General features: G+C 39.3%; 2 protein-coding genes across 2 annotated transcripts; both read left to right on the forward strand.

The window, feature by feature from the left end:
- Positions 1-6,885: 6,885 nt before the first annotated feature.
- Positions 6,886-28,347, forward strand: LOC121967240 (probable aminotransferase ACS12). The gene is made up of 4 exons (XM_042517339.1): positions 6,886-7,458; positions 7,559-7,690; positions 27,101-27,261; positions 27,336-28,347. Exons 1-4 carry the CDS (start codon positions 7,081-7,083, stop codon positions 28,177-28,179), a joined length of 1,515 nt encoding a protein of 504 aa, XP_042373273.1. The 5' UTR covers positions 6,886-7,080; the 3' UTR covers positions 28,180-28,347.
- A 25,637-nt stretch (positions 28,348-53,984) lies between these two features.
- Positions 53,985-55,706, forward strand: LOC121967247 (GTP-binding protein SAR1A-like). The gene is made up of 3 exons (XM_042517352.1): positions 53,985-54,239; positions 54,323-54,454; positions 55,194-55,706. The coding sequence occupies exons 1-3, from the start codon at positions 54,111-54,113 to the stop codon at positions 55,512-55,514; spliced, it is 582 nt and encodes a 193-aa protein (XP_042373286.1). The 5' UTR covers positions 53,985-54,110; the 3' UTR covers positions 55,515-55,706.
- The last annotated feature ends 16,383 nt before the right edge of the window (positions 55,707-72,089 follow it).

Below are 72,089 nucleotides of genomic sequence, written 5' to 3' on the forward strand. Positions count from 1 at the left end.
ATTTTGAAAAATATTAAAATTAATTAGATTTTGAAAAAAGTATTAATTAATTAAATTTGAAAAATCTAAGTTAATTAAATTTTGAGAAAATATTAAAGTTACTTAAATTTGAAGAATATTAGAGTTAGTTAAAATTTTGAAAAATGTTAAAGTTAATTAATTAAAAAAGAAGCAAATTTGAAAAATACTTAGTTAATTAAATTTTGAAAAATATTAAAGTTAATTAAATTTTGAAAAAATATTAAAGTTAATTAAAATTTGAAAAAATATTAAAGTTAATTAAAATTTGAAAAGTTAATTTGTTTTGAAAAATATTAAGTTAATACAAATTTGAAGAGTTAATTAAATTTTGAAAAGGTATTAAGTTGATTAAATTTGAAAAAAAAAATGTTTAGTTAATTAAATTTGAAAAAAAATGTTTAGTTAATTGAATTTAAAAAATGTTTAAGTTGAAAAATATTTAAGTTAATTAAATTTTGAAAATTTAATTAAATTTTGAAAAATATTAAGTTAATAAAAATTTGAAAAGTTAATTTGTTTTGAAAAATATTAAGTTAATAAAAATTTGAAGAGTTAATTAAATTTTGAAAAGGATATTAAATTAATTAAATTTGAAACATATTAAGTTAATTAAATTATGAAAGAATATTAAATTAATTAAATTTGAATAAGAAAGAATATTAAATTAATTAAATTTTAAAAATAAATTTAATTTAAATTTAATTTAATTTTAATTCAATTTAGATTTAATTTAATTTGATGTTAATTTAATTTAATTTAATTTAATTTTCATTTAATTTAATTTCAATTTAATTTATTTTTTATTTAATTTTATTTAATTTAATTTTAATTTTAATTTTAATTTAATTTTAATTTAATTTAATTTTTAGTCCTTAGTCATCTCACCCGATCTAGATTTTTTAATCAGGGGAACCTATAATTATGTGAGATGAATTAGGTTCAATTATGGGGTTTGATTTAACTTTATGTTAAATTCAGGTTTAGCTTTGGACTCAACAAATAGGTTTTTTTGGATAAACTTCTGAGCTATGGTGAGTCACTTGGACATCATTAAAGTAACCATGCCTTCGAGGTTTTCTAAATAGTCCTATCCACTGAACTTAGTACAAAACCTTGGTCTAACTGGTTAGGATCCATAAAGGGTAGCTTCGGTCAGTTCCACTTAGCCAAATGCACGAGATCGAAGCCATATCTTTCTAGACATGCATAGACTAAGCTTCCCTAACGTACTATCATCCAATACTTCACCAGTACCGTGGGTCAAGTTAAACTTAACCCTTTTTATTCTAGTCCTAATTACCCTATCAGGTAGGTTGCGTTTAGTTACCCTGTCGCGTAGGTTCCTTTTTGGAGATGTCAATTATTCTGGAGCCTCCATTATGGATTTTCCTTTAATTACATTATTTGTTAAAATAATATTTTATTTATTTATCTATTAAGTTAATGTCAATCTTATTACTTTATTAATTATTTATTTGTTAAGATAATATTTATATGTTTATTCATTAAGTTAGTGTTAATAATTATTTATTTTATTAATTATTTATTTGTTAAAATAACTTTTCTTTTTGCTCCCCCTGGATCATAGCCCCGATAAGGTCTATCAAGGTAATGTACTTGATCCTTAGGGACCCAGTGTTGACCAAGTCCAACTTGATTGACCAGGTTGGACTTGGGTACCCATGCTTAGACTAGTTTTCTATTTGGTTTGTTGACTAATGATAGGTAAGACCGATATTTCCTTCTAAATTTAAAACCTAGTCCAGTTCTATTATAAACAACTCTTTGAGTCACAAGAATTAGGTCTAGGTTCTTGGACCCCAAAGAAAACCGTTCTAGGGTAGTCTTCAAATCGTTGACTTGACTTCTCAGGTTGGAATTCTCTTCCTCAAGTTTTTGAACTTGAGTTGAGGTTCCAGTCTGAGCTGGGTCAGTCAATGATTCGGTATTAGTCACTTCTTTAAGGAGTGTTACCTCCTTTAGAAGCGACTTGATTCGAACTTTGGACTTAGCTACTTTATGCATTAAGTAATTGATTAAACTGTATAAACAATTTTTACTTACAGAGGGGTTTGACCCTTCGGAAATGGATGTGGATTCGTGACTTCTCTCGGACTCGGCTTCCGATTCGTCCTCGCTTTTGGTGTAGTCCCGGACTATCAATGCAAGGAGGCTCGCCTGCTCGACTTCTTCATTGTCAGATTCCTCGGAAGAAGATTTGTCCCAAGTTGCCTTCAGAGCCTTCTTCCTTCTTGGTTTCTTTGGGTCCTTTTAATTTGAGCAGTTCGCCTTGATATGCCCCTTCTGATTGCACCCGTAGCAAGTCACCTCGAATTTGACCTTTGAGCTTGACTGGGCTTCTTTGGTCTGGATGGTCTTTTTGACGTCCTTTTTGTTGAAGCCCCTTTTTTTGTAGAGTTTTTTCATCAGGTTGACGAATTCGCTTATGAGATCGTCGTCGTCTTCCGAATCTTGTTCCTCTTCTGATTTTTGTTCGGTTCTACGTTTTGATTTTGACTCGCGTGCTCTTCCTGTACCTACAATCAAGGCCAAACCTTTCTCGGCCGAACCTGAGTTAGTCTGTTCATGAAGCTCAAACTCAGAAAACAATTCGTCTAACTTAATAGTAGAGAGGCCCTTAGAAACCTTGTAGGCATCTACCATGGATGCCCACAAGGTGTTCCTCGGAAAGACGTTTAAGGAGTACCTTATAATGTCCCGGTTATCTACCTTCTGTCCGATCGCATGGAGTACATTTAGTAGTTCTTAAATTCGGGCGTGGAGCTGGCTGACCGTCTCACCTTCCTGCATTTTCAGATTATACAATTTATTAAGTAACAGATCTTTTTTGCTTACCTTGGTGTCAGAGGTGCCCTCGTGGAGTTCGATCAGCTTCTCCCATAGCTCTTTTGCGCTGGAGAACGGTCCCACTCTATTGAGTTCCTCCTTGGTCAGTCCACACTGGAGTATGTAGGTAGCCTTTGCGTTCGCCTCAACTTTCTTTATTAAAGATGCGTCATAGTTCTCGTATGACACTAATTTGCCTGAGCCGTCTAGTGGGAGTTCAAGTCCTGTCTTGGTGATCATCCAGACTTCGAACTGGGTTTGCAAGTACGCCTCCATCCTGCCCTTCTAGCACCCGAAATCGTCTTCGGTGAAGAGTGGTGGTCGAGCGGTGCTATAAACTTCTTGGAGTGCTATTTAGCAAATCTGCACACACACACAGAAAAATCTGTCCCAAGACTAGGTCTTGGATTAGTAGTGCGAGAATAAGTTTAATAAAATAACGAACTCGAGTGGTGTTGCACCGACTTCGAGTTAAAACCGATTCGAAGGAAAAATAATTAGAATTTAGCTATTGAGCTAATTCTAATAGACTCCGTAAAACTAAAAATACCACGAAAAAATTGCTTGAACGGTGGTTGCACCGATTCAAAGCGACCCCGCTCTGATACCAATTGTTGGATCGAAAGCGCTAGAGGGGGGGTGAATAGCGCTCGTGGCTTTCACTCGATTCGAAATCGCAAAACTCGAGTAATAACGCAACGGAAATAAAAAGAGGACAATAACATAAGAACTCGAGGAGTTACTTGGTTAGGAGCCTTGAGCGACTCCTACTCCAAGGCCCGCGATCGTTGATCGCTTTTGGTGGGCAACAACTATAATATCGAAAATGAATTACAAGTTAAGTACAAGGAAAATGGTAAACTTATACCAACGATAGAAGGAAAATAATAATATTAAGTCTCCAGGTCATCGACGTCAAGTCGCAGCTTTGTTGGATCGTCTCGTTAGCAATTTATCGCAAGAAGATAGCTCGTGAGTTGTTGTTTTTTGGCTGCTGCTCGAATCCTCTTTTATACAGTGCTGGAGGCGCCTTCAATACCATCCAAGGCACCTCTAGGTTTCCGAGTCAATCGCGTGGATCACTGTTGAACTCGTCCCACCTTATCAGCTTGAAGGCGCCTCCATGGTCGTCCAAGGCGCCTCCACTCCCTGGTCCAAGGTGCCTTCAGTCCTCATGAAGGTGCCTTCAGTCCTCATGAAGGTGCCTCTAGCTCCTCTGGACAGCTGACGTCGGCTTGTGCCCGAGGCGCCTCCAAGCTCCATGGAGGCGCCTCGGACACTGTTCATCCGAGGCTTAACTTTGGTTTTTTGTACCTGCAAGATGTGTTAGCTCCATAATAATAACCTACCCTGCAAGACAAATATTAGCACACATAAAATATAGTAAAGATAGTAAATGACAGTCTCCGAACTGTTCGGGTCTGACTTCAGGTTTCCGACCGGAAACCCTAGGTCGACCCGACGCCTACTGTTCCCTCTACGGGGAACGCGTCCTCACCTACTCCACTCAGGAGAGTTACCTGATGCCAGTCCGGTCCTCCAGATCGACTGGTCTTTCTGCCTAGGGTTACCACCCCCTAGGACCTAGGGTTACCGCCCCTTAGGACCTAAGGTTGCCGCCCCTTAGGGTTTTTCTCCACTTAGGGTTACCACCCCCTAGGACCTAAGGTTACCCCCCTTAGGGTTTTTCTCCACCTAGGGTTACCACCCCCTACGACCTAGGGTTACCACCCCTAGGGTTTTCACCTTGCCTAACCGCAGCTAGGACTTTTGCCTAAGTATCACTTAGGACTTACCTGCAAGCTCCATGAACATATTAGATAACAAATAATCTTAACTTTGAATTTCTTTGCCATTATCAAAACTAAAGTTCGATCGTCGGATGCTTCCCACACCAACAAGGACTTGTTATGTGCTTGCTATATGTTGGTCATGTATTTATTTATGCAGGATTTGGATGTACTACATGTACTCCCGATGTATTAGTTTTACCTAGTTGAGCATATTAGTAGATGATTATGTAGTTGCTTATGTGGCAAAAGGTAATTCGCTCATCCCAGCGCCCCCGCTAACCCGTCCTTAGGCCAACACGGAGGAGGTAAATCATGGGTGACTACTAACCATTAGTACAGGTGGCAAGTCATGGGGGGAGGTATGCTCGGACACATCGATTTTTGACTTCAAGACCTCATGTGGCAACACCCCATGCCTTAACCACCGCACCACCCCAAGGGGACCAGATTATGTAGTTGCTTATGCTTTCATTAGAGGTTGTTTATATTGACTATCTTACTTTATAGTAAGTATTTCACCTGAGACTACATCCTTTAATTTCCTTATATATAGTATCATGCACTATTTTCTTATATTCGCTGAGTATTTTGTACTTACTATCCCTTGTTTTCCCTTTATTTTTATGTTAGTAGGTAGAGGATGTGTTGTGTCACTCAGAGGTCCTGGCTGCTAGTCCCACATCACACTTGAGATCATGTTTTTCACATTTTGTCTTGTTGCTTTGTATTTACATTTGATTTTGTTCGTGGATTTTAGTCTTGCGGTGTATCTGTATTTGGTTACGATACTCGTTGTATTAATCCTTGCTGACACGCAGTCCATTTATGTTTTCTATGTTGTGTGAGATTGTGTAAATCCCTCTATTGTATAGTTGGTTATCTTTTATCTTCTGTCGTCTTTATTTCCAGCTGTGTGGGCTATATCATGTTATATTGTACATTGTTACTAAGGGTACCATCCGTTCTATTAGACAAGTATACCTCTGGGGCGTGACACATGTAGAAATATATAAATACTCTCTATGAGAAGAAGAGAGTAGTAATTTTAATTTTGATAGAAAACTCTAATTTGATTAGGGCTTCTTCTTATTATCATCTCTCTCTCTCTCTCTCTATCAACAACCCAAGCTCTTGCCTCTCAAGAGTTACCGTCGGCCATCTCTAGCCACCTAATTTGGCATCAACAAATTCAATGTCGACGAATTTAGTGCCGATGAATTCGGTGCTGACGAATTCGATGCCAATGATTTTGGTGTCGACGAATTCAATGTTGACGATTTCAGTGTCGTTCCACTCTCCAAATCATGCCATGGGAGTTTTCTCGGATTGCTTTGTCTTCACGCTTGGCTAGTACCGATTGGAGATGAACAACTCGTGGCTTTGTGAAGCTGTCTGAACGACAACTTGACGTGGATACGAATAGAGACGAAGCTTTCGAGTATCGCTTGGTTGATTCTTATTCCACTCCTCATCAATCGGTTGCTTGTTCGTTAATTTTGAAGGAGACTTGCCTTGTGAGGCTAGCAAACATTATCTATAAGGTTTGATCACGAACCGTTAGATATGCCTAGTATAAATTTACTTTCCATAAAATTGTAATCATGTAATTATGTCTAGCCGTGTTGTATCCTTATATGCGTCTGATATGTATGATATAATAATTAAGAATTATTATGTTTTTATTTTCACTACGTATGTTTACGAAACATATTTTAATATGCACCACATCAAACATTCCTCAACACCTACATCATTTAAAAATTTAAAAATTTAATTTTTTCAAATCAAAAGAGTTTCATAAATCTATTGATGATGTTAATTAGTAAGTATCATTATTTTAAGTCTTATAATAAACTTGTGTTATTAAGTCTTTGAAATTTAAAAAATTCAAACCTTTTTATTATCACAACTAATGTATTTATGTCAGTCTGCCCTTAGATATGAATTCGATAGCATAAATTAAAAATCAAAATTTTGTAAATGAGTAGAATAAAAATTTTAATGTGGAAAGAAATGAGGATTATAATGGAAATATGATATATGTTTTTGGAATGAAAATTAGGCGTGTGAAATGCATAATACCAACTTTCTTACGTGAAATGTCGAAAAAATAATGTATGATTTGTTTAAAAAAATATAAAATATGATATATAATTTAAGAATTTTTAAATTTTTATTAAAATGCAAAAATAAAATTCAAAATCGTATGATCGTATCCCCGTTCCTGTCTTCTATCAGACCTCGTCAGTAGCGTCGGATATTCGCCTTATTATCTCCGTCAAATCGTAAAGCCCTGCGACAGCCACTTCTCCTCCGCTCGATGGCCTCCCTCCTCAGCTCCGCCTCCGGCCGATAAACTGCTACTCCATTCCTCTCTGAGAATAAAAGCGCATATACGTCTTCAACTCGGACCGCTGCCATGCGCCTCATAGTCCCTCTCCAGGCGGTAGCCCAGGGGAGGGGTGGCCTCGTTCTTGGTTCCCTCATCCCCTGCGCCCTCTTCTATTTCCTTCAGTTCTACCTTCGCCGCCACCGTCCCTCCTCATCCTCCTCGCCTCCTCCTTCCTCCTCAGATTCCAACCTCTCTGAGCTCACCTCCATGCATCGCTCGTTCTCGAGGAACCTCCTCTCCACCCGTGGATCTGCCGGACCCTCCTGCATCTCCTCTCGCGGCGCTGCCCTCGCCAGGGGCGACGATAATCCCTATTATGTCGGATTGAAGAGGTGCGCCGAGGATCCGTATGATGCCTCATCCAATCCTGATGGCTTCGTGCAGCTCGGCCTGGCTGAGAACCGGGTACGAGATATCTCTTTTTATTCTTATCTTTCAAAGAGCGTTTCCTTTTTTTTTTTTTGTTCTGACGATTGTTTTTACCTTTTGTTTCTTTGCGTCTTAGTTGTCGCTAGATTTGATCCGTGATTGGTTGGTGAGTAATTGGAAGGACTCATTGTTGTCGGAGGAGCAAGAATTGAGTGTCAGGGGATTGGCGACGTATCAGCCGCATGATGGATTGATGGAATTGAAGATGGTGAGTGATATTCCTTTCTTTTTCTGTCTATATTCATTGAAAGGCTTTAAAATCTCAATGGGCGTGCTTTAGTCTGCATGACCTCTGGTTGCCTGTATTGATTTCCTGAGATTCTTGAATTAAATGGTAAATCAAATACTAATTGGCTATGGTGAATTATATAACTTGTTTGAAATTCTTCTCATGTCTCAGAATAATTTCATTCGTGCAAGAACTTTCAACATGATGTTACTTCTTCTTCCCTTGTTTTTCGTATGTGAAGATTAATTTGAGACAGTGACTCATCAAAAATTTCAGATTTTTCTTTAGCATTTTTTATTTTAAAAAACAAAAGTATTTCAACAATCATAATTGCCTATTGTTTAAACATACTATATATGGAAAGAATTTTGAACTGTTGGAGTTGAAACGGTTCATTGCTCTTTAATTAATCCTTGATGTAAGGTTTCTTTCACAGGATTTTATAATTTATTGCATTCACAATTTAATTTGTTGCTCCTTTAGCTCATGATAAGAAAGTTTGCATGTCATGGTGTCTGTATTATCTCATTATCCCAGCTTAATTCGTGTACAGGCATATTCTAGAGATTTCTATTTCAAGTTTAATTTTGGTCGTTTTTCTTTATTAAAACCATATCTTTGTGCCAAGATATCACTGAGAAAAGTAAATGGTACGAATTATCTAGTTTAGTCCCTTAGGGAAATCATATATCTTAATCAACTTATTGATGTAGACTAGTAAAAAAATATAATTTTATTTATTAGGAAAAACACGAAATTTGTTGCCTAGGATACTTAAGAGCAGAGCTGTTTATGTTTTGGATCTCATGGTATAAGGTCTGGAAGCTATTCAGTTGTTTACCCAACACACTGACTTAAAATTTTTTGTGTAGATTGATATAAAAGTTGTACATACTGCTGTTTGGAATCCACTAATTTTTCTTGATATTTCAAATAGGCATTATCGGAGACAAGATATTTATTTTGGGCCAAAATATTATTATTTTGCATAATGTATCAAACTTGTGTAGTAAAATCTGCTAGAGTTAGTAAGAAATGGTCACTTTATATTTTCTCGTAGTGAATCTTTATTTCAGGCTGACATGTATAAGCCTATGCATAGTCAGTGAGTGTTTCTTTTGTTTTATATGCATAAATGCAATATCATGTTGCTTCACTCTTTGATTAGTTGAGATAGACCAACTTAATCCCATCATCACATGGAGTAGACTATAGGTTAAGTGGATGACTTATCCACTTCATGTCCAATTTTGATGTAAACATCAAGGGTCAACAAAAACAAAAGAGAAGATACTACTTATTGGAAAAGAGGCAATAAATGAAAATAATTTATTGGATTGTTACATTTTTAATATCCTTGCTGTGAGATTTGGTTGTGAATCTTGAGAGCTATTGAGCTACTCCAACCATGAGAGAGGAAAGCATATGTTGATTATGAGTTGATCAGTCATTATTATTACTGATCATTATCAAAATTTTCACCTCATTTGTCTTTTTTTTTTCTTGAGTAAGATGTAGGATCAATGGTGCTTAGCTAGAAACTTGAAAATTAAAACGATTCGACACTCTTATATAAAATACAAGGCTCAAGCTCAAATAAAGTAACAAATAATACTAGTATGATTTTTAATGTGGTTTAGACTTCCACTTCTACTTCGTGGCCTACTCGCTGGGCGAGTTGCTTGAAAATTTCAGTAAAATTGTTTTACTTCAAGAGATGGAGAAACCTAGTATAAAAGGTTTCGTTTTTACAAGCGCGGAAGTAAAACTTGTAACAAAAATAACACCTTTGCAAGAGATTAGGTTTGAAAAGAGTATTAAAAGACTATAAAACAGCAAGAGCAAGGGAATCTTAAGCTGTACAATTGTCATTGTAGTTTTCAAGTTAAGTTTGGATCAACTTCATACAGTTGTTTTGTTTAAATCTAATTGACTTAAATCTTCTCCAGTCTAGTGAAGCACTGTTCTTGGAACCCTTATTTATAAATAACTATTCTTAAGTTGAATCAATATTTATTTAGTCAACTTAAATCCACATTTATTAACTTGAACCCTATTAGTCAACTTTACTTATTTATAAATATCTACTCTTAAGTTGACTCAACATTTATTCAGTCGACTTAAATCCTCATTAGTCGACTTTATATCACAAACTTATTTGTCAACGGATAACATTTCTAGTTGACTTAAACTAGGTTCAAGTTGCTCATATTTATCTCAGTGATTTAATTGACTAATACTTTTCGATTCAACTTAATTCACATAAAGAGCAACCTGTTTTGGCAGTCAACTACATTAACTACTTAAATCATTGCAGTCCACTTAATTCTCCTTTAGTCAACTTAGGCCGAAATAGGACGCTTTTGTTTGTGAATAGAACATCTACAATTGACTATCAAGTCGATTCAATTGTTCATTCAACTAAATTTGCTTGAGGATCTTGACATAACCTGATATCAAACCCAAAACATTTATTCCTTAGTCGAATGAATGCCTAACTAAATCTCTACATTCCTTAGTAGCTTGTAATCTCTCAAGTCTCACTTGTCTTTACCTGCTAAGAGACCTTACCTCTAGAATTTCATCTTGTAAGAGACCTTGCTTTTGAGTCTTCATCTGTTTGCCTAGAATCCTTGCTTCCAAATCTTTCTCAACCACACCTGTTACGCTCTTGGTCAACCTTGACCTTTTGAGTATCATGCCAACACATGTTGGCCTTCTCCATCTACCTAGATCTATTGATCTTCTACCAAGCATGTTGAACCTTTTTATATAGCAAAAGCTCTTGCATTTTTTAAATCCATTTATCGAACACATGTTGAATCATTACTAAACCTGTAGTTGTTCATCAAGTTCTGCACCTGTGCACATATGATAAAGACATCAGAATAACAAGATAAGCCTATTTTTTTAACCCTTTATCAACCACATCAAACAAAATTGGTTGGATTCAATTACTTGGCGTATGATTGTACCAAAAAAAGCTTCAAACTTAGTTTTTAATAGTATTTAATGTTTAGATAAGGTGCAAACTAATTTTTGGTATACTTTTTGTTTTGAATTTATGAATTTAGCTAATCTTAAATAGAAACTTAATAATAATTGCTTATGCACTACGATAATCATATTGCACGTTATTTGTATACATTTTTAAAGCGTAGAAAGGATATCATTTGCATCTGTGCTCATTCTTGGCAAATCTTGGCAAATAGAAACTTTTTACCTTGATTGCTAGCTTGAGACACAATCCTTATGTGAAGCGAGGGACCTTCATTACTTAAGCTACCTTTATATGCAAAGGGTGCTTTGGGAGGTCTCCCAAAGCAACCTATGACATCATTGCTCATATGTGATGCAAAATAGGCAATTGTTCTTGCATTCTTACATGCAAATGTGGGTTCAATAACTAGTCCATGATTATTGTATTGGATTAGGTTAGAAAATTGGAATTTAGGAACACTGAAGCCTAGTAGTAGTAGGTGTGATGATCATGAGAACATTAAGGGGGCGTTTGGTTCTTTCCTAGGAATAGGAATCGGAATAGGAATCATTGTATTGTGGAATGGGAATGGGTATGAGCATGGATATCATTCTTAAAAGTAATGTTTGGTTAGTTGTATATTTTCTATCGGAATAAATCAAAGTTTCCTTTTTTACCCTTAAAGAAAAATAAAAGAAAACATTAGATGTGAGAGAAAGATAAATGTGAGAGAAAAATATGATGAAAGAGAATGATGAGAGAGAAAGTATTATGAGAGAGAAAGTGTGATAAGATAGAATGAAGAGAGAGAAAGTGTGATGAGAGAAAATATGATGGGAGAGGATGAAGAGAGAGAAAATATAATGAGAAAAAAATGAGGAGAGCGAGTGTGTGATGAGAGAGATTGAGGAGAGAGAAAGTATGGTGAGAGAAAAAGAGAACAGTGAATATGATGGGAGATATTGAGGAGAGAGAAAGTATGATAAGAGAGAAAGTGTGTTGAGGAAAAAAGGAGGAAGTGTGATAAGAGAGATTGAGGAGAGAGAAAGTGTGATGAGAAAAAAGAGAAAAGAGAGTGTGATGGGAGAGATTGAGGAGAGAGAAAGTGTGATGAGAGAGAAAGTATGATGAGGAAAAAAAAGAAGGAAGAGAGTGCCATGGAAGAGATTGAGGAGAGAGAAAGTATGATGAGAGAGAAAGTGTAATGAGAAAAAAAGAAGAAAGAGAGTGTGATAGGAGAGATTAAGGAGAGAGAAAGTGTGTGATAAAATGATGAGAGAGAAACTATAATGAGAGAGAAAATATGATGAGAGAGAACAAGGAGAGATAAGTGATATGAAAGAAAAAATAAATAAATATATTTTGATATTTGATATTAATGGAGAAAATTTTAGTTTTAAGTCAAGGGTATTTTTGGAATAAGGGAATATTTTGATTGATGAAAATAGGGTAATGACTCATTGAAGGGGAGATACATGGGAATGAGTTATTACCCAATTTCAAGGATTCATTCCCTTATTTGTATTCCTATTCCTATAATCCAAACATTAACAATGACAATTAATGATTCTCATTCCCATTCCTCACTCCTATTACCCTAAACCAAACGCCCCCTAAATATAATATGCTTATTGAAAAATAGGTTAGTGAAAAGGCTATAGAAATTGATCAGACATGTTTTTGAATTTGATATATAACAGAAAAAGAGTAGAAATTAAGCAGGTGCCCTACAATATAATCATTATATAAACACAATTATAAAATAAGATAATCGGAGATAAAAGTGTTTTTTTATCATAGTTGATAGAAAAGAAATATTAAATATTAAAAGTGTTGATTCCTAAGATTGAGATACTACCTTAGAATAGAAATATGTTAAAATCACAGATTAAGTAGATTCTATGATTAATTAAAATATTTTAGAACTATATGTGATAATTATAATTTATTATATAGTGTTAGAATATTGTAACATAACTAGGGGTATTATTGTAATTATACCATATCCTCCTCTATATAAGTCAATAATTCTGTGGTGTCAAGACACGGATTTCTCTTTATAACATGGTATCAGAGCCAAAATCCTAATTTCCTCGCCGTCGTTCCTCTCTTGCGCACGCACAGTGTCGTTCGCCAAAACCCTAATTTTCTTCCCCTTGTTCCAACGGAGCGTATCATCCGCGTCTTCTCTGGTGAGTCCCTTGTCCCGCAGGTGGCCAACGTCGTCCTCCCCACCGCTCCCATCTCCTAGAAGACAACTTCACGCCTCTTAGTTTCTCTCTCGCGCGCGTGTTCGCGTCTCGCGAGGTGGCTTGAAGACGTGAATCCACGCAACAGCCACCTCTTGTTCACCGGAGATTTGAGTGCAACCATGACCCTCGTCTCCTCCGACACTATTTTCTCCAGTCCGGAGCCTTTCTTCACAAGTTCTTTCCAAAATTAATCAATGGCTACATCTGGCGTCCCAAAGCTAGATATCTCAATCTTTACCAATCACATCACTACACCCCTCTTTTCCGAGCAGTTGGATGGTAAAAATTACGTCTCTTGAGCCTCTCACATTGAGCTTTGGCTTGTTGGACAGGGTTCTGAGACACATCTCACTCAAACTGAAGAAGATGTTCAAATCGACGATCGTCCTCTATGGAAGAAGGTTGACGCTCAGTTGTGTTGCATTATCCGAGCCACCATCCATCCATCCCTTAAGTATGTCTTCCGTACTCACAAAACCTACAAAACTATTTGGACACAGGCTCAACAACTCTTTACAAACACCTCTCGGTGACTCTATCAAGTTTGTGAAGATCTCATGACCATCCTCAGTACCCATCAGATTAAGGATTAAATGTCAACTTTTAGTCTCTAGCCTTCTTTGTGACGTCAATGCTACCACCTGCGGCCATTCCTGTTGAAGAACTTGAGAATCAGAACAAATTTTGCTTTATATGGTTTGCCCACAGATTATTCTTATGTTTATGATCAGATGGGCAACCCCACAGAAGCTACCTGGGCGACTTTCCTTCATATCCCAGCTCAAGTTTTGATGATGCCTCCTTCCGTTCCTGTTGACTCGTCAGCTTTGGTCTCTCGACATAACAACATACCTCCACCTCGCAAGGGTGGCAAAGGACGTCCTTGGTGTGATCATTGCTACCGACCGGGACACACGATTGATAAGTGTTGGAGTCTACATGGACGACCTCCTCGGCTCAGATCGTTCAGAGTTCTTGCTTCTTCATCTTCCACTTCACAGTTAACACCGGATCCGACCCCACCACCTTCTTATAATGACTTTCTGAAATGGTTTGAGGATCGTCAGGCTTCTGATTCCACTGCTACTGTTGCACACGCTGGTAATTCCTTTGCTGGCATATCTCGCCCTTCAGGTCCTTGGGTTCTTAATTCTGGAGCCACCGATCATATCATTGATAATAAATCCCTATTTTCTTCTCTTACTACTTTCGGTTATTTACCAATTGTCACCATGGCCAATGGTTTCCAAACTCACCAGGCTATTGGTATTGTTCATCCTTCTCCGTCTCTTTCTATTCATAATGTTCTTTATGTTCCTGGAGCTCCCTTTAATTTATTGTCAATAAGTCAACTTGCTCGGTCTCTTGATTGTGTCATTTCTTTTACTAAAACATCTGTTTCCTTACCGGACTGGAGTACGGGGAGGATGATTGACTTCGGATATGAGTCTCATGGCCTATATCAGCTTCAACAATCCTCTCTTGTTGGTTCGGCAGCGACATCTCCACTTCTTATTCATACTCAGTTCGGACATCCAGGTCTTGAAAGTAGAGACAATTACATCCTAGTCTTTCTCACTTAGAGTCTTTGTCTTGTGAGTTGTGTCAATTAGGAAAGAATGTTCGTAGTTCATTTTCTCCTCGCACTGTGAGTTGGGCTACGACCCCCTTTGCTTTAGTTCATTATGATGTTTGGGGTCCGAGTCGTGTTTCTTCTACATTGGGATCACGATATTTTGGACAATTTTTCCCATTGTACATAGTTATATCTGATGAAGGAACGTTCAGAATTGTTTTCTATTTTTCAATCTTTTTTTCATGAAATCAAAACTCAATTTGGTAGTTCTCTTTGAACTTTGTAAGGTGATAATGCACGCGAGTATCTATCTACTCAGTTTCGTTCCTTCTTGGCATCTCATGGTATGCTACATCGGATGTCTTACCCTCATACCTCTCAACAGAATGAGGTTGCAGAACGCAAGAATCGTCATCTCCTCGAGACCACCCGGACTCTTCTTCTCCATTTTCATGTTCCTCATTAGTTTTGGGATGACGCCGTGCTTATTGCGTGTTGTCTTATCAATCGCATGCCTTCCTCCACTCTCTAGAGTAAAATACCTCATCATCTACTATACCCTCATCATCCTCTTCATCCTTTACCACCTCGAGTCTTTGGTTCTATATGTTTTGCTCATGATCTTGATCCTGGAATTGATAAACTCTTTCCCCGGTCTTATAAGTGTATTTTTCTTGGGTACCCACGGTCTCAGAAAGGGTACAAGTGTTATTCCCCTACTCTTCGTCGGTACTTCATCTCTGATGATGTCACGTTCTTTGATTCGGTTTCATGTTTTGAGCTTCCCGCATCCTAGTCTGAGATTTCTCCCTCTCCACCTGCACCAATGACTATCTTTTGTCCTCTAGAGGTGCCTCTATCATCCCCAGCCTCGTCTCCTCTTTTGCGGGTTTATCAGCGTCGTCCTCATCCTGCTTTGCCGCCGCCCAACACTGACACTGCCGTGGACACATCTTTGGAGCCAAGTCCTTCGCTGTTTCCTCCGGTCCCATCTCCTGAGTCTGATATTCCCATTGCATTTCGAAAGGGTATGTGTTCTACTCGTAATCCTTCTCCTCAATTATGTTTCTTTGAGTTATCATCGTCTTTTATCATAGTTGATAGAAAAAGAAATATTAAATATTAAAAGTGTTGATTCCTAAGATTGAGATACTACCTTAGAATAGAAATATGTTAAAATAGATCCTATGATTAATTAAAATATTTTTGAACTATACGTGATAATTATAATTTATTATATAGATTAACTTTTAATATGTTATATTATTACGAACATGTTAAACACTTTCATATAGTAAATGTTTGAAAATTAAGATATAATTCTTAAAGTGTTCTGACTTTATATACCAAGGAGCAACTTCCATTAGATGAATGATAACTGTTAAGTGAATTGTAATGATAGTAGTTAAAAAAAACTTTAAGCGTTAAAATCTTTCTCAAATGATATGACATGGAAAGATTATTTATAGCATATGTCAATTTTCAAAATGTCTAATTGAACATAAATAGATTCTATCTTGTCATGATTATTTAAACAAAAAACTTAAAAGTAGGAATGTTAAGCAAGCGTAAGATCAGATTAGGTCAATTCATATCTTAGTACGGTTTGGATTGCTTAAGTCATGGTAAGATTTAAGTTCAGATTACAACATTAACTACCATGCGAAACATGATTAAATGATTGAATTAGAAATCACTTTCATGAGAACCTTGATAAAGCGTGGTATACCCATGTTTGATAAGCCTATTTTATTTACATATTTAAGAATTAAAGGAAGAAACTTTGTTTCAAAGTTGAATCGAGCTAGGTGGTAGAATTTTACGAATAATAATGCAAGTGCTTTCAAAGATGAAGCAAGAATTTTGGAATGAAGGGTTTTATAATATGGAGGCATGTGGACTTTGCTAGTAAATAAGATAAACAAATAAGACAAAATCAATACTTGAGTTTAAAAGTAGTGGAATATATAGAAAAAGTCAGTGATGTGTGGAAGAGCAAAAACCTATAAAGAATCAAGTGGTGAAAGAATCAAGAGAACATGAATAGGTATAAAGTAGCAAAAAAACTGATCAAAAGAAGATATTGCATTGTAAAGTCTAATGCATATGATAAATTTAAAGAAAAATGAGTTTTGTTGAATTGTTAAATTAGGGAAGGAAAATGTACAAATTTATGGAATATTAGATGCTTGAAGTATGAAAATATGAAGGATTTTATTGATGCAAAATCATAAAGAAAGATTAATTAATTTTTACCAATTATCCAATGAATACACTTTAAATAATCTAGTATTAGAAACCAATAGAAGTGACAAACGAAGAGGAGCTTTTAGAGGCTTCTATGGTTGTATCATGCTCTTTAGGCTAAAATGGAAAATTATATAAACTACTATAGTTTTGTCATGTCATATTGTTGGATTATAGTGATAGTTAGGTGAACGTCAGTGTTGGAGGGGAGGGGGTGAATAGCATGCCTACAATTAAATTTAATATTTTCTCTTCTTGCAGTCCTAGCAATGTTATAAAATAGTAGTGGAAAAACATAATTAGAATAAACACTTATTACAATATCCTTGCACAAGCAATTTAATGTGGTTTGGCAGGTCTTAGCCTCTTAGTCCATGACCTATAATACTTTAGGTGGATTGACCTCGAAATTCTCTATCTTTTGCTTGACAATTTAATGTGGTTCAACAGCCCCTGGGCTCGTAGTAGACGACTTATGATCCTTTGGCTAGATTAATCTCAGAATACTCCTTTCTCTTCGGTAAAATGCCGCAAGTGGAGAATCTTCTTTCAGAACCAGTAAGAATAGCTTTGAAGGCTTACAACATAATACTAGGATTTTACAAATGTGTCTCAAAATAACAATGGAAATAATAAAGTAATCAACTTGTTTATTCTTATCTTCGTGTGTTTTGAAACCTCTTTTAAAGCCTTCTCCACTTAGTGAAATCTTGACAGTGTCTTGTCGATGTGACATTCATTAAGTGACAAGTAATTCACAATAATCAATGATTAATAGGCCCATTTCCCGAGGCTTGGAATTGATTTTTTCAATAACTGCTTCATCTAGTTCATCAATCGAATGACAATCAACCATTAGTTGACTAGCTTTGACTGAATCCCATTGGTTGTGATCTATTCCTTCGATTCCTCGTATAATACTTATATTAGTCAATTAATCACAAATAATTAGTCAACACAATATATAATATTTCTTAGTCGACTGCACCCTCAATTAGGCTTCCAATCAATTATTCATTGCCAATCAATAGACTGTATAAATGAAAACAAACTAACTTGAAGTTTCTTGGTCAATTGCTTCCATCAACTCCCCTCAGTCGATTAGTAATTTGACTTCAACCCATTTAATGGCCAAGCCAGCGTAAATTGAGATTTACCCACGTCCGAGTACATTTTCACTCAACTTGTTGCTACCTTCCACCATGAGACCTTCTCCAGCCAAGTCTCTTGTCTGTTGGATGCACCGAGCTCTTTGACTCCCTTAACGTGTCGTCTTTTTTTTTGCTCCACTTGCATAGTGCATCTCTAATAATCTTCTACCAAACTTCTTATCCTTGGATGCACTAAGCCCTTGGGTCTTTTTTTTGTGTCATCCTTCTTGCTCCACTTACATACCCTATTTCTCACAATACAAAAGCAAGGCTTAACAATTCTTTGTTAAAACATCAAAATCCATAGTCGCACCGAATCACTTGGGCAATTTTTTCTACTTTTATGTTTATCAATCTGTTTAAGTTAGGGGAAAAATAGCATAAATATATAGTAATAAATGTTTAAATGCAATAACAAAATATATCGAATCTGGTCCTAATTTTTATCTCTCCTTGAGCTAAAATAATTTTTTAAAAATTGCATCCACTCTTCTAGTCACCCTTTTTTAGAAGTTGTGGTCCCAATTTAACTTACTTGTCCCCTTTGCCAACATCAAAAATGAATTTTTAAGAACTTCACAAGGATTCAACCTATGATCAGATGCTTCTGCCTACTAGTCGACTATTGTCTTGTTCGAGTTGACTTCTATCATGCTAGCCGACTCATAAAATATGAATTTTTGAATGCAAGTTTTTTATATGCCATGTTTTCATAGAAAAATATATTTCCTTGAAAATTCCAATTAATTTTTTGAAATTTGACTATGTGAGCATGAATCTAAAATGCTAAGTGAATCAAAAACATATTTTGATTTCATTTTAACTATGGTTGACCATCCTAGGGTTTTCTAAATGCTAAGACCTGATTTTTTAACTTAAAACAAGTTAGTGTTGACTGTGTTTACTAGGTATTTTCTAGGTATCACATTTTTTTAAACCTTTCTAATTGTCATTTGTCCCCTCGGAGCTTGTAATCTAAATTATAGTTAGGTCTTTCCTTACTACGACTTTCCCTTTGACTACCTATTAGCATATTCAAATTGTTTGTACCTTAAGGGTTTCTACTTGTTTCCCAAATCTTAACTTTGCAGCCTTTAATTTCTTTAAATTATTTCTAGTGCATGAATTTTACAATTTGGATTCAAGTGAATCTAATGAATTCTTCATGTCTAGATATTTACTTCTAATCTTACACAATAATTTATTAGCTTTATAATATTTATTTGAAGATTAGCTTTTGACCTTCTTTTTTTTTTCTCCTTTTCTACTTTCAATTTTAGGTGTTGGCCCTTCGTGTGACCTTCGTCATAGTGAAAATAATTTATTATTTTCTTGCCCAACTTTCTTCCTCACTAGTTTCTTTACTTCTTGCCTATCAAAATTAGAATTCTCATTTTACTACTTGATAGGCTTCTGTGTTGTTGTTCATTAAGGAAGAGTCTGATTGAAGTTTCGGATGATCCTTCTTTTGTACTGCTAGGGCTAGGATACCTCTCTTGTAAATTTATTCTCTATTTTGCTTTTCCTACAACTCTAGAGTTATTCTATGGTTGTGAAAAAATCCTCTAAATTATTCACCTTAAGATTTGTAAGATGCATCAAGCATAAATATCCAATTAGGTGTTTTGGCATGTAATGGTCACTGTTCAAAAGACAAAAAAAGCCATTCATGATTTGTCTCTTTGCAAATGACTGAGATCGGTCGTGTGGGGCACTCGGAGTCAGCGTATGACTTTTTGCCACCAATTAGGTGTTTTGATCCCTAGGGTGTACCTGAGTTAGTACCTAAGTGGTAGAATTGCATCTATAGGCAAGGGTTTAAGTCACGGCTATGACAAATAATCTTACTTAGGGGTGCCTAGTACCTGATTTAGCTCCGTTCATCTCACCCACGTCGTGGGGCCGACAATGAGGGGCGCTTGGTGTGAGCGTTATCTCGTTTTGCACCAATGATGTGTGATACGAGTTATGACGGATGAACCCAGAAGGTGATGTGACAATCAAAGTCAAGAGGACGTGGCGGTCAAAATCAAGAGGATATGGTAGTCCACTCCAAAAAGAGTAATATCCCTTCGTCTGGCTTGAATTAGTGAATTAGTTCCTTAGTGCTAAAACCCTTGGGTTATCCAGATCGGGTTTTAATTCGGCCAGGCGAAGATGGTCGATCGTTAAGCCGAGCGAACCAGGGAGTATAATGTCTTAAGGGTGGCCAGATCGTTAATCCGGCCAGGCAAAGTGCACGTACATCCGGTCAAGCAAAGGATGGGTCAGACATATTGTTAGTAACCCGGGGTAGTTTTGATGTGGTCAACTAAGTTTAGTTAGGTCTTGTTGTGTTTGATCCTTGTGTCTAAGTGTGCAGGAGCTTACGAACACAAGAAGTCGAGCGGAAGACGCAATTAGCGAGAAGGATGGCACGGGAAGGGAGTCGACGGGCTCGGTGCATCCAAAGGACGAGATGCTGTGGAAGAATATATCGGCAGACGAGAAGGATGTGCGTGGCGCTCCGAGGGACGAGAAGCCGGGGAGGAAGGCTGCTCGAGGAGAAGGTCGGAGTTGGGTTTGGGTGAGCTCAACTCTGGTTAGCCGGAGCATCACCCACGTTAAGAGATCAGCAAAGGAAGGCGCCTTTCATGGCTGGAGGGCGCCTTCGATGAACAGTACGAAGGCGCCTTCCGATAATCGTTAGCCGCGGATAGAGTTTTATCCACAGCGAATAAAACTTATCCGATGGAAGGCGCCTTGGACCTCATTGGAGGCGCCTTCAAGCTACGGATAGAGTTTTCTAGGGGCTATAAAACGACCCCTGGACCTAGAAAATAAAGTACAACTGAACTACAACTCTTGTATTCACTTCCTAGTTATTCTGTAAGTTGTCAACGTCTGTAAGAGGCTACTTAGCTTTCAACAAACGAGTTTTTTCTAATAGAGCTTTCTTTAACGCCTTGGATTAACAACCACCTATATTGTAACCAAGTAAATAGATTGTTCTCTTACTTTTTTTTAATTGTTCAGTTTTATTATTCTGTTTATTATTATTATGCTACTAATCAAATTAAAAGAACAAGAAGGGGTTATCTTTTTTCCTTATAGGCAATTTACCCTCTCTTGTCGACCCCGCTGCACCAACAAGTGGTATCAGAGTCTAAGCACTTCAGAAGGACTAACCGCCGATTGAAGTACAAAGACGATGGTCGGATCGAGTATCCGCCAAAGTTCGAGGGAGACTTCCATCAATGGAAATTTGTCGAATGGAGGTATTTTTTAAAATGAATTTTGAAATTCTCTTAATTATGAAATATGATTTTGTAACCCTCACGGACCAACAAGGAGCTGAGAAAGAGGAGCATTCATGGACAAAGAAAGAACAGGCGGATTTCGTAGCTAACGGACAAGTCGAATTCCATCTGCTGAGCATGGTACCTCTGCAGGAAGTCAGCAGAATCAGCGCATACGAATCAGCAAAGGATCTTTGAGAGAAGTTCATGGAGTTACATGAAAGAACGTCCGAAGCAAAGCTCGCGAGACGGGACCTGCTTTGGAACCAAATCAGCAACCTCCGGATGGTAGAAGGCAAATCGGTTGGTCATCTTCACGGAAGAATCAAGGAGCTAATCACTGGACTAACGAACCTTGGAGAAACGGTAACTAATCGGGACACACAAAGGTATGTCTTAAATGCATTCCCAAGAACACCGGAATGAACATCTATAGTAGATTCCTACTATATCTCCAAAGATCTCGAGGTAAGTACATTAGAATTTTTTTTTTCCACTTTCGAATTACATGAGTCTCGGTGTGTAGGACATAGTAAGGAACCAAGCCAGAACCTAGCACTGCAAGGCCAGAAGGGCGGACCGGATTCAAACTTCAAAGCATCGATCAACGCAGATGAAGCAACATTATTGGTAAAGAAATTTAATAGATTTATTAAATCTAATAAATTCAAGTCGCAGACGAAAAAGGACTTTTGAAGCAAAAGGAAGATTCAATGCTACAATTGCCAAGAAGAAGGACACATTAAGGACGACTGCCCTAAACTGAAAAAAGAGAAAGACAAGGACAAAAGAACAATAAGATCGAAGCTCAAGAATTTAAAGGCAACATGGGATGAATCTTCGTCCTCCGAGTTTGAGATTGAGGCCTACGCCAGATTAGCCTCACTGGCCGATTACCAAGAAGAAGATGAAAGTAGTTCAGAGATGAGCATTGATGAAGGAGGAGGACTTTCAGAAGAAAGCTGCGATGAAGGAGGAGCATTAGAACACGAGGTAAGTAAGGTACGTGGCTTACCTCCTGAAAAGTCATTTCAATTTATTAAGGTACTCTCTAAGCATTTAGTAAAACTAGAAAGAGAAAATGCTAAGATAAAACTAACCTTAGCTAATTTATGCCCCATAATAATGTATGATAATTTAAGAATAGAAAATGATAAATTGAAAGTACACATAGAAAAATTAGAAAATGACTATGCATGCTTGAATTCGAATAGTTATCAAAAATCAAAATTTAGAAATTATGGTAGAATCAACTGGTACATTAGAAATCACCAGGGATAGATCAGGAAAATCCCTAGAAATTATGTCCCTTCAAAATTTTTAATAAATTCAGTAGGTAGGAGGAACCTATATTGAGTTCCAAAATCTTTTTTAGATCAAAATTCATCTTTTTAGAAATTGTCTTAATTAGAAAAATATTCTTTTCTATTCATATTCCGAGTTTAAAATTTTTTATACTATCCGATGATTTAATCTACAAACAATTTTTTTTTAAAGTTTTTTTTTCTGTTGAGTAATTTTTTTTAATGAAAAACATACTTTGAAATTTAAAATTATTTTGCAGACTTAAAATTTAAAAAATCTTATTTTTCTGTGATAAAATATAATATTATATGTTAAAAGAAATTCGAAATTAAAATTTCAAAGTAAATAGAAACTTGAAAACTTTCACTTTTTCTGCCATTAAACTAAGATTTCTTGTTATGTACCCCTAGAAATTTATATCAAAATTTTCTACCTGTTTATGCTATTTTTCTTTTTTTTTTAATGTGATCAAAGGGGGAGAAGGTATAAGTTAAGGGGGAAGTAAGGACATTCTTTTGTTTTTTAACTCGCTTAATTCCCATAATTTTTATCTTTGTATTTATTTTTACAATTAACTTGTTTAATTCATTGTTTTACTATATTATTGCATTTTTAACTCTAACTTGAACTTGGGTTGATGCACATCAAAATGGGGGAGATTGTTAGTACCCCGGAATAGTTTTGACGTGGTCAACTAAGTTCAGTTAGGTCCTGTTGTGTTTGATCCTTGTGTCTAAGTGTGTAGGAGCTTAGGAACACAAGAAGTCAAGCGGAAGACGCAACTAGCGAGAAGGATGACATGGGAAGAGAGTCGACGGGCTTGGTGCATCTGAAAGGCGAGATGCTGCGGAAGAGTACACCGGCAAACGAGAAGGATGTGCGCGGCGATATGAGGGACGAGAAACCGAGGAGGAAAGCTGCTCGAGGAGGTCGGAGTTGGGTTCGGGTGAGCTCAACTCCGGTTAGTCGGAGCATCATAGCAAAGGAGCTGATCTGCTTTATAGAAGACACTTTCCATGGCTGGAAAGCACCTTCAATGAACAATACGAAGACACCTTTCAGTGTTTGAAGGCGCCTTTCGCTAGCCGTTAGTCGCGGATAGACTTTTATCCACAACAGATAAAACTTATCCGATGGAAGGCGCTTGACCTCATTGGAGGCGCCTTTAAGTTGCGGATAGAGTTTTCCAAGATTATAAAAAGACCCCTAGACCTAGGAAATAAAGTACAACTGAACTACAAGTCTTGTATTCACTTCCTAGTCATTTTATGAGCTGTTAACGTCTGTAAGAGGCTACTCCGCTTTCAACAAAAGAGTTTTTTCTAGTAAAGCTTTCTTCAACGCCTTGGATTAACATGTTGTAACTAGTAAATAGATTGTCTTCTTACTTTTCTTTAATTGCTCAGATTTAATATTCTGTTTATTATTATTGTGCTATTAATCAAATCAAAAAAACGAGAAGGGGTTATATTTTTCCTTGTAGGCAATTTACCTCCTCTTACCGACCTCGCTGCACCAACATATACGACACTTATAGTTATTTTATTATCATCACCCGAACGGAATTCTGACACAATATTGTTATTATTAAAGAGATTTCCTGGGATTTTGAAACACTCTACCATTCACCAGCAAGTATATTAGGGTTGCGCAGAACGTAATTGAGCAGTTTAATCTGACATAATTGAATGACTCAATAAAAGAGGTCGGCTTAAGGACCAGCCGAGATATATTCAGCGCAGAGTACATTAGCTAAACAAAGAGGTCGGTTTAAGAATCAGCCGAGATATACTCAACAAACAAACGACAGACAATATTTTAACAGTCTGCCAGGGTTGTCGAGGAATATTCCTTGGGCACTTCTTGCAGAGGTTATGACAACTTACTTCCTATATAATTTCATCAAGGGTCTAAGCCATAAACGACAAAAGAGGTATATCTGGGGGTAGAAAAAGATTCCTCGGGCTGTTACTGTATATCATCTCGATTGTACTTTTTCTATCACCAAACAAACTCAGAGGCACAATGCCACCTCATGATCACGACGGTTGTGAGAGGTGGTATATAAAGGGGGATCTTCTTCGTTGGTAAGGTATGCATCATTTGCATCTGAAACCTATGCTCTTGCATATCCACTACTGATCTTTAGTTCACTCATCGGAGATCGTACTGACTTGAGTGCGAAGGGCTTTGTCAGGGATCCTTTCCCTGGTCTTTGGTCCTAACATTTTGTTGGATCGTCTGTGTGTGCACAGGATCTGAAGGAAATCGTCTTCTCGGAGCTTGGAGGTCTTCTCTTTGTCAACGATTAGGTCATCGTCACCAACGCGCCATCTCTTCATCTCTCGGATAGGATCAAGGTGTTTTGGGAAAAGCATTTATAACACTCCTTAATATGTCTCGATTAGACATTAAAACACTCTCGGAACTCTTGGAATCCTCAATCTTTCTTCTCTTCAGTAAAATGCCAAAGGTGGAAAACCTATTACAATTTCTTCAAAAATAGCTTTGGAGCTTTGTAACACAATTCTAGGGTTTTACAAATGTGGCTTAAAAGTAAAGTAATCAATCTGCTTGTCTTTGCGGCCTTGAACCCTCTTAAAGCCTTCCTTGTAATAGAATCTTGACATAGTCTTGTTGACAAGGCATCCATCAGTTGACTAATATTTCACTGTCAGTTGATTGATATGACTGATTCCCATAGTTCACGACCAATTAATATGATAACTACTTTATCAAGGGTTCATTGTTCATGACAATTAACCGTTAGTCGTCTGACTAATCGTGATTGAATCCTGCAGCTCATGATCGATTTCCTTGATTCTTCGGATAACACCTGCAGCACAAACAATCAGTCACTTGACTTATAGAAACACGATACATAATGTTCCTTAGTTGACTGCACCAATCGGTTGCTATAGGTAATTAGTCTGGCTGAACAAATAGTAACAAACTCACAATAAGCATCTTGGCCAACTGCTTAGTCTACCCTACTGGTAATTTGACGTCAACCTATCTAATAGTCAAGTTTGTCTAAGTTTAGATCTACCCTACCCACGCCTGAGTACATTTTCACTCAACTTTCAGCTCACTAGCAGCCTTCCACCTCAAGACCTTCTTTCGTCAAGTTTCTCATTGCTTAGATGCACCAAACTCGTTGGCTCCCTTCTTGTTATACCTTTCTTCTCCCTTTCATCAAGTTTCTCATCTCTTGGATACACCGAATCCATCGACTTCTTTATTGTGCCATCCTTCTTGCTTCATTTGCGTACTTTGCTTCCCATGCACAACTATCTTCAATACTTTTCGTCCTACGGTCGTTTGGGTGTCCCATACCATCTTCTCCAATCTTCCACAGATTTTGAACCATTAGATACTCCATGTGTCACACACAAATCCAAAACAAAACCAAAAACATAGTCTAATTTAAAACTTGTCTAAACATCTAAATCCGTGGTCACACAAATATATATGTGTATATATAATATCTCTATAATGATAATAGTAAGATAAATATGTGTGGTTATTTGGAAAATAAACTAGAACATGTTCTTTAGTAGGATTAGTTAGGTAATAAAATGGAAGAAAATATGATCATATGATATGGACATGTTCTAATGACGACAAATGTATTTCATAGGTAGATAAATTGAATCAATTAAAGTTAATGTAGAAAAGAAATTAGTTGATGTAGTAAGGAAATTGATTTAATTAATTTTAATATTACTAATGATATGGCCTTAAGTAGAGTTGAAAGGAGAGAAGATTCATGTATTGGATGCTTACATGGCTAGATTATGATGATGTCAAAAGGAAATTACTTAATCTCCAGAGTCCAGAATGCCAAATGATCTTTAATATTTGTTGCTCACTTTTCTCATTCCATTTATTGTTGGACAACAATTCGGAGAAAGAATCATGAAAGTCATTGCTATGCTACTTAGACTTGGATATGAGTATCCAACATGAGTATGGCCAACATGAAAATCACTTTTTCTAAAATTGTTTGCATAGGATCTCTAAGGGTATTAGTGTTTGATTCCTTGTGTTGGTGGCTGTCTTAGGTGTCCAATATGCGTATGGAGGGGTTAAAAGTCTTGGAGTTATATTGTATGACAGTGACTTCATTTGGTTGAATTATTATCAGTTGTATACCTTGAAAGGGTCAGCAATTTTTTTATTTCTATACTTTTGAAAACCTTTCTTCTAGTTAGCAGTTTGTAATAGAATAACAAAAATGCAAGATAATTAATTCCTTGCCATATTGCTTGCTTCAGTTATTAAAAAACCATGAGTGCAAACTTCAATGTTTACCATGCTGCTTGTCTTTCAAAGGGGATTAGTAAGTTCTTGTTCTAATTCTCTATTAATTTAGAAATGTTTAAAAGAATCTGGATATTATTGGTGATATATAGTGTTTGATGGCGGGATATGATCCATATTGCCAAGCAGAAATAGAAATAGTTGAAACATAACTGTTATTGATGTACTACAATCAACTTTAGTTTTGTAGATAATGAGTTCCTTTATTGGTTGGCTTAATGAGGGCTATTCCTTTTTGTTGGAAATCAACTGCTTTATAATCTTCTTTATTAAACAGGCTGTTTCCGAATTTATGGGTCATATCATGCAAGGGTCAATTTCCTTCAATCCATCACAATTGGTTTTAACTGCTGGCGCCACTCCTGCAGTTGAGATATTAAGCTTCTGTCTTGCTGATGCTGGAAATGCATTTCTTGTTCCATCTCCTTATTACCCAGGGTAATTTTATTTCGTTATGGATTAATCATTATTCTGTCAATATAATAGAGAAAATTACATAGAATCTGATGCAGGTGGGATAGAGATATTAAGTGGCGGACTGGGATAGAGCTTATTCCTGTTCCATGCAGAAGCACTAATAATTTTAATATAAGTATTCCTGCTCTTGAACGAGCATTCAACCAATCAAAAAAACGAGGAGTGAAAGTCCGTGCAGTTATTGTTTCTAATCCCAACAATCCAGTTGGTAATCTAATAGACCAGGAAACACTGATTGGTCTTCTAGACTTTGTCACAGAGAAAAACATCCATCTCATTTCTGATGAAATATTTGCTGGTTCGACATATGGAAATGACCAGTTTGTAAGTGTGGCCGAGATTCTTGATGTAGAAAACTTTGACAAGAGCAGGGTTCATATAATCTATGGACTGTCAAAAGACCTTTCCATTCCAGGATTTAGAATTGGAGTTATCTATTCTCACAATGAAAATGTGCTGGCTGCTTCTTCTAAGCTAGCACGGTTCTCATCCATTTCTGCTCCTACGCAACGGTTGCTTGTTTCAATGCTTTCAGATGCAAGGTTCATTTCTGAATATCTTGCCATAAACAGAGAACGGCTACAGAACATGCAAGCTTTATTTGTGGATGGGCTGAAAGAGTTGGGTATCAAGTGCGCTAGTAGCAGTGGGGGGTTGTATTGTTGGGCAGACATGAGCAAACTTATTGGGTCTTATAGTGAGAAAGGCGAGCTTCAACTGTGGGACAGACTGCTAAATGTTGCTAAGGTTAATGCAACCCCTGGTTCAACATGCCACTGCATTGAACCTGGATGGTTTAGGTGTTGTTTCTCTACATTGGAAAAGTCGGATATTCCTTTAGTGATGGAAAGGATTCGAACAGTCATCCAAAGCAATTAAAGGACCTGTTATTCTTTTTTTTTTCTTCAGAATATTCAACTCTAGCCATGCATGTTCTGCTTCATAAAGGATTTCACTTTTAGTAGACTGGAAATTTTTTGAAAAGAAGGTGCCTGCTAGAAATCAGCAATGAATATCAACACCAGCTTGGAATCACAAGAATGAACTCAGAAATGAACGGAAGAACAAGTGGAAGGTCTACTAGAGCATCAGAATTCTTTGGTAAATGATGCTAGGGGAAATTCACTGTTTCAGTACTAAGGATGACAGTTAATTCGTTATATAGGATATGGGGTGTGTTGATCAGAGAATATTAAATACATGCGTTTTTAGTCCTTTCCAGATTTGTTTATTTTTATAATATTTTTAACAAGCTATATATATATATGGATCTGAACTGCATTAAGGCACAATGCACTGCGTTAGCATTGTGAAGTCGCCATTTAAACTAGGCTCTACAATATTGTCTGATCCTGTCCAAGAATCGAGTCGACAGATGTTGGGGATGTGACGCTCTATGTTATCCTTGGATGACCTCCCAGATGATGTAGACCTTCGATGAACTTGCAACAAAGCCGGGCCGGAAAGGGGTTCCCGGCGACGACCCTCCGATGCTCAGGTCAGGCAATGACGAGATAAGCAGAAACAGAGTAATGAGACTGTAACTACAGTGAAGAATATCGCATACCTCCGCCGAAGTCTAGGAGTTCTTATATAGGATCCACGGGAGGTGAGTGCATGCTCGTCGAGGCGTGCACACTCCCTCAAGCATACCTCAAAATGAGTGTGTCAGAAAAGTACGTCTGATTCCATACCGCAATCGTTCGAGCATATCTCTGACATGATAGAGGAAATTTTCACCGTACGATCTTCTATTCGGTCTAGTCACCGACCATGCTGCCTGTCGGCGATGCATGTCTCGAGAAGGATATCGCCAACTGTCCATTTTGTCCTCTTCTGTCTCTTGTCTGTTACTAGGCCGAGCGGGAGAGTCGCTCGGTCGCGTACTCGGACGGGCATGCAGCCTTAGTCGTTCGGTAGCTCGGCCGAGCGGGCGTGTCGCTCGGCGCATCGACTCTTTTATATGAGAACCCCTGAGCATCGGAAACCCGACCTGCGATCGAGCTGTCTTCGCGCCAGCCTGGGCGCTATCACGGCCGATCGGCAAGGTGACCTCCTCGCTCGGCCAGAACATTGGCCTGCCCATCTTGACTTTGACTTCCACGTGTCGTTGACCACTGTACGGCCGAGCCCCCTTCTTCACCACCAGATCACGTGCCTTCCCCTCAAGTCTAGTCAAAGGAGGCTGAAAGCCCGACTGACTGGACTACAAATTTGGTGGTGTAGCGGCCGCTCGGCCATTGAGTAAGTGCTTCTCCGTTCGGGCACTGTGAGGGTTCCAGGCAACCGCTCGGCGGCCTACCCGCTGGGCCTTGAAAAGTTTTGCTTGCCGCTGAGTGCCTTATCGACCCGAGGGCGATTAACCCTGACGCCTTCAGGATATCCTCGGAATTCGTGCAAATCCCTACCATTAAGGTCGAGCATACGCCCATGCTCGCGTAATGACGTTCATTAAATGTCGCCCTCTAACCTGTCGCCACGTGGCGCCACCACAGTCATCGTACGACGAGGGCGTCATCTCCGATGGGACAGGCGGGAGTTTGAATTCAACGGTCGGATGTCAACTTCGATCCCTGTGACCTGGATCGGACGACTGAGGTTGACCGAGCCCCATGTTTATAAAGCATCGGCGCCTACTTCTATTCCATCGTTACTGCCTCCGCGTGCTTCGTCATCTTCCTCGACCCCCAGTGTTCCGGCGATCCTCTATCCTCCTCCCAGGTTTCCTTTTGTAAGCTCTTTGATCCCCTTCGCGTGTTTTCGCGTTTGCTTCTTTGCTTTCCTTGGCGTCGCCTCTATCGTTGCTCTCTCCGTCAATCTTTTCGACGAACTTTCTGTGTTTTCATTTTTCGATCATGGCCAGTTCTTCTGCCCCCTCTCCCGACCTTTGGTATCACGCCATGGAGAGTCGGTTTGACTCGGGAGATGCCTTTAATCTGATCAACGCATATGACACCCCCGCTGACCACAAGCTCACCCTGGTCGAGTCGTCCGACCGGCCCCATGACCCGCCGGCTGGCACTGTTACCTTCTTCCGCGGCCAATTCGTAGCTGGCCTTAGGTTTCCAATCCACCCATTCATCATAAAAGTGTGCAACTACTTTTGCATTCCGCTCGGCCCAGCTCGTGCCCAACTCCTTTAGGCTGTTGTGCAACGTAGTTGTGCTCTTCCGAGTGCACAACATCCCCCCTTACGCCTCAGATTTTTTATTATTTTTACTATCCCAAGCAGTCCGAGCTGGGCACCTTCTTGTTTCAATCTCGGATCGGCTTGGTTTTCTTTGATAAAATGCCTACCTCCAACAAACACTGGAAGGGCTATTTTTTCTTTTTGAGTTTTCCCGAGCCGCCACCTTTCCGAACCCAATGGCAAACTTCGCTGCCGCCTCCTCCTGACCTGAAAAGGTATAGGACCGAGCCCGCTTTTCTCCACGCGGCTAACCTGCTTGCCGGCCTGAAATTAGACATCCACAAGTTGCTGCCCGAGGGGATGTTGTACATGTTCGACTTAAGTCCGATCCGAACGCGGCTTCCGAACGACCCTGGTAAGAATTATATTTCTCTCCTTTTTTTTTTGGGTCTAACTGATTTCTTTTCTCTTTCTTGCAGTTGCGACCATGATGAAATCAGTGGCGCTCGGCATGCTGAAGCGCAAGGCTGCCGAGATAGAGGCGGCTGCCGCGTAGGAGGCGGAGAGACTCGGCATTACCCCAGTCGGCTCTCATGAAGGCGAGAGCGAAGAGGCGCAGACGGCGGGTGATGCGTCTGCCGCTCGCACTGTCACCACCGAAGCAGCAGGAGAGACCACTCCGTCGGGCACTGAACAGACCACTCGGCCCGAGGAAACCGGGTCTTCCGGTGATGAACTTCCGTTGGTTGGACGCAAACGCCGCCGAACGGGCACACCGACCCACTCGGCCACCTTAGCCGTACACGTGTCCGAGCAAACGGATGATCCTCCTCCATTGGCTTCGGCGACTGTGGAAGCGCTATCTTCCGACCGGACCCCATCTCAAGGTGATTGCCCTTCTGATCCCATCGCTGCTCAACCCCTTAGCTCACTTCCTTCTGCCCCCCGGACAAGCAGGCGATCTCTCATTCGCTCCAAGCCGATCGGCCAGTCCTCTGCCCCTTCAGCGTCTGCTCAGTCTGCACTAGGCGGGCGCAGGACGATCAAGGCCATACTCCACCTACCGACAGAGGAATATCTGCAGGCGGCCGAACGACCGATGAGCTCCGAGCACCAAATAACCATCCGGGGACCGCTGGCGAAGGTCTGGGAGGACGCTCGGGCGCGTATTTCCCTAATGCCCCCGGGCTGCTCGGAAACAGCCATCTGCAATAAGCCACCGGGGTAACTCTTACCGTAACCTTCATTTTTTCCTCTCCGTTCGATACTGACTTTTTCCCTTCTGACCTGATTGCAATATTGGATGGAGAGCATAGCGGTATGCAACCGCCTGGCGTCTTTGGAGGAGGAGTTCAAGAAACTCAAAGTTTCTGGTGGGGCAACCCCTCAGGGCCCCTCTTACGCCGAGCTGAAGGCGGATCTGGACAAGACCAAGAAACTGCTCGAGGCCGAGCAGAACAAATCTTCGGGCCTGCAAACTATGGTAGACCGGCTAGAGGCCCAAGTGAAGACTTATGACAAAAAGATCGACTTAGCTACCTCCAAGAAGAATAGGGTCGTCACCGACCTGGAGGCGAAGAATGTCGAGGCTCGAGCGCTCGAGCTGAAGGTCAAGGAGTTGATTGATCTACTTACCGCCAAGAAGGCTGGCCGCTCGGCGGAGGTGATCGCTCTCCAGGCTGACCTGAAGACCTTTCAAGTTGCACTGGAGGCTTCCCGAGCTGCCCTCAAAGAATATCAGGAGGCCGAGCCTAGTCGATTTACTGTCATGCAACAGAACTTCATCCGCTCGGAGAAATTTGTTGAGAAAGTTTGCGCTCGGCTTGTCCATGCATTTGAGTTGGCCATCACTGCCATGGCTGACTATCTGAAGACAAAGGGGTGACTCCCTGAGGATTTCACCATCCCCGTCCGTGACCATGCCGAGCTGCTTACTACGATTCCAGATGAGATTTTTAATTATCTAGAGTGAAGTCATGGATATGTACTGGCCATTCGACCTCTTTCCCTGCATGTACTCGCCGTTCGACCTATTTTGGTTAATAAATTTTTGGCCTTTTATTGTTTGCTTCTATCGTTGTATATATCCGAGCGAGTTATCTATTCCCCTGATCGCTATTGAATTCGTGAGAGCCTCGTCTTTTGATGTCTGAGCCGCTGCTCGATAATCTAGTACAGGACCACCTCTTTTCCGTAGGACCTGTCAGATTGAAACGATGCCAAGGCGGAGTTTTATAGTAGCCGTTCGACTCTAGCGTTTAATGTCGCCGCTCGACGGTCTTCAGGCCGGGGGGTTTATAGTCGCCGGTCCGACTCTAGAGTTTAACGTCGCCGCTCGACGGTCTTCGGGCCGGGGGATTTATAGTCGCCGGTCCGACTCTAGAGTTTAACGTCGTCGCTCGACGGTCTTTAGGACGGGGGGTTTATAGTCGCGAGTCCGACTCTAGAGTTTAACGTCGCCGCTCGACGGTCTTCAGGCCGGGGGGTTTATAGTCGCCGGCCTGACTCTAGAGTTTAACGTCGCCGCTCGACGGTCTTCGAGCCGGGGGATTTATAGTCGCCGGTCCGACTCTAGAGTTTAACGTCGCCGTTCGATGGTCTTCGGGCCTGGGGGTTTATAGTCGCCAGTCCGATTCTAGAGTTTAACATCGCTGCTCGACGGTTTTCAGGTCTGGGGGTTTATAGTCGCCGGTCCGACTCTAGAGTTTAACGTCGCCGCTCGATGGTTTTCATAGAGTCTGGCCGTTCGGCGCATGATTTGTTTTTTTATTTCATTCTTGCATTCAAAAGGAGCCGAATAATGGAGAGTACATATAATGAATTACATTGGCGCACCTTTCACCCAGCTCGGTACGGCTGGAGATGGTTAGCGCTCCATGGTCGTTCTAGCTGTCGTCCGTCTACATCTTCGAGGTAATAGGTGCCCGATCGGAGCTTCTCGATGGCCTTGAAGGGCCCAGCCAGGGCGCCTCCAGCTTGCTCACATCGCCGACAGGCTTCACCTTCTTCCATACAAAGTCACCGACCTGGAATGCCCTGGGAATTACTCGCCTGTTGTAATTCTGCTTCATTCTTTGTCGGTACGCCATTAGCCGGACGACTACTTTGGCTCGCGCTTTGTCTATCAAGTCCAGCTCCAGTTGCCTCCGCTCGGCGTTACTTGCATCGTACTGTTGCACTCGATCGGATTCTACTCCGACCTCCACGGGAACGACAGCCTCTCCTCCGTACACCAAGTGGAAAGGCGTGATCCCCGTTCCTTCCTTAGGGGTAGTGCGAATCACCCATAACACGCCTGGTAGCTCATCTACCCAGCTGCCACCGACATGGTCGAGCCGAACTCGAAGAATCCGAAGGATCTCCAAATTGGTGACCTCGGCCTGCCCGTTGCTTTGTGGATAGGCTACAAAGGTGAAGTGTTGCTGAATGTCGTACCCCTCGCACCATTCTCGGAGCTGCTGTCCGACGAACTGCCGCTCATTGTCAGACGAACTGCCGCCCATTGTCAGACATGAGCCGACGTGGAATGCCGAACCGACATATTATGTGCTGCCAGATGAATTTCTTGACCATCTGCTCGGTTATTTTCGGCAATGGCTCAACCTCGACCCATTTGGAGAAGTAGTCCACCGCCACAAGTAAAAACTTCCGCTGCCCGGTCGCCATCGGGAAAGGTCCCACAATATCCATGCCCCACCGGTCGAACGGGCAGGACACTATAGACGCCTTCATCTCCTTAGTGGGCCGGTGGGTGGAGTTACGATATTTTTGACAGGAAAGGCATGTGGCAACGGTCCGAGCGACATCTTCGTGGAGGGTTGGCCAAAAGTACCCGGCTAGCAGAATCTTCCTCGCCAACGAGTGGCTGCCCAGATGTCCTCCACAAGACCCTTGATGTACTTCTTGTAGTATATATTCCGCGTCCTCCGAGCTGACGCATTTTAACAATGGTCGGGAGAAAGCCTTTTTGTAGAGCTGATCCTCGATGAGGGTGAACCGTCCGGCTTTCCTTCTCGGCCATTGGGCCTCTTCCCGATCGGATGACATAGCTCCCGATCGCAAAAATTCTATTATGGCAGTCCTCCAGTCGCTTGGGAATGTGAGACCCTCCATCCTGTCAATGTGAGCCACTAAGGCTACATGCTCAATCGTCTGTTGGATGACGATTGGCGTTATTGAACTTGCAAGTTTGGCCAATTCATCTGTCGCCTGGTTCTCCGCTCGGGGGATCTTTTGTATGACAACCTCGTAAAAGTTGGTCTTGAGCCTTTCGAAGACTTCCGCGTAGAGTCTGAGTCTGGGGTTGTTTATCTCGAAAGATCCTAAGAGCTGCTGAGCGGCAAGCTGAGAATCTGAGTAGATCATTATTCGGCTCGCTCCCACATGCCGAGCGGCCTGCAATCTCGCTATGAGGGCTTCATATTCTGCTTCATTATTGGTTGCCCGACAGTCTAGCCGGGCGGACAGATGCGTCCTCTCTTCTTGAGGGGAAATCAATAGAATACCAATACAATTTCCGAGCCGAGTGGATGACCCATCCACATATATTCTCCATAAAGCTTCGGGCTCGGGATTATGCACTTCGGTGATGAAGTCTGCCAGTGAGTACGCCTTAATGACCGTGCGGGGTTGGTACTGGATATCGAATTCACTAAGCTCGGTTGTCCACTTAATCAGCCGCTCAGATGCCTCCGGGTTGAGAAGAACTCTCCCTAGAGGGTTGTTCGTCATGACGATTATCGTGTGTGCGAGGAAATAAGGTCGAAGCCTCCGAGCGGCGAGGACTAGTGCGAAGGCAAGCTTTAGCGCGAAGGCAAGCTTTTCGAGATCAGTGTAGCGGGACTCAATATCCTTTAGAATGTGACTCAGAAAATACACGGGCTGTTCTTCGACGTCCTGTTGTACCAACGCCGAGCCTACAACATGCTCGGTCAAGGATAAATAAATGCAGAGCGGCTCGCCGGTGTTGGGCTTAGCTAATATAGGCAAAGAGTTTAGATAAACCTTTAATTCCTCAAACGCCTGGTCGCATTCTCTGTCCCACTGGAATTTGGTGGCTCGGCGCAGAATCTTGAAGAAAGGCAAGCTCGGATTGGTCGTTTTAGAGATGAACCGCGACAAGGCCGTTATCCGATCGGTGAGGCGTTGCACTTCTCTCAAGTTTCTGGGAGGCGGCATGTCCTACAGTGCTTTTACTTTACTGGGATTCGCCTCTATGCCCCGCTCGGTAACGATATACCCTAGAAAACGACCGCTCTTTGCTCCGAACAGACATTTCTGGGGATTTAGCTTGACTCCATACGTCCTCAGCGTCTGGAAGGTTTCCTCTATATCTGCACAAAGGTTGGCCGCTCGGATTGATTTAATAAGTATGTCATCCACATATACCTCCAGGTTTCGCCCGATCTGCTTCCGGAATACCTTGTTCATGAGCTGCTGGTATGTGGCACCGACGTTCTTTAGTCCGAACGATATCACGTTGTAGCAGTAGGTGTCGTCCGCTGTAATGAAGCTCACTTTCTCCTGGTCTTCCCGGGCGAGCGACACTTGGTGGTAACCCTGATAGGCATCCAACATGCATATCAACTCGCATCTAGCGGTCGAGTCTACCATCTAGTCAATTCGGGACAGAGGGTAAAACTCTTTTGGGCACGCCTTATTCAGATCCCAGAAGTCGATGCAGCCCCTCCACTTATTGCCTGGCTTGGAGACCAACACTACATTCTCGAGCTAGCTCGGGAACTGCACCTCCCTTACGTGGCCGGCCTCCAGGAGTTTCTCGACTTCCGCTCGGATGATGACATTCTGCTCTGCACTGAAGTCCCATTTTCTCTGCTTGACGGGCCGAGCATCCGGCCGGACATGGAGCTCGTGCTGTGTGACGGTCGACGAGATGCCTGGTAGCTCGTGTGTTGACCATGCGAAGACGTCGTGGTTGCGCTGTAGGCACCTGAGCAACTCCTCCTTCCGGCCCGCTTCCATGTCTGATGCAATGAATGTGGTGGCCTCCGGTCGGCCATCCTGGATCTGCACCTCCTCCTTTTCTTCATAAACTAAGGTGGGAGGCTTTTCGGTTATGGTGTTTATCTCAAGGCGCGGCGCTCTCCGTGCGGACTTCGATTCAGCTCGAATCATCTCTACATAACATCGCCGGGCGACCAGTTGATCTCCGCTGACTTCTCCCACCTTGTCCTCTATGGAGAATTTGACTTTCTGAAAGAAAGTTGAGACGACCGTCCGGAACTCGTTGAGAGCCTCATTGCCAGTAAATCCATACAGCGAGATTGTCATGGGTAGTAGCTCGGCCCGGTTGATTTGTAGTTGATCGAACGTCTTCTTGAAAATAATGTTGACCGAGCTACCTGTATCAATGAATATATGGTGAATAGTATAATTTGCTATTACCGCTCGGACGATGAGTGCGTCGTCGTGCAGCACTTCAACTCCTTCCAAGTCTCTAGGCCCGAAGCTGATCTCGGGACCCTGTGCCTGCTCCCGACTGCAGCCTACTGCATGGATCCTTAGCTATCGAGCGTGCGACTTTCTGGCCTGGTTTGAGTCACCGCAAATTGGTCCACCAGTAATGATGCTGATTTCGCCCCGAGCGATGTTGCTCCTGTTTTCTTCTTCCCGAGCGGACGGTCTCATTCGCTCCTGCGAGACTCGAGGATTGACCCTTGGCTGATGATGATGTTGCCGTTCGGGGGACTCCCTAGCCGCTCGTCGCTCGGTACTCTGGTGTCGATGGGGTCGATTGGGCGAAGGTGATTGGCGTCGATAGCTTCTTGGCGTCGGGTGAGCAATCGGGCCGAGACTCCGACAATCCTGGGTGTTGTGGGTTGCTGACTGGTGAAGCGAACAAAACATGGGAGTCCATACCTTTCCTTTTTGCTTGGGTCGATCGGCCGCCACATGCTGGACAGCGTGCAACCTCGTTTCCTGATGAGGGCGCGTTCCCTCAGCGCGGGGCCCTCTTGGTGGCTGATGGCTGGCCAGCGGCCTCTGCTCTGCCAGAGCTGAAGGCTCGGACGGGGCTTCTTTCCTCCTGGCCGCCTGAGCTTCTTCTACATTGATATATTCGTTTGCCTTCTTCAGCATGTGGTCGTAGTCGCGGGATGACTTTCGGATGAGCGAGCGGAAGAAATCCTCGTCGACTAAGCCCTGAGTGAAAGTATGCATCATTTTCTCGGATGAGACCGTGGGGATATCCATGGCCGCCTGGTTGAAACGCTGGATGCAGGATCGGAGGCTCTCTCTTGGCCCTTGCTTCATGGAAAATAAGCTGACGTTCGTCTTTTGATATCGCTTGCTACTTGCGAAGTGGTGGAGGAACGCCGTCCGAAAGTCCTTAAAACTCCAAATCGATCTGTCCAGTAACCTCCGGAACCATCGTTGCGCCGAGCCGGACAGTGTAGTGAGGAAGACCCGACACTTAACTCCGTCAGTATATTGATGGAGAGTAGCGGCGTTATCAAACTTACCGAGATGGCCGCCCGGGTCAGTCGTGCCGCTATACTCCCCAATCGCCAGGGGGGCGTAGTGCCTCGGGAGTGGATCCTGTAGGATCGCCTCGGAGAACTGATCCGTTCGGGGGATGACTCAGTTTGAGGCGCTTTACCTTTTTTGACGTCCCGTGTGGGAGCCTCATCGGATGACCCCTGGTTGTCTTGGGCGAGATCGGAGGGTGTCTAGAACAGGGCTTGATGAAATGGAATTGGAGCGGGCGGCACCTCTCTCGGCGTGTCGATCTGCCCTTTATTCTGCGCCCAGGTAGAAAATTGCTCTGGTCGGTCTTCCAACGCCGCTCGGCCGCCGGATGCCAAGGTGGCTTGCTGCGCAATCCGTTCGGCTTGCGCCTTCTGTTGCTGCTCCACTATCTTTGCCGCTCGCGCCTGAATGAGCGCGTCGAGTTCTTCTGGAGAGAGCGTCATGGTGTGTGAACGTCCAGCTTCCTCCATATTCTCGGTTCAGATTCAGGTGCATTCCCACAGACGGCGCCAATTTGATCCTGTCCAAGAATCGAGTCAACGGACGCTGGGGACGTGGTGCTCTATGTCGTCCTCGGATGACCTCCCAAATGACGTGGACCTCCGACGAACCTGCAACAAAGCCGGGCCGGGAAGGGGTTCCCGGCGACGATCCTTCGATGCTCAAGTCAGGCAACGACGAGATGAAACAGAAACAGAGTAACGAGACTGTAGCTATAGTGAAGAATATCGCATACCTCCGTTGAAGTCTAAGGGTCCTTATATATGATCCTGAGGAGGTGAGTGCACGCTCGTCGAGGCATGCACGCTCCCCCAAGCATACCTCAAAATGGGCGTGTCAGAAAAGTGTGTCTGATGCCATACCGCAACCGTCCGAGCATATCTCTGATATGACAGTGGAAACTTCCACCGTACGATCTTCTATTCGGTCTGGTCACCAACTATGCGGTCTGTTGGCGGCGCATGTCTCGAGAAAGATATCACCAGCTGCTCATTTTGTCATCTTCTGTCTCTTGTCCGTTACTAGGCCGAGTGGGAGAGCTGCTCGGTCGCGTACTTGGACGGGCATGCAGCTTTAGTCATTCGGTAGCTCGGCCGAGCGGACGTGTCGCTCGGCGCATCGACTCTTTTATACGAGAACCCCTGAGCATCGGAAACCCGACCTGCGATCGAGCTGTCTTCGCACCGGCCTGGGCGCTATCACGCCCGATCGGCGAGGTGACCTCCCCGCTCGACCAGAACATTGGTCTGCCCATCTTGACTTTAATTTCCACATATCGTTGACCATTGTACGACCGGACCCCCTCCTTCACCACCAGATCATTGTCAAAAACAAAATACAACATCAAATCCAATTAAAATGCATATTTCAAAAGAAAATATGAACAACACCTGCACTTACATCTCAGACACCTCTAGAAACATGAATTTAATCTATTAAACAAGTTAAATTAATAATAAAATTTATTACATTTTAATAAATAAGTTTGCATTTGAATCTTTAATATATATAATAAAATTTATTACATTTTAATAAATAAGTTTGCATTTGAATCTTTAATATATATATATATATATATATATATATATATATATATATATATATATATATATATATATATATATATATATAATTTCATTTTACTTATTTATATTTAAACCAATAAAGCTAACATCCATACATTTAATAAATCCACAAAAAATAAATTATTGAAGCTAACTAATCTTAGTGCAATAACATTAGGATTGGGTGCGGCGGTAAGATGCAGAGCGCCTTTTTTAAATAATCAGAGTTTAATTTTCACATAGGGTGTATTTACAGTGATTAAATTAATAGTGAAATTAGGGCACCACGTTAGAGTTATCGTGCTTTTTTAATTTATTTAATGAACTAAATATGGTGTTAAACTATCTATCCAAATTAATTGGGATCGTTAAATCCGAATACTTGGTATAAAATAAATAATATTATTTGATATATTACCTAAAATCGTTACTAGTAGTATATAATAATATAGTAGTCTCATGCAAATAAATATTGACTATGAGCAGTTAGATAAGAGTTAAAATTTTCATTTTTAGTATTTATTTTATCTGTTAAAATTTTATTTTATTTTTATTTTATATTTTCATATCACAATTATTTTATTTGAGATTTATATCTTATTAGTTAGTTTAAGTGGTTAGCATAACTATCCGTGCTAAAGTAACTCTATATTAAGATGAAATCATTATACAAGGGGTGTACGATATACACAAATATTAAAACTAGCCAGTAATATGCATGGTAATATAATCTAACGATAGACATTAATATAAGAGTAATCAAGTATCATTTTTTTTAAAAAAAATAAATAAACCCTTCCCAATTACTCTCTATATGATTTATCCATATACCTAAAATATAAAAAAGAATATCAAATTTAACAATTGACATAAAATATTAGATTGATAGGTCATTCATTGTAATTACTTTTCAATTTATTTTGATGACGGATAAAAAAATATTATGAGACTGAATTGATTATCCTTAAAATTAATCAATATAAGTTATATACATCGTGCCAACTAAATAAATATATAAATAATATATCAAACTATTTAATCCGAATAGTTTAGTGTCTTTTAAAATATATTTTACTATTTTAATATCATTCTAATTCTTTTTCTAAACTATTATAACATTATACATATAATCTACTCTTTTATACATTAAGGTGTCGTTTGATTTAGAGGTTTGGGAATGAGGGAATGAATTCATTTCTAAACTTTGTATTTGGTTGATGGGAATGGAATCAAGATTTTGGAATGAAACCAAAAAATTTGGATATGGATGAAACCCACCCCCTCCCTTGGGTTTTGATGGAATGAGAATAAGAATTAAGTTTTGGACGAAAATACCCTTAGTATATTTGTTCAATTTTTCTTTCATTTCACTCTCTCTCATTGTTCTCTCATCATACTTTCTCTCTCCTCATTCTATCATCATATTTTCTCTCTCAATATACTTTCTCTCTCCTCATTCTCTCTCATCACACACTCTCTCATTATTTTCTCTCTCTTCATTCTCTCATTTTTTAATCATACTTTCTCTCTTATCATTCTTTCTCTCTCATCAATCTCTCTTACCATACTCTCTCTATATTTTATCTTATCACACTTTCTCTCTCTTCATTCTCTTCCATCACACTCTCTCTCCTTATTCTCTCTCATCATACATTCTTTACCATTTTCTCTCTGTATTCTCTCTCATCACACTCTCTCTTATTATTTTCTCTCTCTTCATTCTCTCATTTTTTTCATCATATTTTCTCTCTCCTCAATCTCTCTTACCATACTCTCTCCATATTTTCTCTCACCATACTTTCTCTCTCTTCATTCTCTTCCTTCACACTCTCTCTCCTCAATTTCTCTCATCCCACTTTCCCTCTCGTCATTTTTTTCCATCATACTTTCTCTCTCATCACATTTTCTCATCATACTTCTCTCCTCAATCTCTCATTTTCTCTCATCATACTTTCTCTCTATTTCTTTCCATCACTCTTTCTTTCTCAACATACTTTCTCTCTCATCATACTTTTTCTCTTCTCAATCTCTCCTATCACGCTTTTTCTCCTAATTTTCTCTCATCACACTTTCCCTCTCTTCATTTTTTCCCATCACACTTTTTCTCTCATCACACTTTCTCTCTCATCATTCTCTCTCATCATATGTTTCTCTCACATTCAACTTTATCTTCCATCTAATTTTTTCTCTTATTTTCCTCTAAGGGTAAAAAAGGAAATTTAGATTCATTCCGATTGAAAATATTCAACTAACCAAACATTATTTTTAAGAATGATACCCAAGCTCATATCCATTCTCATTCCACAATACTATGATACTCATTCCCATTCCGATTCCTAGGAGAGAACCAACCGCCACCTAATTCATCCATAAGGAATATGTAAATGGATTGAAGGCTATATTTATCCTCATAAAAGGTTTATTGAGCAATTGTATATGATCTGTGAGCTCTCTCTCAATATAAATATATTATTAGGAATAAAATCAAATCAAAGTCCATATTGATAAACATCAAAGGTGATAATTAGATCTTATTAGATTATAGAATTAATTTAATTAGATCTTAAATTTATTGGATTAATAATTAATCTAATATTTATTTAGAATTTTCAAATAAGTTCAAATCAAATGAAGCCCATGTTATTAGATAATGTCTTAGTAGATAAGACTTGACTACGTTATTAAATAAAGTCTTATTAGATAAGACTTTGTTACTGTACTAATGATGTAATTAGAATTTATTTGAATCTCTGACTGATTCCTTTTCTGTTGTGTTTTATTGTTTATTTTTTACAAACATATATAACAACTTAGAAATATATTAGACACTACAAGTAAAATGAATATAATTTTGATTTATTTTTTTAAGTACGATCCAAATTAAAGAACTCAACTTCTACTACTTATTGGTGTTGTGTACACAACATATAACTTAGGATTTTGATATATGTCTAAAGTTAACATTAAGTTAGTTGTGATCTAATCATCTATGTCAAATTTATAGGTACAAGATACTTGATAGGAGTTAAAGATCTAGTTATGAACTAGATAGTGACTAAGTATTCTAGTGGATTTAGGCATCTAAAGTCCTAGTTGTGAATCAGACATGAACTAAGTCTTGGTTGTGATCAAACAATAAATTCCTAGATGGAGACTAGGTGAATCAAATCTAAGCGGTTAAGGCTTAATAGATAAATTCCTAGCTGGAGACTAGGTGAATCAAGTCCAAATGATTAAATCTTGACAGACAAATTCCTAACCGATTGTTAGATGACTCAAGTCCAAGTGTATGGAATCAGCTAGAAGTTGATTGCTTGACAGAAGTCCAAGTGTGTGGAATTAACTAGAGGCTGATTTCTTTGCAAAATCGAACTAGACTGGTCAAATCTAGTCAAGTAAGTGTAAGTAACTGTACACTTTATATCATATTTATTACGTGTAACAACTGTAGGGAAGTATATTCGACGGTTCCAGACAACCGAGTGGAGTCTAGGGGTGACTGGCTGGCGTTAACTCTTGACGAAGGGATTTCAAAGGGTCTAGGTGCCCATATAGGGTCTAGGCAACTTGAGTGTATAGGCGACCATAAGACAACATTATTAACAATTCGAGCAAGGTGGTGAAGATGAAGTTTGACCCCTGTTCAAGCGACTTGAGGGTGTACGAGCGACCAGAGAGATTCGTTAACATTATCTTACGAATAGAAGTTGTAGCCTCGTCAACACCTACATAGGCAACTGGGAAGGCTCTAGGCGACGGGGGAGTTCTATATAAGGAGTTTCATGACAAAGCTTGAAAGCATTCCTTCTACAAATAATTCACTCTTGTTCTTGTACTCGAAGTGCTCTTTTGCCTTCTACATTGTGACACGGTGCGACTCATGCTTGATTTCTTTAGCAACACCTAGAGTAACATTTACATTTATTTTAGTGTTGTTTTATTTATTTTATTACGCTAAATTGTTTAGATTTTTTTTCTGTAAGGTTTTTCCACCTAGGAGAAATTAGAAATAAGAATCATATTTTATAATTATTATATGTTTATACTTTTGATTTGATTGGTCAACTTGCATGCTTAAACTATTAGTTAAATCTACTATATGTTATTATTGCCTTTGTATTACTTGATTGAATTAGTCTAAGTTTAATTTATTTCTGCTATACGTACTCTGATTAATTCAACTGCTTTAAATTGCTATAAGCTCATTTTTAAATTCGTAACACTATTCATCCCCCTTAGTGTCAATTTCGATCCTACACTACTATCTGCTAACAACAATTTATTTCTTCATCCAAAATTAAATACATCAACCTAAAATAGAAATTTAATAAATGAAAATTTATTTTTGAATTATATATAAAAAATCCCAACCACTTTTTTTTTAATCTAGCCCAACTAATCTTGGAGGTGGGCCAACCCTCCCTTTGATCACTCATATGGAAAATCCGAAAATACAAGTGACTCCTCACCCAGTAGCCAATATATTTTTCATCCCACTTAAGGAAGATACTTTAACACTATGCTATAGCTGAGATTTAAATTGTCAATGCTTGGTTAATCTGCTAAGTGTCTTACTGTTGCACCATGCATGAGCAAAAAAAACAACTACTTGAACCTAGATAACAGGTCACAATTAGTCCAAAATAACTAATCAATTCATAATGTTAATTATTACCTTTAACTTGATCAATGTGCCCGGCAAGACCTAGTCATAGTAATGCCTTAGATGCAAAGAAGCATCATTAGTGGTTTTGTTGAAGGACACAAAGAAAAAGTGGTAGACTAGTAATTGGCTAGCAACATCTTGATCAGCGATAATATTCACTCCTCCGATTGAGGGTGGTAATATTTAAGAGTAATGTAAATTTATCATCTGAGTATCCACTCTTTACGTCCATAAGGGCCGATAACATCTAAGAGTGCAGGGAGAGAAAGAGAAAGCGAGAGGGTGAGGACTGTATGGAGAGTGGAATGAAAGAGAATTGAGAAGAGAGAGATAGACTAATGGGTGAAGACTATAGGGAGAGATACAGAGGAGGAGAGACATTATATAATTCTAACTTCTTAAAAGACCACTCTAACTTGTCCCAACATTATTAAATTAGACTATTTCTATATATAAATATTTGGTTGGGCCCTGATCTTGGATGTATAGGTATTCTGTTTGGATCAGTTTTTGCCAGTCGGAAACTTTACGTCCGATCGGCCACTACCGTAGAGCTCCGCTCGACCCCTTTGTGACTAGTCTGTTGGTTTTTTGACATTAACCTCCATGACTTTGACTTTCACATCAACTACGATCTCCGTCCTTTGACCCACACTTAGTGGGCCTCTCATTATCATTGCATTAGGCCCTAATATATACTAGTCAATCTTGATATGCACTCACACAATCTTAATCACGCATACTTGGTGAGTTTATTCTAAATTTGATTTGACTTCAACTCAATTACTAAAATATAATTTATTAGTTTGTTTCAACTCAAATAGTCATAAAAAATTTATAATATAAAAATATTAAATATGATATAAATTCCTTTCGGATTTAGCTGTAATGGTTGAATCCTCAATCCAATCCAAATTTTAAGCTCACTAATACTGACCTTGTTTATCATGAGGACCAATTTGATAATAAGAACCTATTTATAATTTATCTATGCTCATGAACATTCTCCTCAAAATTGGTACAACTAATCCTTTGCATTGAGATAACAATGGTCTCACTTGATAAGAACATACTTTGACGCTTATGGATTAGATATTTGAAGGGGTTGTATATGTTCATTATAGGATATGTTGCAAGCCTTGTGAAGAGAAGTGAGTAATCAACATAAAACTTATTATTCTTAGTAAAAGGAGTATATTATTAGGACAATCATACTCTTGGAATAGGGTATGATTGAGGTATTGATGAAATGGGAAAATAATTAAGTTAGGATTATTACGTCTTTTGATATGTGTATTGGCTATTTAGGACTTGAAGATATACAAATGAAGACAATTTGGCATGATGAAGATTGGTATGGTGATTTGTTGGCTTGATGTCTAAGGAGTTTGGAGAAGGATGACATGACACATTAGAGGACCACTGGACGAGGAGCATTGAAGTATGACTAAGTCGAGGAAGCGAACATTATAGGAAAATGTGTGAAGGATGACATGTTGATGAGCTGTGGGTTCAAGTGCATCAGAGGGATAAATAGCCTTATGAAGATGGCATCAAGGCAAAGTTAAACCCTGGAGAGTTGAGTGTAAGAGACTATGTACCTGCGTGAAGGGAAGAATCTCACATAGGTGGACTCAACCTTAAAAATGGTAGAAGTCATGGGACCAGTCAATTGGTATTTGACACCAACCTACTAATTGTTAATTTACATGATCATTATAGTTATTTTATGAAACTAATCTTGAAATCTACGTATTTTACATACTTGAGCTTGATGAAGAAGCAATTGTAATGTAATTATTTTACATATATTGATTTCCCTCTTCTTCCCTTCTTTATGAAAGCACTTAATTCATTCATATGATGGACATTATTATGCTTTCAATTTATAGGCACAGAGGACCAATATGTTGGTGCAATCAACTTCTAAAGTTTTGATGTTTATTTGATAATATGTTTAATGGAGCTTGATCAAGGTTGACATAGTCTATTAAGAGTCTAGTCAAGTCAAGGTTGACCAGATGACTAGTAAGTGGAGAGTAGTCTATCGAGTGATTGCAAGTGGTGAGTAGTTTACTGAGTGACTGCAAGTGGTGAGTAGTCTATCGAGTGACTAGCAAGTCCAAATATGTTAAGGTGACCTGATATGTTAAGGGGGCGCCGATCCTAGGTGAGGGAGAAGGGGCGCCGACCCTAGGTGAGGGAGAAGGGGCGCCGACCCTAGGTGGAGGCGAAGGTGGCGTCGGCCACAAGGAGGAGAAGAGAATTGTGGAAAATTAGGTTTTAAGGGGCACCACCTACTCCTTTTATAACCTTTGTCGTCGGTTACAAAGAAAGAAAAATAATAGAATTCTGTTTAGAAAAAAATCTCCCTTTCTATAACCAAGTTAAACCAAACCAAGTTATGGATGGGTGGATGCGATGCTTTATATAGAGGCTACAACAGGGACCTAGAGGAGGAATTGGTTTATGCCTCCTGATGGGCTTGGGCTTCCTGTGTTCGGTCCGAACACTCAACCCAAGTCCATCAATAATAACCCATACCACTAAAGGGTTATTATTGAACTATGCACCAATCCCATATTAAAATATGGGTTCCTTCTTATCATGAGTGCGTTAATCTCCCTATGTTTAAGATATCGTATGTTCGTTACTTAAATGAGTTACTGACAACTCAATTAATTAACATCTGAATCCAATAGTAGTACCACTCAACTTTATTATCATGCCGGACTAAGTCCATCTGCAGGGTTTACATGATAATCCTTTTGGGAGAGTGTTGGTGCAATATTCCCCAGGTCAAGGTTGACCTAGTTTGACTGAGCTTGAATTGGGTCAAGCTCGAGTCTTAATGTTTATGTTTTGATGGTTTGACAATAATGTTGACAATACATGTAGACAACACATGGAGATTGCAGGTGCAATTATTCATGTGTGGAGATTGCGATCGAGAGTCAAGTAGGTCAAGGTTGACCGGATACTTGACTGGAAAATCCTGGTGAGTGAAGCTAGGTGAAAGTCCTAACTTGGAGGTCAGGCAGAGGGAAGTCCTGGTGAGTGAAGCCAGGCAGAAGAAAATCCTGGTGAGTGAAGCCAGGTGAAAATCCTAGTGAGTGAAGCTAGGTGAAAGTCCTGGTGAGTGAAGCCAGGCAGAGGAAAATCCTGGTGAGTGAAGCCAGGTGAAAATCCTAGTGAGTGAAGCTAGGTGAAAATCCTGGTGAGTGAAGCCAGGCAGAGGAAAATCCTGGTGAGTGAAGCTAGGCAGAAGGAAGTCCTGGTGAGCGAAGCCAGACACAAGGAAATCCAGATGGATCAAGGCTGATCGGACATATGGTGTTGGAAAGTCCAAGTAGGTCAAAGGGATTGACCGGATACTTGACACGAGGAGGAAAGTCCAAGTAGGTCAAGGGATTGACCGGATACTTGGCACGAGGAGAAAAGTCCAAGTGGGTCAAAGGGATTGACCGGACACTTGGTGAGCGAGTTCTACCAGGTCAAGGGTGACCGGATGCTAGGCATAATGTACCAATAGGTCATGGTTGACCGGATGTTGGTTTAGGAGGCTTTAGACTTGATTTTGGGAGAAATCATGAGCTGGATCGATCAGCCGATCGATTGGCTCATGCCAAATCGATCGGCCGATCGATTGGGCGAGTCTTCGCGACAAGCCTCCTCCCAATCGATCAGTGGAATGATTGGGGCGAGTGTGCGATCGCACAGAACAACGCTGGATCGATCCGTCGATCGATCCAGAGCCCCCAATCGATCAGTGGATCGATTGGGGAGTGCGATTTCGCACGATAAGCCTTGGATCGATCAGCCGATCGATCCAAGCAATTCCTGAGAGCACAGAGGCACTCTGGATCGATCGGTCGATTGATCCAAAGCCTCCCCGATTGATTGGGAGCAATCCAATCAATCGGGATCCGACCGTTGGCATCATATTTAGCTGCAGGCGTTCGATTCCTTCGGTAGAACTTCACGCATACAGCTCCGATCTTCACAGGCGACTCCACAGCTTCTCCACAGAGCTCTCTACGCCAGATCTTGAAGATTCTTGGAAGTTTTGTCCAAGTCAAGAGGCGAAGAAGAGAAGTTAGGGTTAGGACTTTTATTGCACTTCCTGTAAGCTTTTGCTTGTTCTTTACTGCCCTTTTCTTTCTTCTTGTATTGAGAGTCTTGTAGGGCTTCTCCGCCTTCGGTAGTTACCGTAAAGGAGTATTTTATTAGTGGAGGGTGCGTGCGTGTGTGGATCCTTGGATTAGTCACCTCTTGTGAGGTGGATACCAAGTAAATCCTTAAGTGTTAGCATTGTATGTTTTTGTTTCTTGTATTTCCGCTGCACACCATCAAAGAAACAAGCAACGAAGAACACGAAGAGCGCGACGAGCTATTCACCCCTCCCTTTAGCTACATAATCGTTCTCAACAAATCCTTATGAGCTCCTCAAGGGGACATCATCAGCCTAAATAATTAGGACACAGATTCCTTCTATAATCAACAACACACCATATAAATAATACTATTTTCCAACTCATCGGGTCTATTGATTTAACGAATAAATCTCATCCATTGATAAGTTAAAGAAATAAACACTAAGTATACATGCTTGTTATTATATAGTGATTAAGAGGAAGCACATCCATAATAACAAAGGTTCTGTTTTTTTATGTAGTCAGTATAAATCGAACAACCTCAAATGGTCCTGCTCAATACACACATAGTGTACTAGTGTAATTTTATTGTCAAGACAGACTAATACCAAATTACACTACAACCGTTCCAATGGTTTGTCCTAATCCATCTTGGTTGTGAGCTACTATTTATAATTTATAAGGAATCGATAACATGATCTTCTATGTGGCACCACACACCATTTTATCTACAAAATAAATTAAATGGACAACTGCATTGACATATATATAAATATAAAATGCAAATGTTTGACCAAAGTGATTCTCATTTCAAAATAATTCAAAATAGATGTTCATACAAAAGCTAGACTTATAGTATACATCCCAACAATGAGAACCTATTGGGTCACACACATAGAACAAGTAGATTTGGAGATTGGTTCATATGATGAATCATTGGATTAAGTCTAATCCGAATTGGACTTATTAAGTTAGACTCAATTAGATCTAATTATTAGATTGAGTTTAATTCAAACTAGACTCAAGGAGTCAATTCGAATTAATGAAATAGTGATTCATTGAATTCGAAATTGCATGCGATTAATTGAGTTAGACTTAAGTGAATCCAATCATATGGATTCAATAAAATCTGAATTAAACTTGAGTTAGACTCAAGTGAATTCATTCACTAAAGAGGATTAATGGAGATTAATTCATTCACCTTGAATTAGAAGAATTTTGAAATTAATTATTCAATCAATTTCGAAATTGAATTCAAAATGAAGAATTCAAAGGTGGTCCTTAATGGAGCGTTAATGCTCATTAAGGATCATTAATTGAATTAATGCTCATTATTCATTGGATGAAGTACAAAAGATATTTTTCTCTTATTTTGAGCGTGAATTTTTCTTCTTCCTCCTCTCTTTCTCTTGCATTGGCCGAAACTCACATTCTTGGTTGCTAGTACAACCTTAGGTAGTTTTCCTTCTCCACTTTGCGAGTTTATGAGACAAACGGAGACACTTGTTCGTGTGGATACCAAAAGGGGCATGGACGCTTGATCGTGCTGATATCCGAGCTGTCGAGAGATCGTGTGCATGCATTAAAGGTATAACCTTCTTATGATGTAGAACTTAGTATATGTTGTTATTTTTTTCCCTTCGCATGGATCTTCTGAGGAACTAAATGTTTTTCGCTGCGCTTTAGCATGTTTAGTGCCCTAGTTTCTTACACAAGATTTAAGTTTTGGAGTTAGAAAAATTTGAAACCAAATATGTATGAAAATATGATTTAAAAAGAGTTAGTTTTAAAAAGTTAATCAAGATTTCTAATGAATAAGTTTTGAAAAGTAGACTTTTGAAAATATTTCTAAGTACAAATACATGATTAATAGAATTGTTGAAAATATTTTAAGAAATTTAAAAATAAAAAATCGTTAACCAAAAATCAAGTGATGAAATTAGTTATTTTGAAAATAAATTATTTTGTAAACAGAATTTTGAATAAAAAATGTGAAGAATTTTTTTTTTTAAAAAAAATAAAGGAGTCTATAAACATAAGTGTAGAATTTTAAAGTGAAAATTTAAGTTTAAAACAAGATAAATTTTGAAAAAGATAATTATACAATAAAACAACTTTTGAAATATTTGAAGAAAAAAAAATTGAAATGTAAAAATGTTAGTATAAATCCGAATATTTGAAATTTTAAAAATTCAAAAATTTTGAAAAAAATGATAAAGAGGATAAAATATGAAGTTTAGAATTTTCATAGTCTTGAAATAAATTCAAAAATGATATTTTTGCTCCCCTTAAGTTCTTACAATTAAAAAGGTTTTGTTTCTAAAAGATTGATGTAGATTCTCTATAGAAAACCTAGGGTCATGCCTGAGATTAGAGGAGTTAGCCTCTTTTTTTGTATAATTTTACTAAGTTTTTCGTTACAATAAAAAAATAGAAAGTATAAATAAACTAAGCATAAAAGAAAATAGAGACTTTTCAATCATACCGAGTCATGATCCGAATTCGAGGAAGATTGTAGGTGGCGAAATGCAGACTGAGGGTTTCAGAAAACAAAGAGAGAGAGATAAAGTTGAAGAAAGATAGGGTGAGATAAATATTTTGCCCAAGCATCGGTTATATAGAGTTCAATCAATAGACCGATAAAGGGTTCGGTTGACCGATCACTTAAAAACATTGAGTTATCGACCAATCAGAAGAAGGTGGCTATTGTTTGGTCGACTGAGCTAGGGTTTTGGTCGATCGAATAATTGATTATAATAGATATTTGCACAATTAAGTGAGTCAGATAAGATTAAAAAATTTAATAAGTTAAAGGTAAAATATGTTGGTGCAATTAACCTCTAGGATTTTAATGTTTATTTGATAATATGTTTAATGGAGTCTTGTTAGGTCAAGGTTGACCGGATGACTAGGCAAGGGTAAGAATTCTACCGAGTGACTAGTTCTAAAAGGAGATTATGCAAGGGAAATTCCTAACTATGGTTAGGCAAGGAAATATCCTAACTATGGTTAGACAAGGAAAAATCCTAACTGAAAGTTAGGCAAGTGAGAAATCCTAACTAGAGGTTAGGCAAGGGTGAGTAGTCTATCAAATGACTAGCAAGTCTAATCAAGTCAAGATAACTAGATGTTTGACAAGAGAAAAATCATAAGGAGAGGTAACCTTAGATAATGAGAAGTCTTGGAGGAGTGAACTTCAAGCATGTGTGACCAAATAGTTTCGGTCGACCACACGCAATCGACCACACCAACAAATCTTGAATGTTGCTAACACTATTTTACTTTACTATTTTATATATATTGTGCTAACTCAATGTTGCTGGAAAGTCTTATTCAATAAGGTTGATCAAACACTAAGTAGGACCAGAGAAAGTCCAAATAAGTCTGGAGGAGCAGATGTTTGGCAAGTAAGTTGATGTAAGTTCCTAGAGTGGAGTGGCAAAGTCATGTCCCAGTCAGGACAAACCTTAAGCGTTGATCCAATTAAATAAATGAATAGAGGTTTTTAAGTTGAGACCTAGGAATTCCTAATTGTCACATTCATGCATCTCAAATTTCTATTGCCTAACTCTATTTTGTAGAATCATTATCATTTGTGTACTTGTAGTGCTACCTTAGTTTTGCAAAAAGAAAGTCAATTGACTGATTAGTTCAATCGACTGAACTAGAGGATTAGTAGACTGATCCAAGTGGATAAGAATAGTAAAGGATCACCATCTAGCAAAGAAGGCAACAGGGTTTCGTCGACGAATCAGTGGGATCGGTAGACTGATCTATTTTTGGTAAGCAATTACATATTTGATTGGATTGAGTGAGAAAGGAAATTTTCGAGATTGAATAGACGGATTAATGGGATCAATCGATTAATAGCATAATTTATGGGATTGAGTGAATCAGATCGAAGCAAACAAGGGCACAAAGATCAGTCGATGGATAAGATGTTTCATCGACAAAAGGATCAGTTGATGGAACGAGTTTTCAGTCAACCAAATGATGCCTATAAATGAAGTCTCAGGGTCAGAGGCTTAGTATCAATTTACTCTATGCTTCATTCATCTTTGCTGCTCCAACTACGCAAGTACTGCTTCTACGACGCCAAGAGACTTTCTAATAACTGAAGCTATTTCTTCTACAATTTTGTTGTTGGTATACTATCCTCGTATTTTACTTGTACGATTCTGTTTCTTCGAAAGAACTATATTAGATTGCTTATCAGAAGTCACCAAGGATCACAACCCATAAAGTAGTAGTAGCTAGACTACGAACTATGTAAAATCTACTTAGTTTTTGTCTCTCTTTTTATTCTGCTACAACTATACTTTGATTCAGTGTTAAGAAGACGGAAAATAAAAGATTTTAAAATGATCGAGATTCACCTCCTCTCTCAACTTCTATGATTCTATAGAATAGTCTCATATTAGATAATTTAGGGCAAATTGATTGTAAAATTAGCTTTAATAGAAATGTGCAATATTTCCACATCAAACAGCCCCCACGGGTTGACATAGTTGGTACATACATGAGTATTTATTACAATAGGTCTTGGTGTTAATTTTCAGTGGGTGTAAAAATGTTTTGTTGGATATTTGACCTCTCCTATGTTGTAATGTTTCCACATCAAACAATTCAGGTAAATAGGTTAAAAAAATTAGTTTAAATAAAAGTGTAGAATAATCTTATATCCAAGAATTCAAGGTAAATAGATTTAAAAATAATTTAAATAGAAATATAGAATTGGTAAATCACGCCATTAATATTATTAAAAATATTTTTAAAAATTAAAATTAATTTTTTTTAGATAAATCGACGGTTAACCACTGATTGAACTGTCGATTCAAACTGACAGTTGAACCGCTAGTTCGTCAATTAATCAAGGGTCCAACTTGTAATGGGCCGTCTAGAAATAAACTGATTACAAGTTGGACCCATTGAACCAGGTCAACTGGTAATCGGGTCGTTGATTTGATTATGATCCGAGCTAGATCAGATTCAAACTCATTCCGTAGTCAGGTCTAATAGACGCTATGCAATGTAATAGCTCAACTATTGTTAGTTTCCCTTCAATAACAAAGTGATCTAAAGTTAACATCTCAGCTGCAGCGCATTGCAATGAATTTTTCCTCTTGTGAGAAGCGGACCTAAGAATGATAGTCGTCTAGATAGGTCTCCATTAGTATTTCTCGATTTATTCTGATAACCGGTAAAATTTTTTTATAGAACTGGACTGGTCATTTCCAGAATTAATCGATTCGAAGAAGTGGATACTTTAATTATAAAAGAAAAATGTTAAATATCAATTCCTCTTCTCTTTTCATTATTCCAAGCATCCTATTATTTTGCCTATAGTTCATGTAGAGGCATTGTCCCAGATAAGACTTGGTCGATTCTTAGTTAAAGTCCTTCGTAATTTATTTAACTATATCTAATAGGGAGTCAACGATATGGACCATTTGAAATAAACATTGTTATCTTTTTACTATTCTAAGTATCGTTCAGCGACGTTTACCAGTATTATTTGGTTGGTAATTTCTAATTTTTTTTAAAAAGTTATATCATTTTATGAAAAAGAAAGAGAATATTTAAAAATTATTTTATAAGAAAAATACATATTTTTTTAAAAAAATAAAAAATAGAAACCAAAAGTTTTTTTTAGTTCCTATTTTCCCACCTCGCTCTTTGCATTAAAGCTTCGGTTCGATTGATTTTCGGTTTGAGTTTGGCGAGATTTCGGGCTGCCAGTACCTGGATCTCATCCGTTCTCTTTGATTCTCTAGATTTTGTCGCCCAGTTATTATTCGCCGGCGACGATGTTCCTTGTTGATTGGTTTTACAGCGTCCTTGCCTCCATCGGCCTCTTGCAGAAGGAAGCCAAGATCCTTTTCTTAGGGTTGGACAACGCCGGAAAGACCACTCTCCTGCACATGCTCAAGGATGAGGTCGAATTCGATTTCATTTTTCAACCTTGTTTTGGCCCCTGATTTGAGGCTGATCCGCTTGGATTTGTCTTGTTTGAACCCAGAGGTTGGTTCAACACCAGCCTACGCAGTACCCGACATCAGAGGAGCTGAGCATCGGGAAGATCAAGTTCAAGGCTTTTGACTTGGGAGGACATCAGATCGCGCGACGTGTCTGGAAGGATTACTACGCCAAGGTTGATTGCCTTTCCATTCTTTTCTTTTTCCGTAGCCAGTTTTTTTTTTTGAATGAAAAATAGAGCACGGGTGGTTGGATGGCAGATCTATCAGTTGGGAGGTGGTATAATTAAGTTGTAGCAATTTGCCGTCCCTATTGCTTCTCCATTCTTCTGGAGAAGGCAGCATTTTGCTGCCCTTGGCACTCAGCCAAAAGAGAAAAAGCAATCTGTGGTCCTTGACTGCTTGTGCGTTCCAAGAAGCATTTGGACCATTTTGCCGGAGTTCCTTAAGTTTGGGAATTTCCTTTTCTTGGAAGCCATAATTTAAGTAATAATTAATTTTGGAAGTTTTACTTGCCGGAACATCTGGAATTCGACTCAATTTTTTTTTTATATATCAAATTTCAATGATGTATGTATTATTTATGTCAGTATGGTCTTTTAAAGAAATTATCTTTGCTTATCTTTTGTCACCATTCTGAAACAATCATGCATTGATTCACATTGCCATAAATGCAGAAAATCATTTAACATATCTAAATTACGTTCACATAATTCACCCATTGTTCCTGCAGCAAGCTTATGTACCAGTGGTAATGACACTTGTGGAAATACTAAATTTGTTCGGAGATTGTTTTTACTAATTTTGAGACTATAGATTGCATGTCATTTATATCTCCTTTTAAGAAGTCAGGAGCTTACATTGCTGGTATGTTTTATTGGCTATGATTTTTTTACTTGCTGTTTTTTTTAATAGGTTGATGCAGTGGTATATCTAGTGGATGCATTTGACAAGGAGAGGTTTGCAGAGTCAAAAAAGGAGCTGGATGCACTTCTATCTGATGATTCCTTGGCAAATGTTCCATTTCTCATTCTTGGAAACAAGATTGACATTCCGTATGCAGCATCAGAGGATGAGTTGCGCTTTCATTTAGGCTTGAACAATTTCACAACTGGCAAGGGCAAGGTGAATCTTGCAGACTCCAATGTCCGTCCCCTCGAAGTTTTTATGTGCAGCATTGTGCGTAAGATGGGGTATGGTGATGGCTTCAAGTGGGTTTCTCAATACATAAAGTAGGTTATGAACTCAACTTGAAAGATTTACAACATGTTCCTTTAGTTGAGTGCAGCCAAAACTTTTCTTGGTTTAAAACTTATCTTGGTTTCTTTGGTGTGATGGGTCTTGACTCTCTCATACAGAGGAATTAGTGTGATAGCAAAATAGATTTGTGAATTGTGATTATAATGTCTGTTTTTTTTTTCTGGATCTTGATGTAGGCAATGCACTTTATTTTTTCCTATTTTTTTTTTAAAGTATTTATTAGTATGATTCAATGCTTCTGCAAGGTGAAATGTAGGACAACTTATTCCGCCTAGTACTTTATGAAATAATCAGTGATGTAAGACATGAAATTCTTGTTTTAATTACAACGGTTGGTACTCATTGTGGCCTTTGTTGTCAAATAAAGTTGATTCATGATTTGGTGGTAGTTCAGATACTTGAGTTTTAGTGTGATTGGAAGGGAAAGTGATTTTTTTTGGTAATATCTTAATCTAGAAGGCTTGTGTTTGCTGCTAATTTGAAAAGCTGAGTGTGGATAGATTAGCCTAGCCTGTTTTTTATATCTTTGAATTCATCAATGTAATTTATGTCTTAGAATTTTCTGTTCAAGCTTTTGTTGAATGCCTAGAAAAGTTAATCTATCCTATTTATGTATTTCATGTATTCTTTGATTTTATATGATTTCCTATTTTGTTGCAAGTATGTGTTTAGGCTGTTTGTGCAATCAAACTCTAGAAGGTTTGACTCAAGGAGAAGGCTTTTAATGTAATATACTTGAGTTGTGTTAGTTATTTTAAGTTAGATAAAATTGATACTCTTATATCAAGAATGTAAATGCAGTATCTTAATGGCTATGGTTGCAATTTGACTAGAAGTCTTGGAGGAGTGACGCAAGTGGACGTCCAAGAGATATTGATTTATGAGAAATTTCAGAGGTGGAACTCCTGACAGATAGGAAGCCTCGGAGTAGTAAACTTATGATAGATTAGAAGTTTCGGAGGCTTGAAGTCCTAACAGATAAGAAGTTTCAGAGGAGTGTACTCCTAACAGATATGATTGCAATTAAACAAGAGGTCTCTGAGTAGTGATCTCCTAATAGGTGAAAGTTTAAGAGATATTAGTGATGAAACTCATGGCAGATAAGAAGTCTCGAGTAGTGAACTAGCAGATAAAGGTCTTCTATGTGTTTGTGTTGGGGTGTTGGTTCAAATGGCCTTGATCGAGTAGGACTCAGAGCCAAATTTTTATAGATGGAGGTTTGTCGAGGAGCGCCTGAGGGGAGGAACATGATCAACATGAAGACATGCACGATGAGTGTTATTTATTAAAGTTTTTGTTTAGACGCATGCATGCTTGATAAGAGATTATTTATTTTGGGGTTAAAGTTGATAAATTAGCTTGAGGTCAAGGATGATTAGTCGATTGATATATATCTTTAGTAAACTAGTTAATTGAGTTGTCACTGTGGTCAATTGTCAGCTTGTTTGAGAAGAAGGATTTTTATTTTAGCTTGAGGTGACTGAATGACAGAGTTGTTGATTGTAATTTAAATTAGAAATTGATCAAAAACAGTAGTATGACTTTTTTTTTTTTTTGCGCAAAACAATATGTAGAGGGTAGTCGAATCAAACTTTGTTAATAGGGAAAGGTCAAAAGAATTATGTCAGTGATCACAGTCGCTGGATAGTATGTGCATCTTAGGTCATAAAGCTATACAAATGAGTTGATTGATTGGCACTCAAACATAGTCCTACGAAGAATAATCATAAGTTTTCGGGAGTAATGGTATAATAATCATATCTTCTAATAGTCTAGTTGAGGTGTACTGTAAAAGATTTTTCTTTGTAATAAGAAACAGGTCTAAGAATATTTTTCTTTGTAATAAGAAACATGTCTAAGAATGTTTGTCATCTGAATATATTTTTATGACTACTTTTTAATTTATTTTAATGGTTGGTGGAAAATTTTTATAAAATTAGGCGGATTACTTTTAGGATTAGTCAATTCGAAAATTTAGATATTTGAATTATAAAAAAAATCATAAAATATACTTTATGATCAATAAAAAAAACTTAGATAGGATCGAATTATTTTTAGAATTAATTAATATAAATTAGATATTTAATACAAATTTATGAAAAAAAAAACAATCACAGGCTTGAAGAGCCAATTGCAAGCCAAAGCCCAAGTCGGAGGTCAATGAAGAGATGTTGACAGACAAGTATATGAGTAGACTTTGTGTCATTGTGTCATAATAATACTAATAGCAAGCAATTGGTTAAGAAATGATTGTTGCTTATAGGGTTTTCAGATGGAAGGAATTGTTGATTGTTTTCAAGTCAATTGTTGGTCATCAAACTAACTCTATAAATAACGAATCAATTATATAAAAAATGAAATTTGTCATCCGTTATACCATTAAAAATGAGTAAATTAAGAAATTAAAATTAGTCAACGAAGAATAAAATCTTGATCTTTATCAAAATTCAACCCTCGATATAAATAGTGAATCAATCCACTTCAAATAGAGGAGATGGATATGTCTACTGCACTCTTTTGTGCGCATGATATTACTATATTTCTATCTCGAAGTGTTGCATTCAATCCGGACGAAGTTTTTTTTTTCTGTTAGGTTATATTTACATTGTAGTTCCTTTTCTACTTCATTTTATATTTTATAAAAGAGAATTATATTTATACAAGATGGCTTTACCTCCAAAAAGGAAAGATTTCTTCCATTAGTAGTTTCGAGGAGTAATTCACTTAAACAATTATAAATTGTAGAGAAAAAGATTTTTATAGTTTAATTTTTATTATTTTTCTATATTAAACTTAATATTTAAACTTCGAATACTAATATTAAAGTCTTCTTCTTCTGCAAAGTAAAGAAAAGAAATTTGAATTTAAAAATTTTATTTATTCACTCTCCTTTACCTGTACAATCATTCAAACATAGCTCACAGTCCTCGGAGTCATGATATCACGATAGAACATCTAAATTATCTCCCAAACACCCATAGTTTGAACCCCAACTATAATGTATTTACAAGAATTTTTTCTCCAAATGAGGGGCATAATCAAAGGATATTGGACTTCTGGGCTGGCCGCCGCGTGCGCTTCCCGATTTATCCTTATGGCCGATAGAAAATTTCCGTAGGACCAAATCGATCACATCAAAAATAATCAATGAGGCTAATTAAAATTATCATTATTTTTTTTATTCAAACATAGCTTAGAATCATAACTGGCTATGGACTAGTTATTCGTTAACTCGATTCAGACTTGCCGATTTCAACCTAAAATTAATTACGAATCGACAATTTGAATCACTAGTTTAAATCGACGGTTCAAATAGTTAATTCATGGGGTATTTGTTTTTTAAAACCACTAGATAACTTTTTTTTAACGCTTCATATTTTTTTCAATCAATATACAAAAAGCCTCTTATTCATTAATATTCATAAACTAATATATATAAAGGAAAAATAAAAAAAACGTTTTTTTAATTAAAATCGTTAAAAGAAATTCTTTTTCTTTTATAATGGAAAAAACGTCTCATCCTTTTAAAACTTTTGTGCTGTTATAACAACTATAATGTATAGCTGTTATAACATGGACATTTTAATTATAGTTCACATTGATAATATTATTTATTCTATTTGAAATCGAAGAATTCTGTGTGTCAAAAAAATGAGTAGAGGAAAGGAAACGTCAACAACCGGGGCAAGGAGGGGTTGCCGGCACAGGTACTCTGATGCTCAAGTCAAACAACTGACTGAGAGGAAAATGAATGTAATGAACAGTATAGATGAATAGTAAAATTCAAGTGTCTTAAGTTGCGTAGTGTTGCGTTTGCATTGCGTATATGTGCCTGTAGATGAAGACCTCTTTATATAGTGATCACTCGGTTTAGCAAAACCTACTATTGGTGTTTCTATGGGATCAGTTGCTTGAATGGCTTCACATTAGGGTAGAGTGTTTTTAGTTATAACAAAATTGCTCATAAACATAGGATTGAAGGATAGTTACTTATCCTGAAGCTTATTATTGCTAAAAAGGGTAGTTCCTCACCAAGCTAGACTGACACAAGTGTTTGCTTGGGCTTATAAGGCCAATTGCCTGTGATGCCAAGATAAGACTTGTTCTTTGTTAGCTTAGTTTGCATAATACCAATATTTTAACAATAATAGTTCATGAAAAGACTAACCTTGCACTGATACCAAGAGGTGGGGCGGAGTGAGAGTGAGAGAGAGAGAGAGAGAGAGCTGTGGATCGAAACAGCAAGTAGGAAATAAAAGAGATAAGAACTTACTTAAAAGATGCAAACTCTTCTTATTTCAAACTTCAGAAATTTACAGTCCCTTGTAGACTATTTTCTCAGTAAGGCTTTGATTCTTGAATGCCTTGCAAAGGAACACGAATACGTCTTATATAGATAAAGAGAAAGCTCTTCGGGTGCTCATTGGGCCTCATCGCAAGATGCTTTCCTTATCTAATAAGAACGAATATCGTGAGGTGTCCATAGTGCTTACTTAGCTTTACAACACTTAAAGTAAGATTTACAGCACAAAAGTAAGATAAGATTCCTTGCTTTATAGTACGACTTGATATAAAGTAAAGTAGGATAAGGTTTCAGCACATAAAGGTTTCTGCTGGTTCAGACCTTGAAATTATTCATTCTCCTTGTTGCGTCGTTAAGTAAGCTAGCTGTCAGTTCTAGCTGGTGATCCACTTGTCATGTGATGGGATGCCATCCTGACCACCAGTTATCCTTCATGCTTAGCTGTTGGCATTCTCGTAACGTAAGGGAGTGCAATATTCAGAGTTGTTGGAGGGCATTCATGGCTTGTGCGGCCGCTTGTTGTTAGATGTTATGCAGCTCATCCCGGATCCTCTAGTCTTCGTCAAGGGATATGGGGTGCTGTCGTTGCAGTAACTTTTGGTATTGCTCAGCCAACTGGAGAGGTTGTTGATTACTTTCAGAATCTCCTTCTTCACTTCCAGGCTGGGTTGTTGATGAACTTCCTTCAATGCTAGAGGGATTAATTCCAGCCCGCCAAGTATTTACTCCGACCATTCTAAAAGGACAAGACAAGTTATTAGTCGTGATAACGCATCAACTAATTGATTATCCTTGTTGTCAATATGTTCGAAGTAGATAGGAATGTCGGTGCCGGTTATATAATCGGTGAAGGCTAACCACCGTATTCGGGAAGGTTTGTTGGAGGTTATTTTCCCGAAAAAACTTATAATTGCTTGACAATCCGTTCTGATGATCAGCTCCCGTTTATCAAGATAATAAATTTTTAGAGCTTCTAAGGTGTTTATAACTGCGTGTATTTCCGCGACTATTGTAGATTTGAGTGGTGAGTACTTGCCGTTGGCATATGCACAGACCCTTTCTGAAGACTTTGGGTCAAATTTGCATTTCTTCCATTTGCACACCCCGCTCCATCCTTTTACACCTATCAATTTCAAGGATAATAAAACAATCCTCGGGAGGGATTTCCAGATCAGGAAGATTTCAGACTACTTCTTTTATCCTTTTAACTAAGGACCAATCTTGAAAATTCATTCGTTTGTCACCAGTTGGACTGATTTTTGCATATAGAGGTCCAAGTAATCTACCGAGGTTAGGAATATAATTACGGGCATAGTTTAAGATGCCTAACCATGATTGCATGCCTTTCTTTGCCATGAGGTCTTCATCTTGGAATTCCGTGATTTTGGTAATAATGAGGCTGAAGCTTTATCTTTCTGTTCCCGAGTATGGCTCCAAGGAATTCTATTTCAGGAACCGCTATCTTCATTTTAGATGGGCTGAAAATTAGCCCATTCTGTTGGCAAATACTGAGCATGATTTTTAAATGCTTGTCGTGCTCCACTTCATTTTTGGAGAAGACAAAAATATCATCAATATAAACGACTATAAATTCTTCAGTACCTTTAAAATAGTTGTCCATTTTTCATTGAAAAATTTCTGGTGCATTTTTTAGGTCAAATGGCATCACCAGCCATTCAAATAAGCCATCAAGTACTCAAAATACTATCCATTCAATGGACTCCGGATGCATTGCAACTTGATGAAAACCGCTTTTAAGGTCAAATTTGGAATAAATGGAACTTGTACTGATCTTTTGTAAGATTGTATTTATACCTGGTAAGCTGTACTGGTCTTTATTTGTCAAATCATTAAGCCTTTTATAATTGAAAATCATCCGCTCTTTCCCTTTTACTTCCCGGCCAATGTCTGGATCAATAGTTGTCCCAGAATTTATAATTATTGTTGTTGTTCTGTGTCGACTGTGGCTGGGTCTAATAATATGCAGCTTCAATAATGTTTCACATGTCGTGTAAATGCTACCTTTTGATTGGGAGTAAGATTCTTGAGTGGTCTATCTTCGATGATGAAATATGGATTTTTGATGTCCAGATAACATAAAATTTGATTCTTTGACCAGTGTTGCAAGGGATTATCTCCAATGAATCCCTGCTCCTTGAGCTCCTTTAGTAAAGGGGCAAATTGCTCAGTAAAAGATTGTGAAGATTTGCCAGTAGTATAAGAGACAATTTCTTTTATCTGAAGATATTCTTCTTCCTCTAAATCAAATTCCTTTATAGCAGCTACAGTATCTGCGGAGGGAAGTGTGTTGATGATAGTTAAATTTTTGTAAAAGGTAACCACATTACCTTCAATCCTGACCCCTCCATTCATTGCCCTGATGAAATTGCAGCCAATAATCATCTGTATCTTGTCTCCGAGAACTATGGGAAAACTATATGTATAAGGAATGTGGAAATTATTATCTCCAATAGTCATTTGGCTCGGTCTCATCTTTAATTTAGTTATTTGTTGGGAATTTATACCGCTAAAGTGGACTAGGAAGGTATTTTCTTCACGCGCTTGTTTAGGGACTGAATGCTGGTCAACACAGCAAGTAGTTGCGCCTGTGTCTAATATTGCTTTGAGGGAGAACTTAGGAATACCTGGAATGCCCATCTCAACTTGTAGATTATATAACATGTTTTTAACAAGTCTTGGGCATTTGCCTTCATGTATTGTAGAAATCCCCTATGTTGTTTCAGAGTATAGCATATTAGCAGTTTCTTCCTCTGAAGCTACTTCCTTATGGAGTTTCGCATAATCTGCTTGTAGTTCTCCTTCTAAAGAATTTATTCATACAAATTTTTATAATGACTGACCTCTTTCTGTAGTCTTTCAATTTTGACTTCGCACCAGGAGATGTATTTTTGTTGTTCCTACAGTAATTTGTTAGGGAAAAATGGTGCTGGAGTAGCAGGCATTACAGGTACCTGTTTGTCGAAATAATAAGGGTCACAAATGTTGATACAGTCTGACCTGGATGTTGTTTTGATGTTGACATTGATTTAAGTTTCAATCAGATATTGAATTAACTCAGACAAATCAGGGTTGACTTGGTTGACCTGATTAATCTGATTGGGAAAAGTCCGAGCAAGGAGCTTGGCACGGGAGAAGTCCTGGTGAGTGAAGCCAGGCAATTGGAGAAGTCCTGGTGAGTGAAGCCAGGCAATTGGAGAAGTCCTGGTGAGTGAAGCCAGGCAATTGGAAAGTCCTGGTGAGTGAAGCCAGGCAATTGGAAAGTCCTGGTGAGTGAAACCAGGCAATTGGAAAGTCCTGGTGAGTGAAACCAGGCAATTGGAAAGTCCTGGTGAGTGAAGCCAGGCAAGGGAAAATCCAGATGGATCAAGGGTGATCGGACATCTGGTATTGGGAAGTCCAAGTATGGAAACTTGGCATGTATAGTCGGAGAAGAGCTCGGTAGCTCGGTCTCTGGACTGTCAGGATTAAGGGTAGCAAGCTTGGAAGCTTGCCTCTTAAATCACAACCTTGGATCGGTCTGATGACCGATCCAGTGGCACAAGTGGCACGGGTGATCGGTCGGCAGACCGATCCAGTGACACTAAGTGTGCCCTGATCGGTCTACGGACCGATCAGTAAACACTCAGTAGCATACTGTGTTGTTACTGATCGGTCCGCCGACCGATCAGTGAGAACTCAGTAGCATACTGCGCTACTGTATCGATACTGACCGGTCTCGGGACCGGTCAGATTGATGCCTGATCGGTCCGGAGACCGATCAGGCTTGTGCGCGCGACACCTGATCGGTCTGAGGACCGATCAGGTTAGTTTCTGATCGGTCCGCAGACCGATCAGTAACGATCGAAAAAGAGATTTGAACGTATGGATCGGTCTGCAGACCGATCCATACTATAGTCTGTTTTGCATGCACTTTCTCTGATTCTTTCTGATTCAAAGTTGCTTTTGCCTAAATATTTCTAACCATCTGCTGCAAGATTTTGAGGTGCAGGTTACTGGTAATTTGCAATTGGTTGATTTCAAATTGAGCTTCATTAGTAGAGGATACCAGAGAGACTTTTGCTATGTTCCACTGTAAACCTGTTAAAGCAGCAAAGTCGTGGCTGCGATCTGGCGGTGATCTGGCATCGATCAGCTCAACTCATGGTGATTGGGTGGAGCTCAGAGACACCAGTGAAGACCAGAATTCCATTGGTGTGAGCTCAGATGATCAGATGAGAAAGAAGCGTGATTGGCGATGCTATGGCTGGATGCAGAGATTTGCTGCAGTTTGGCAGGGATCCGTTGCGGGCGAAAGGCAGAGATGGCAGAGACATAAAAGGCTGGTTGAAGAGAGGGTTAAGAAGAAGTTCTTGGGGAAGAAAAAAAAAACACTCTCTGTCGATCAGTGCAAAAGCTTTGACGCTCGGGGCTGAGAAGCGGCTGTCTCGACTTGCTCTCTGTTTCACTGACCTTCGCGTGACTGTAAGCTTAATTTTCATTCTCCTAAGTCACCAAGCTCAGTAAGTCTTGTGCTATATTCTACATACCTGTTGAGATTTTGTTGAGAGGTCACTCCACCGAGAAGGAGAAAGTTCATAGCCGGGTGTTCACCGGGGTTGATCTACCGAAGATCGGCTTGTCCACCTTACGGACACCGAGGAGTAGGGGCAAGTTATCCCCGAACCTCGTAAACACTTGAGTCACTGTGGTTTGCTTTGTTTCTTCTCTTATTCTTATTCTGTTCTTAACTTGTTTTCCGCTGCGCTAACCACTCGTGTGAGTTTTATCTTTAAGTTTTAGCTTTTGAAGAGGCTATTCACCCCCCTCTAGCCATCCAAGATCCTAACAAGTGGTATCAGAGCTTGGAGCTCTTCATCCGGCTTAACAACCTAAGAGCAAAGAGATGGCCATGAGGGAAGGCTTTAGCACAAATCGACCACCTTACTTTGAAGGGGCAGATTTCCAGTACTGGAAGGGACGCATGGAGTATTACCTAAAGACGGACATTGCCATGTGGTTCTCAGTCAAGGAAGGCTACACACCACCAAGAGATGAGGAAGGTAAGGAGCTCGAATCGTCAAGGTGGTCTACCGAACAACTCCGCAAAGCACAAGCCGATGCCAAGGCCATGGTCACCTTGCAATGTGGAATCGCCAAGGACCAACTAGTCAAGGTAGGTCCTTTTACTAGTGCAAGAGATCTATGGAACAAGCTCATTGAGCTTCAAGAAGGGACTCGGGACTCTCGAATTGCCAAGAGAGACTTGTTCCTCAACCAACTCCAGAACCTCACCATGAAGGAAAATGAGAATGTAAGTGAACTTCATGGTAGGTTTAAAGAGATCATTAACGGTCTCCATTCCATAGATGAACATGTAGAAAACCGCGATCTTGTAAGGTATGCACTTAAAGCTTTTCCTAGGAATGCCTTGTGGTCATCTATGGTAGATGCCTACAAGGTATCCAAGGATCTTTCAATTGTCAAGTTAGATGAATTTTTCTGTGAAATGGAATTACATGAACTTGCTAACAAAGGCCAAAAGGAGAAAGGTATTGCTCTTGTTGCAGGAGAAAGGAGCAAGGATGGGAGAAGGAAGAAGGAAAAGAAGAAAGAAAAGGAGATCTCCTCATCCACCTCTTCCTCCGAGTCCGATGACGAAGGCGAATCATCGTCATCAAGCGAAATGGCGAATTTCGTGAGGAGGATCATGAGAAGAAGCCGAAGATACAAAGGTAAACCTAATGATCCGAACATTGATAAATCTAACGTTACGTGCTATGAATGTAGTAAGAAAGGGCACTACCGAAGTGAGTGTCCTAAGCTCAAGAAGGAAGAACGAGCCAAGAAGAAGGAAGAACGAGCCAAGAAGAAAGAAGAAAGAAGCAAAAAGAAGAAGGCCCTTAAGGCCACTTGGGATGAGTCATCTTCAAGCTCATCCGAGGAAGAAGAGAAGAAGGAGAAGAGCACTCGCCATTTAGCACTCATGGCAAGGGAGGACTCCGGAAGCGATGGCAACTCAAGTGATGCTTCAAACGCGGCCTCATCATCCTCGGATGATGAAGAGGTAACCTCTTCTCATGTAGAAAAATGTTATAAGACTATTACTCATTTATCTACATTGCTTAAAAAGTCGAAAACAGAAAATAAATTGTTAAAAGAAGAAGTAGAAATGCTAAAGGCTCTTAGGGAAGATGAGGTTGATGACCTCCATCTAGAGCTTCTTGAAGATGAGAACAAGGCTTTGAAGAGTGAGGTTGAGAAGCTCAAGAAAATGCTTGAGAAATTCTCAACTAGCTCTAAGACATTAGACATGATCTTAAATGCCCAAAGGGCAGTCTACAACAAAGCCGGGATAGGTTATCAACCCAAAGAATCGAGTTTTATCTCATTAGTGTCTAGGACCCAATACCATAGATCAAATGATTCTAGGGTTCATGGAACTAGGAAGGGTATGACCAAAGCATGGGTTCCTAGGTCACTTCTTGTAGATGCATTAGGTCCCAAGATTTGGGTACCTAAAACATCTATCTTTCGTATCTTGTAGGCATTGATCGAGGGGGAGCACCTATCAACTTGGTTTGTTGATAGTGGATGCTCCAAGCACATGACCGGGGACAAATCTCTATTTGCTTCTCTTCAAAACAAAAGTAGAGGTAATGTGTCCTTTGGTAACAATGGTAGTCTTAAGGTAATAGGAGTTGGAGACATTCATATATCCGAATGTCTTCATATCAAGAATGTCCTTCTAGTCAAGGGAATGACTTTTAATCTCCTAAGTGTCATCAATTGTGTGATACGGGTTACACAATTGAATTTCATTCAAGTCAATGTTTGGTTAAAAACATTGACACACTTGACACGATACTAGTAGGCACAAGGGTAGACAATATTTATCAAGTATCATTTAAAAGTGCTACTAATGCTTTGATTAAGTGTTTCATGTCAAAAGAAGAAGAGTCTTGGCTATGGCATAGAAGGTTGGCACATGTAAACATGAAGAACATCCGGAAGCTAGCAAACAAAGGATTAGTGCGAGGCTTACCAAGCATCAAATATCAAAAGAACAAACTATGTGATGCATGTCAAAAGGGTAAGCAAACAAAAGCGGTTCATAAAGGTAAAAGCATTGTAAGTACTTCTACTCCGTTAGACTTATTGCACATGGACCTATTTGATTGCAGTAGTGTAATATCTTTGAATGGAAGTAGATATTGTCTTGTGATTATTGATGATTTCACTAGATATACTTGGACCTTCTTTTTGAAACATAAGGACCAAACCATAGATATTTTCATTTCTTTTTGTAGAAGAACGGAAAATGAAAAATCAACCACAATTAAAACCATTAGGAGTGATCATGGTGGTGAATTCCAAAACCATAGGTTTTTAGAGTTTTGTCAAGAGAAGGGTTATAGACATGAGTTCTCTACTCCGAGGACCCCACAGCAAAATGGGGTTGCCGAGTCCTACAGGAAGCTGCACGAAGCATGCTCAATGAGTACTCTTTGCCGAGCTACTTATGGGCCGAAGCTGTGAGTACAGCTTGCTATGTGCAAAATCGAGTCCTAATACACAGATTTTTAGGGAAGACCCCTCATGAACTTTGGTTTGGGAAACCACCTACAATTAAACATCTTAGGGTGTTTGGTTGTAAGGTGTTTATCTTAAACACAAAGGATCATCTTGGGAAGTTCACGGCTAAGGCTGATGAAGGGATACTGGTCGGGTATTCACTCATCAGCAAAGCCTATCGAGTCTACAATAGTAGGACTAAATTGATTGAAGAGTCCTCTGATGTAGCTTTTGAAGAAATCCCTAATTTAAATGATCAATCAAGGGATGTAGAACAAATTCAATTCGAACTTAGAAGGCTAAGTTTGAATGACCAAAACATCGAAAGAGTCGAAATTGACTCTGATAATGATGAGCAAGGACAACAAAGAACTCAGGTGGATCCATTGCCTGATATTGAGTCCTTGTCTGTGCCAAGTGAGACCACTCATGAGGCACCATCAGCACCAAGGCAGTCTAGGCTAGACACTAGTCACCCCCAAGACCAGATTGTGGGAGACATCCATCAAGGGGTTAGGACTAGGTCATTCTTTAGAAATGAGTCCAATGAGGTCGCTTTGATCTCAGAAATTGAACCTAGATTAATTGATGAGGCATTGCATGATCCTGAGTGGATCATAGCTATGCAAGACGAATTAGGTCAATTTGAAAGGAGCCAAGTATGGGACTTGGTTCCCAGACCTAAGAAGACCACCATTATTGGAACCAAATGGGTCTTCAAGAACAAATTGAACCAAAAGGGAGATGTAGTTAGAAACAAGGCAAGACTTGTAGCCAAGGGCTATAGTCAAGTTGAAGGCCTTGATTATGATGAGACATATGCTCCAGTGGCCCGATTAGAGTCCATTCGCTTAATGCTAGCTTTTGCTGCACATAGAGGTTTCAAGCTCTATCAAATGGATGTAAAATCGGCCTTCTTAAATGGTCTCATTAAGGAAGAAGTTTATGTTGAACAACCACCGGGATTTGTGAATACCGAATCTCCAAATCACGTGTACAAGCTCAAGAAAGCACTTTATGGGCTTAAACAAGCACCACGAGCTTGGTACGAAAGGTTGTCAACATATCTACTAGAGAAGGGCTTTGTTAGAGGACAAATAGACCCAACACTATTTCTACGTAGAGATGGTGAAAATATTTTTGTAGCCCAAGTATATGTCGATGACATAATTTGTGGCTCAAACAACAAGGGCTATTTAAATGAGTTCATCACTCACATGGAGAGTGAGTTTGAGATGAGTCTAGTGGGAGAATTGACTTTCTTCCTTGGACTCGAAATCAAACAAACTAGAGATGGTATTTATGTCCATCAAGCAAAATACACTCAAGAGATGCTCAGAAAATTCAATATGAGTGACTCTAAGGAAGTGTCCACTCCAATGGCGACAAACACTCGCCTTGACAATGATGAGAGTGGAAAACCAGTTGATCTAACGCAATATAGAAGCATGATCGGTAGTCTTCTATATCTCACAGATAGGACCCGATATTTTGCTGTGGGCATGTGCGCTAGGTATCAAGTCTGTGCAAAGGAATCTCATTTAATTGCAGTTAAAAGAATTTTGAGATATCTTAAGGGCACAATAAGAGTAGGTCTTTGGTATCCTCGTACCGAGTCTTTTGACTTGATAGGTTATACCGACTCCGATTATGCTGGGTGCAAATTGGATCGGAAAAGTACGAGTGGGGGTTGCCAATTTTTAGGTTCATGTTTAGTTAGTTGGTCAAGTCGGAAGCAACATTGTGTTGCTCTCTCCACGACCGAGGCTGAATATATTGCCATGGGAGAGAGTGTATCACAGTTGTTGTGGATGATACACACCCTAGAGGATTATGGACTCTCTTATAAGGGTGTACAAGTGCTATGTGACAACATTAGCACGATCAACCTAACTAAAAATCCAGTCCATCATTCGAGGACTAAACACATTGAAGTGCGTCATCACTTCATAAGAGATCATGTAGCTAGGGGTGACATTGCACTCACATATGTTGAGTCAAAGTCAAACCTAGCTGATATTTTTACCAAACCCCTTCCGGAGAATGAATTTAGTCATTTAAGGAGGGAGTTGGGAATGTGTTTGGCTCCTTAGGTCATTAGAACTTTACCATGATCAATAAGGACTATTAAAATGACAAGAGTAATTGGGAAAAAAATTTGGGCAACTTGGGAACATCTCACATACACTATAAGGTTTAACAAAATGTTTTTGTTTGCTAGAAATGGGGTGAGATGCTAGGATCAACCAAATTATTCAAAATGTATCATGCATCCCTTGAATAATTAGGTTGAAGAGACATTAATTGAGTTTGGGGAACACCATTACACAATTCATGTGTATTTGGTTCCTAGATCTTACTCATATATTCCAACCAAGGAATCTTGGTTGGACATTTGCCTAGAAATTCTCTAATCATGGTTGATGGTTGATGTGTTGATTGGTATTGTTGCTTGGTTCATGTCATGACCTTGATTGATAAAACGCTAGGTTATTAAAGGAAATAATAACAAATTGGATATATTTTGACAAACTTGAAACTAAACATAACAAGAATCAAGAATTTCAGCTTTCATGCCTTGATTGCAAATTAGGACAAGTTGTCTATTTTGACAAACTTGAAACTTGTCTGAAATCTCAGTGTTTGTAGTCGAATATGAAAGTCTCAAATTATAAACAAATTCACACCATAAGAGCCCATCGTTAGGACATAGTTATGATTGTAGATTCTCAGGGTTCTAGATATTGAGTTTGACAGTTTTACTGGAGAAACTTCTACGACCTATCAAACATATCTAAGGATTTCGGTTACTGAAATCACTGAAAATTTCAGTATCAGACACTGATCGGGCTACAGCCCGATCAGGAGAAGATGGATCGGTCGACAGACCGATCCAAAAACTTCCCAATCTTACTGTCTGTAATCTGATCGGTCCAGGGACCGATCAGGGTATGTTTGTGCGGCTCACTGATCGGTCCAGGGACCGATCAGGATAATCTGATACGCATAGGGTTCTTCTGATCGGTCCATAGACCGATCAGTGGTTCCATTGGTTAAGTCTGTAACTTGGGCTTACTGATCGATCTCTGATCGGTCTACGGACCGATCAGGTAGTTCCCTGATCGGTCCGAGGATCGATCAGCTTCGCACTCCCTGATCGGTCTACTGACCGATCAGGAGGTTCCCTGATCGGTCTGGTGACCGATCTGTGGGCTTCCGAAACCTTCTGATCGGACAACCGTCCGATCTTTTCTTCACTGTACACCCATCTTAACCCTTAAAACCCCCGATTCTTCTTTCCCTCATTCACACGAACCCTAGCCGACTCTTCCCACCAGTTCACTCCTTCTCTTCTCTTTGCACGCCGAAGCTCCAGCACTCGCCCTATACTAAGGTTCAAATGGCACCAAGGTAACTTCTTACCTTTCTAGAATTTGGCAGCATTATGTTTCTCACTGAATTTGTTGTTTTGTTGTCTCGGTTCTTAATTGTCGGTGGCTCCGGTGCTCCCCATTTCACCCCATTGTGTCCCCTTAGGAAGAAACCCACTGATGGTGAGGGAACCTCTAAGGAACCAACCAAGACATCCAAATCCAAAACTCCTGCTGCTTCTTCCCGACCCCAACCGGCTAGTTCCAGTAGATTCCCAAACCGCCGGACTGAGGAAGCTTTTCAACAAAGGACATTCAAATTACTCCCTTGTAGGTCCGTGGATAGAAAATTCATGGACGAATTTTGCCCACAAGTGTCCGAAATCTTAGCATACTACAAACTCGATACTCTAGTCTACTTGGAACGGGATATCAACTATGACTTGGTCTCTGAGTTCTATAATAACCTTCATGAGACTAATGATCAAGGTTTTAAAACAAGAGTTGCTAGGCGGACTCTTGATTTCAGTATCTCATCTTTCTTTGAGTATCTCGATTGTCGGAGGTGTTCCGGTGATGTCTTTTCGATATTTCCTGACTTACCAGAAGAGTTACCTCCACCGTTTGATATCTCATCTGACGAAATCTATGAGTACTTCTTCAGACAGCCTAGACTAGGGCTAGATGAGCTAGATGTTGACTTCCCTACTTTTGCAGCCTTGAGATTATCTCCTCAAGACTACATTCTTTTTAAAATTGTCACGAACTGCCTTCTACCTATCACATCTAAACCACTATCTGAGATCCGACCATATCATTGTCTTATGCTTTATGGTTTGCGTCGGCGTCTCGATTTTGATATCATGTCAAGCATCTACTCCTCGATCATATCATATTCTCAGCCTAGCGGCTTCACTATTTATATGCCTTATGGGCATATAATTACTGATTGGCTTGAGACCCTTCAGGTTGATGTCTCTAAGGGTAGAATAATCAAAATGATCAGGCAGGATTGCCGACTTGGGAAACGAGCATTTTCCAAGTCTGGAATCATAGGGAGAAATGGGGAGGTTCAGTGGAAGGATGGGAGAGCTTTAGGTGAGTTACCACGACAGGTTGCAGCTGCTCCTCCTGCTGACATTGGCGAGGCGGACCCTGATCTGCGCTGGCAGATCGCGGAGTTGGAGGACCGATTTGATCGCCACGAGGAGATGGTGGCTGCTGAGTTCGTTGGTCTACGTCTCCACATTGACCGACGCTTTGAGACCCTACAGAGACATCAGCTGGCTACTCATCAGGCGTTTA

Source organism: Zingiber officinale, chromosome 1B, assembly GCF_018446385.1.
Source record: "Zingiber officinale cultivar Zhangliang chromosome 1B, Zo_v1.1, whole genome shotgun sequence".
NCBI classification, from domain to species: domain Eukaryota; kingdom Viridiplantae; phylum Streptophyta; class Magnoliopsida; order Zingiberales; family Zingiberaceae; genus Zingiber; species Zingiber officinale.

What these genes read in the sequence shown, in the direction of transcription:
- LOC121967240 (XM_042517339.1), top strand. Translation starts at nt 7,081, where the DNA reads ATGCGCCTCATAGTCCCTCTCCAGGCGGTAGCCCAGGGGAGGGGTGGC. An exon ending in TCGGCCTGGCTGAGAACCGG is followed by an intron (nt 7,459 to 7,558) that starts GTACGAGATATC and finishes TTTGCGTCTTAG; the next exon opens with TTGTCGCTAGATTTGATCCG. An exon ending in GATTGATGGAATTGAAGATG is followed by an intron (nt 7,691 to 27,100) that starts GTGAGTGATATT and finishes TTTATTAAACAG; the next exon opens with GCTGTTTCCGAATTTATGGG.
- LOC121967247 (XM_042517352.1), top strand. Translation starts at nt 54,111, where the DNA reads ATGTTCCTTGTTGATTGGTTTTACAGCGTCCTTGCCTCCATCGGCCTC. An exon ending in TGCACATGCTCAAGGATGAG is followed by an intron (nt 54,240 to 54,322) that starts GTCGAATTCGAT and finishes GTTTGAACCCAG; the next exon opens with AGGTTGGTTCAACACCAGCC. An exon ending in GGAAGGATTACTACGCCAAG is followed by an intron (nt 54,455 to 55,193) that starts GTTGATTGCCTT and finishes TTTTTTTAATAG; the next exon opens with GTTGATGCAGTGGTATATCT.